A 62908-nucleotide genomic window follows, 5' to 3' on the forward strand; every position below is an offset into this window, starting at 1 on the left:
TGCAGTAGCAACGATAATGAACGAAAGTTTTTATATCTTATTCCCGCCTGCGCGTTTTCGTGTTTTTAAGGTCGGTTTGTTTTCTGGATCAGAACATAGTTAGTTAATTCACGAATTATTCGCGAATTTTTTAAATGCCAAATTAAACACAGAATAATTCGCGGTTTTTTGAGCAAAAATAATTATTCGCGAATAAAACGGGATTCACGAATAATTCGGTCCAAAAAAAAAGGCCCTCTTGCTTGCGACTGTGAGCGGACTTGTGGGCCTCGCGATGGCCCAAAACAGAAAAAAGAACCTGTCGCCCAAAAATAGAAAAAAAGAAAAGAAAAGAAAGGATTTCTGAAAACCATCGCCCCCCTCCCACGAGGCGACGACTCCCACGCTCCCACCCCGACCCCTCCCAAAAAAAAGGGTTTGCCCTAACTTCTCACTCCTGCGGCGGTGCGGCCCTGCCATCGACCCCTGCGGCGGTCTCCCTCTTCCCTTCCGGCCGCTCGCCGATCGCCATCGGAAGCCCTCCTCTTCAGAAGTCGAAGATCGAAGATCGGGTTCTTCACTCTTCAGAAATCGAAACCCTCCTCGTCGCCTCTTCCTCTCCCGCTTCCGCTTCCTCTCCCGCTTCCGCTATCCAACGATAGATCAGTAATCGGGTGGTTCTTTACAAACCAGGTACGATTTGAGTTTTTTTCATTCTTCAAAGAAAAAGTTGAAAGCTTTTAGTCATCTGATGGATACTTTTTTATACACAAATGGCGCCTCGAGTGCTTAAATTGAATGTGTCCATTCTCTGTTATGCACAAAGAAGACCCAAACATAGTGCTAAATAAATAATCTTAATTAACTTTGGGACCAGGAACTCTTGTATTATACCTAATCAATTTCATGATCTTTGTCGACACTTGCAAAAGGAAAATTTTGTTGTGGTCTTTCATGGACCATTGACTCACTGGGGTTTCTACTTAATTTTTGAGACATAACTTTGGGACCAGGTACTATTTGAGTTTTCATTCTTCAAAGCAAAAGTTGGAAGCTTTTACATTTAAATATGGACTATTTTGATCACTTATTTGCTTAATTATTTCTTTATTTTGAGGCATAATATAGTTTACTATTTTTTTTTACTTAATTAGTTTAATTTTTTAGGTTTTTATTTTTATATTCTTAAAAAATATGAGTATTTATGCTAATAGCATAAATCTTGAGAGGAAAAAAATTTAATTTAATAGCCGAATTTTTGATCCCGAATTTTTAATTGGTGAACGTATAATATCCGTATAAATCACGTATCCGAATAATTGGCGAATCCGTTTTTTAGCCTTTTTTTCAACGAATTTAAAAATTAGAAAACGAATTTTATCCGAATTATACCCGTACCGAATTTTTGCCGAATCCGAATTAACTAACTATGCTCTCAACCTCGCACACGATGGCCATACTGGGAAGGATTGTTCGCCGAGGTGATCCCTCTTGACGTCGCACCTCCGCGGCGTCTCTGCCCTCCTCTCCCGCTTTCGCGCTAAGATCTCCAAACTCCGCTTCTTCCTCCGCCATCCGTCCCCTCTCTGCTCGAAGCAAGCGCACATCAACCGCCTCTAGTGCCCCTTCTGCGCCCTCGACCTCCGCGAGCTCGCCAGCGCCTTCGCATGGTACCCCCCCACTTCTCGATGCTCCTAGATCTAGGGTTTTGTGAGATTCCATGTTTGATGTGGGTTTCAATGTTTCATCATTTTGGTTGTTGTGATTGATTATTCGCAATAGCAACGCGATCCATCATTTGGCAAGCGAAGAACATCTGAGGAACTAGCTTGATCAAGTCGATTTGTTTAGTGTTTTGGAGGCGGAGCTGCTCAAGGTGAGTGCATGATTCAATTTGAAGTAATTTTTTAATGATTTTTGGCCTCTGAAATTTCTAAAGTAGAAGCTAGCTTGATCCTGGTGTTTATTTGCATCAAGTAAATTTAATGCTTGTTAAGTTTACTCTATGACCGTAAAGTAAGTTGAACTAGATGCTAATTAGATGCACTACGACTGTAAAGTAAGTTAGTTTTCTAAGGACACTATTGTGATTTCATGTAGTTCATGAAAATAGTTTCCTCAATGTTGAGTTTTTTTAATGAGTTTTTGTACATATACTTCCTTATATTTTTTTTTCAGATATATATATATATATATATATATATATATATATATATATATATATATATATCATTGTTTGAGAAGGATTTTAAGTGAAATTGTTATTTTTGTATAAATTATTTGATAAAGTCAGCTAAAGATGTACAACGATTGAAGTGGCTAGATTCGTGTTGGAGTTTTCCTAATTTGAAGAAATTAAATTTATTTTGAGTATATTAAATCATAAATGACAAAAATTTCAAAGAAAATAAAAATTCAACTATTTTGCCTCCAATTTATACAAGATCACTTTTGACAAAGTGCAAGAAAAAATAAAATTTAAAAGTATTTGAGAAGAATTTTTAGAGTTTTTGATGGATGAGAAGTGAGTTAGGGCGTAAACGGCGTAAAAACAAAGTTTTAGAATGAGAAAAAAGAACCGGATACGACTTACCTATTTGGCAAAGCCCTCGAACAAATATTAATTTTTTTCCTTTAATTAAGTTTTGCATTTGGTTTTTAACTTTGTGAGCTTAAAAAAATTGAAAAACTAGACTAGATTTATAACGTCACTCCTTGCAGGAGGATGCTCTATGTGCTCCATAAGTGTTATAACTATATTTTCTTTTGTTCCTTTTATAGGTTATTTATATATATTCAAAGTTATAATTCCTAATGATGGATAAAAGTTGGATTAATAAGCCGAGAAATACCAAGGATTATCTCGATGGAGTTGCTAATTTTGTTAAATCAGTAAATGAGAAGGCCTCTATTAATGGAAAGATTTATTGTCCATGTTGAAAATGCTTTAACCGTTCCTTATATATTTGTTTCAGAAATTGTTGAGGAACATTTGGTGTGGAATGGGTTTTTTTTAGGCTACATTGACTGGGTCCTTCATGAGGAGTCATTGTCTGGGGCATCAAATGAAGCTCATCATAGCCAAGACATCCAATTTAATTTAGGATCTACTAATGTGCAAGACCCTATAGGACGATGCTATGTGAAAATTGTATCAACCGGTCCTCGTCGAGAATTGGTTTAAGATGTTTTTGGATTTAATTCTGAAAATTTAGGGCAATCAAGTGATAATGATGACATCAAATATTTGGGTGAATCTAGTGAAGGGCAACAAGCAAACAGTGCATTCGATAGGTCCATGCCTTCATCTGATAAAGACACAGCTCGGTATCGCAACTTGTTACAAGATTGTGATAAAGAACTTTACCCAGATTGTAAAAGTTACTCAAAAATATCTTTTCTTGTCCACCTATTTCATCTCAAATGCTTGTATGGGTGGTCCGAAGAGTCTTTCTCTATGTTGCTTGAACTATTAAAAGATGCATTTCCGGAAGGCACTTCTTTACCATTATCCTCTTATGAAGCTAAAAAACTGATAAAAGAATTGGGTCTTGGGTATGAGAAGATTCATGCTTGTAACAATGATTGCATGTTGTATTGGGGTGAAAGGGCGAATCAAGACTCTTGTCATGTATGTGGTTCTTCATGATGGGTCAAAAATAAAGATTGTGACACTAACTTTTTGAGTAAAAAGGATAATATGCTCAGTAAAGAAAAGGCAGTCAAGGTATTGCGCTATTTTCCTCTTATTCCACGATTAAAGCAACTTTACATGTCATCAAAGATCGCTGCCTCTATGAGATGGCATATTGAGGGCCGCACAAAAGATGGAAACTTACGACACCCAACAGATGGCTTAGTATGGAAATCATTTCTCTCGTTATCGAGATTTTGCTTTTGATCCTCGCAATGTTAGGCTCGGTCTCGTTAGCGATGGATTTAATTCATTTCAAACAATGAATTCCACTTATAACACTTGTCCAATTCTGTTGATTCCATATAATACCACCATTGTTGTGCATAAAACGATCATTATTTATCTTATCTATAGTAATTCCTAGTGAAAAAGGTCCTGGTAATGATATTGATATTTATTTGTAACCTCTAATAGAAGAATGAAAACAGTTATGGGAAGGTGTTGAAGCTTTTAATGCTTTTAGCAAGCAAAATTTTAATTTGCGAGGAGCTCTTCTTTGGACGTTTAGCGATTTCCCAGCATATGCCAACCTATCTGGTTGGAGCACTAAAAGGCGCGTTGCTTGCCCTTGTTGTGGAAATTCAACTTATTCATGTTGGTTAAAGCATGGGGGAAAGTTTTGTTACATGGGTCATCGCCAATGGTTGGACAAACCATCTTTTTAGATTTCAAAAGATTTCGCTCTGGAAACGACATCATCATATGCCTCAAGGTGTAGCGGTGCGAGACCAATGCGAATATGTCCATTCAATCCTTCCTCAAATCTCTTAGCTCGTGACTCATCATCATTTACCAGTTTTGGGGCGAAGTGGGACAGTCGGTCAAACTCAGCCTCGTACTCCACAGACATCGAACCTTGCTTCAAATCCAGAAATTGTCTTTCAAGCTAGCGAAGCTTGCTCCTTGGAAAGTACTTTGCATAAAATGATAATCAAAAATCCTTTCATGAAAGGGCTGCTAAATTATTGCCGCGAGTTCTCAACTCGCTTTTCCACCAATTATTTGCTCTGCCTTGAAGCATGAACGTCCCGAATCTCACTTTCTCCTCATCGGTGCACTGCATGGCCGAAAATGCCTTCTCCATCTCTTTGATCCAAGTTTCCACTTCATCCGGATTTGTAGTGCCTGAAAAAGATGACGGTGTAGATTTCTTAAACTCATTGATGCTCCTCTCTCGAACTCTGGAATTCGACTCAATGGCACTAGGAACAAGATTCTGATGCAAACTCTGTTGCTGAGTTTGAACTAGCCCGACAACAGCTTGAATCAAGGTGGCAACTAGGGGATCCATCGTGATACTCTGAGGTAAAATGGCGGAGTGGGTGGGAATAGTGGTTTGTGGTGGAGGCGGAACAAAGCCAGAAGGTGCAGTCGACGGCGGAAACGAAGGTAGTGGGAGCGGCCGTCGAAGGCATCCCCATATTAATAGTCTGCTGCAGAGGTGGAGCAAAAGCCGAAGGATTTATTTGAGGCGTTGCGGTCGATTGTAGCGGATTCTGGGTAGTAGGCGGAACAATGGTCTGAGGTGGAACAGTTGCCGAGGATGTGGTATTCAAAAGTGAGGCTAATGTGGCGTTCATATCTGCATCTCCGGATACGGCTGGAGATGGGTTCCTCTATTGCTCGTTGTTGGTGTTGCCACGGCGGGACGGATGCACTATCTTTTATTAAGAGAAGAGATCACAACCATATTAATACGAGATGTTAATCGAAACTACAAAGCAGCAGCGCAACAAATTTAGATATACGCTTACTTCTGCCCATCCTCACACGTCCTAATAATCACTCACTGTCCTATACCTTAAAAAAATTCCTAGAGATCTTAAACCTATGCTCTGATACCAAATGCAACGACCCGACCCGCTAGCAATAATAACTCGTTGAGCCCAAACCACCGTCAAAATGCTTAAGCCTAGTTATTATTACTAGCGTGTAGGCCATCGGGTCAGATCACAACAAACAGACCAGGACCAGAATTACCAGGCGATGTAAAATTCTAGAAGTGGCTCATACGGGTTTAAGAGGTGGCTCTCACCAAATCCGTTGGTGTAGCATTTTGTCCCGCATAGCACTTAGCTCTCACATTTTCGACTAGTATTCGGCCATGATACCAAATGCAACGACCCCGACCGTTAGCAATAATAACTCGTTAGGCCAAACCACCGGCCCAAAATGCTTAAGCCCAGTTATTATTGCTAGCGTGTAGTCCATCGGGTCAGATCACAGACAGACAAACCAGGACCAGAATTACCAGGCGATGTGAGATTCTAAAAGTGGCTCCTAAGGGTTCAAGAGGTGGCTCCCACCAAATCCGTGGGTGTAGCACTTTGTCCCGCATAGCTCTTAGCTCTCACACTTTCGGCTGGTATTCGGCTCTGATACCAAATGCAACGACCCGACCCGCTAGCAATAATTAATCGTTGGGCCCAAACCAGCTGCCTAAAATGCTTTAGCCCAGTTATTATTACTAGCGTGTAAGCCATCGGGTCAGATCACAGACAGACTGACCAGGATTGGAATTACCAGGCGATGTGAGATTCTAGAGGTGGTTCCTACGGGTTCAAGAGGTGGCTCCCACCAAATCTGTTGGTGTAGCACTGTCCCACATAGCACTTAGCTCTCACACTTTTGGTTGGTATTCGGCTCTGATACCAAATGCAACGATCCGACCCGCTAGCAATAATAACTCGCGGCTCAAAATGTTTAAGCCCAGTTATTATTGCTAGCGGGTCTGATCGTTGCATTTGGTATCAGAGCCGAATACCAGCCGAAAGTGTGAGAGCTAAGGGCTATGCAGGACAAAGTGCTACACCAACGGATTTGGTGGGAGCCACCTCGTGAACCCGTAGGAGCCACCTCTAGAATCTCACATCGCTTGGGGGCTTAAACATTTTGGGCCGGTGGTTTGGTCCCAACGAGTTATTATTGTTAGCAGGTCGGGTCGTTGCATATCAAGCAATGTTGTTTGAGGATGTAGATGATTTTATAGATGATACTCATCACCTTAAGAAGGCTGAGAATGATGATGGAACATAAAAGCTAGCAACACATGGTGTAGTACAACAGGCGTGGAAGAAAAGAAGCATCTTCTTTGATCTACCATATTGGGAGCATAATCTTATTCGTCGTAATCTTGATTTGATGCATGTTGAGAAGAACGTTTGTGATAATCATTGGAGCTATATTGAATTTCAATGGGAGCACGAAAAATAATCTCGGATCACGTCTTGACTTAAAGGTTATGGATATAAGACATGATTTGCATCCGAAAATTCTTTCGAACAACAAAACTTAGCTGGCCTGTAGCATGCTACACCATGTCAATGGAGGAAAAAGTTATCGAAAAATCGCAAAATTTATTTTCTAGATACTTCAAATATGCTAGATCAAGTCTAATGGAGCCGATCGTCGATTCGGAAGCACCATCATCGAAAACGGCTTAGGAGTACGGAGGCCTCCGTGCTCCTAATAGCACACAAGACTTACTCTGATATTTAAATAGTTTCTAACAGTTTTCAGGAAAAAAAATTATCACAAACAAGGATTAGGTGGTGAAAATCTAAATATAGGTATTAATTCTTCGGGGAGCAACGTTCAAATTGGAAAACTTTTCAAGAGGGTTTTTTATATTTTAGTCTTAAAAAAATGAAATAAAAAAATAAGATAGGTTTTAATTCAGCAAGCATACCCAGTGTGTTTCTTGTGCAAGCAACATCAACAAAGCATACTCCACAATATTTTTCATATTTATATTCCTCTTATTTCCCATTTCCTTCTTTTTAATGTTAGTACGGAACACGGTGAATGATTTATCGTGTCTAGACAAAATATATGTATTGTTTGAACACGGCGAATGATTCACCGTGTTTAACTTAACACCATCCTGCTTGCGCGGTGTTGATGTGGCGCCTGTGTGGCTGGGATAGGGCTAAATTTATAATTATAAATTTGATGAGGTTATTTGTAAAAATTTTTTTTGAGGCCAAATACAAAAAAAAGCCCTTCATCAATATATACAGTGCCGATTTGGTTCATACATACCTCTATAGATCTCGGGTTCACCAATTTTTAGGTTTTTCGGTTTGGGAGTGAAGCGGGCCAAAAGCGCCCTTCAATCTAGGGCCTGGAAATCGCGCGCCTCCCTCTTCACCCCTTCTTCTCCTCTGACGACACCCCCACCAAATCTTCTCTCTCTTCTGGTCTCTCTCGCATCATTTAGCTTATTTTCTCTCTCTAGGGCATTGAAACTCCAAAACCCTTGCTCCTCTATTGATCCGAGGTACTCCCCATCTCTCTCTCTCGCACTCACAGTTCATCACTAAATTGAGATTTCTCACTGCATCGGGAAAGGTCGGGACGAAGCCAATCGAGGTTTTGTCTCTACGAAGTTTAGGCTTTTTTTTTACTTTTTGTTTCTTGCGATTTATCTATCAATTTAATTGTTTTTAAGTTACCAGAAATGTTGGGCTTCTCTACGATCTACAAGTTGGTGATGTGAGAAATTAGGAAAGATAATGGAGTCATTGTTTGGTGTTGGATAATATTTTAACTAGCTTTTCATGGGAGGAACCGAACTGTTTGACTGCTCTGTGTCATGCTTTAGAGTCTACGTCGCATGGAATGCGACTCTGATGCGGCAAAATATTAGAACAGGATATATGTAAAGTATGGTTAAAAAAAAGATATTCTTTTTAATATATGCTATTAGTACTTGTGAAAAAAGTTTTCAAAATAGAATAAGATATCGAGATTTGTGTATAAAGCTACAAGACGAAGCGTTTCAACATTCGTCTCGAGTTTTTATTGACTGTGAACATAGGATGGAGTTTCATCCAAATGCATTGTGCGATAATGTATATAATAATAACAAGTTTTTGGATATAGCCTACTTGAGAATGAATACATCCAGAACTAAGCACCCCTCCTTAAGTACCCCTCGAGTATCCAGGTGTTTGACTAATTTTTAGAGTTGTTTGATACTTATTTGATGCATCCGACAATATGTGATCGACGTGTGAAATTATTATATCTATAACTTGCATTCCATTTATTTTCAGTGGCTTTTGACTAGTCAAAGCTACAATAAAATGCAGCAATTTTTTTTGGTTTAGTAACAAAGATTTTGGAAAATGGGACTATTAAGTTGACTATAACCAAAGGAATGTATTTGTTGAGTAACTGAAATATTGGTGAACTTAAAGATCTATGAGCTTGTCAATCATGTGAATGAACTCGAGTAAATGAGTTATGCTGTAAATTTCCTTGGTGTCAAGCTACATGTTGTGCTTCTCTTGCTACCTTGTATTATTCCTTTTGTTTTCTTACGAAATTCGAATTTGAACGAAATTGTTTTAGTTTCAGTTGGCGCTGATTGGAAATGCGGGTTTGAAAATGTTCTAAACCGAAAGACTTCAATATTGTTTAGGTTGGGTCTAAGAAAGGTTAGTTTTACAATGCCAATCAAAATTGAATGTAATGAGCTCATAGGATTTAATTTTAATATATTAATTATTATCTTTTATGAATCTATTATATATTTAATGATTTTCTCTCTATGTTAGATGGCGCTATGAAAGTTAGCTTTCTCAGTTATCGTTTATGTACTTAAGATTTCTATTGTTCTTCAGAATCATTGTGAAATATTTGATGACCTTTTATCAATGCGTAAATTGTCAATAGCGATGGCCTAAACTGCAACAAAGTTTTCGAACCACTAGTTATTATACTGATATTGAAAATATTAGTTACTATTTAGGCACTGTTCACTAAGTGCGTATCTTAAATCTCGGGTTTATGGGTAATATAATTCTTTTCTGCTTTCTGTGTGCATAGGAGGCATGTTTGTAAGTAAATTCTTAGTAGGAATTTGACGGTCATCACTTGTTTAGAGAAACTGCTTTGCTCTTAAAACTTGATATTGATAATTATCTATTATGTATTACTTAGCTATAACAATGTTTTGTGTAGATAAACAATTCTCATTCTTGGTCACTGTAATCCTCATTTTCTTATTTAGTGTATTGGAAGTTTCCTAGCTGTGGTTAGCTACACCTTATTGTTATCTTGATTTGTCAATTTTCAGCCAAAGAAAAACTGTCCCAGCTAAGAATTGATGGCCAATCAAGAGATTTTACCTGGAAGCACGATAAATACGGAATCCACCAAACCTCGGATCCTCCTCGCTGCTTCTGGGAGTGTGGCTGCGATCAAATTTGAGAGCCTTTGTCGGATTTTTTCTGAGTGGGCCGAAGTTAGGGCAGTGGCAACCAATTCAGCCTTACATTTCATAGATAAAAAAGCACTTCCAAGCAATGTGATGCTTTTCACTGATGATGATGAATGGTCTAGTTGGAAGAAGATAGGAGATGGAGTACTCCACATTGAGCTGAGGAAATGGGCAGACATTATGATCATTGCCCCGCTATCGGCAAATACCCTTGCAAAGGTACTTTTTTGGGGTTACTTGCAAATTTGTCCCGGAAGTTTGACCCATATTTTAACTTTGTTCTTAAAGTTTCAATTGTATAATTTATTCTCTGAAGATTGGTTTGATTTCAGTTTTGTCCTCATTTTATTTTTGACAATTTAGTCTTTGAAGCTTGATCCCAATTTCCATTTGGTCATTAGAGTTGCAAATTCCAAAATTAAAAGTCAAGTATCGTAGATGGTATGACTTAATTCTTATGCAGAACAAACTCTATGGATTAAATTGTTAGAATTGAAAATACGAGGATGAAATTGAAGAGAGGGTCAATCTTCAGTGATTGAAATTGTGATCGACCCATTATTTTTATTAACAAAAGGGTAAAAGTGCGCCAGGTTCTCAGGCTTTTTGCTAAGTTTCATTTTGGTGATCAACCTTTTTAGTTTTTGCAATTGGGTTTCTAAATTTTGTATCCTGCGATTGCTGCTCAAAACTTAGCGCATATAGGTTACTCTTTTTCTAAATTTAAATTGACTGAGATGTCCATTATTTCTTTCCAGCTGCCATATAAGCAAGTATTGTACATGTAGTTAGGGTTAAGATCACGGACCTGGTAGGGTGATATTTCTATCCTTTTGAAGGGGAATAAAATATTAAAGGGCTAATATTGCGTAAATGAAGAGTTTAGGGACCTGTCCCCAAAGATCAAAAGATTGAGGATCATGATGAAACTTAATTAAAAGGCCAAGCACCTTCTGGTAGAATTTTCTCATCAATTAATTTCAGCCATGGTAATCATCAGCAGTTCAACATATATATATATATATTTTAGTTGTATTTCAAATTGCTCAAGTAGATGGACCGTAGATCAGAAAACAAAAGAAAGAAAGGCAGAAAGGAAGATTTAGGATATCAAAATTACTTGAAACAACTTTAGCATAATTGACTATTAAAATACCTCGAAAACCCTAAACCCTAAACCAACCATATTTGCTGGTTTACCTTTACCTGTTTACAATTCTTTCTAATGCCATTTTTGAATTTCTTTTTTCCTTCATTTAGATTGCCGGTGGGCTATGCGACAACCTTTTGACGTGCATTGTGCGAGCGTGGGATTACAACAAGCCTCTCTACGTGGCGCCAGCGATGAACACCTTCATGTGGAATAATCCATTCACGAAACGCCACCTAGATACGATCGGCGAGCTCGGTATAACTCAGATCCCTCCGATCGCTAAAAGGCTAGCTTGTGGGGATTATGGGACTGGTGCAATGGCCGAGCCTTCAGAGATTTATACTACTGTTAGACTCTCTTACAAGCCGCGAGTCGTTGTTGATGAGTGTAGCTGATAATGCACTGAGGTGCTTTTATTTTAATTCTTGTTAGTGCAGCATTCTAATTCTAATTTAGTCTCTGACTGTTGTAAAACTCGGTCGTTTTAGCGCTCTGAAACCCTAAATTCATGGCGGGGTTAACTTTTCAAGGTTTGTAAAGTGTAAGCCAAAAGAGAATGTAGTGAAATGTAACAAAAGTATGATTGATTATATAAAGTTTTATCCTAATAATATTTATTGCCATGTTGATTTGAAAATAAAAGATGCCAACAAGGATTCTGAAATATAATATATGAAGAAAACTTGGTCAACAACTTAGAAGCGAGCAGGAAGTGCAAAGGGAAGTGTATATACTTTTGTTGCAGTGGAAAGTTGAAAGAGCTATGCTATTGGTACAACCCATATTGGGTTGTACATCCTACAACTGAGTGATTCAAAGGCTCATATTAAGTAGCTTTTGGAAAAAAAAAAATGGTGTTATCCTCACTTCCATTTTCGGGCCCCTCACCCTTTCCCTCTATTTTTTTACCTCAATCGTTTCTGTCGCCTGCGAGCTAGAGAGAGCAATACGAGCGATAGATCGAGAGAGAGAGGAGCTCGAGCGAGAGAGACTGGGGGATTATTTTGTTGCCTACGAGCTAGAGAGAGAGAGGCCTGCGAGTGATAGAGCGAGAGAGAGGAGAGCTCGAGCGAGAGGGGTGAGGGCGCGAGCTCGAGCGAGAGAGGGGTGAGGGTGCGAGAGAGTGCGAGATCAGTGGCTCTGTGTGAGAAATAGAGAGAGCGAGAGGCAGAGAAAGAGAGCCAACAGTGAGTAAATTACGGAGGTGACAATCGAGGAAGCGACAAAATTGACCGACGTTGCTCACCCGGAGCACAACAATTCTTACACCGCCACTCGAGCGAGAGAGAGGTGAGGGCGTGAGAGAGAGCGAGATCAGTGGTTCTGTGCGAGAAATAGAGAGAGCGAGAGGCAGAGAAAGAGAGCCAGCAGTGAGTAAATTACGGAGGTGACAATCGAGGAAGCGGCCAAATTGACCGACGTTGCTCACCCGGAGCACAACGATTCCTACACCTCCACATACACAACCAGGTATGAGATGTCTCATTTGAACATTTGATGGAAGATAATAAAGGGAGCAGTCTTGAGATCATAAATTACAACTGTTCTTTTTCTATAAATAATAATCCTATTAGTTATTAATTTGTTTTGTTGTGATCAAAGTTCCCAAGCTAGCCTGATCACTATCCAATATTTAGAGTTTTATCTTCAAATGATATCATGATTTATTGTCTATTAGTGAACTGATGTTGTGTTGCAATTCTGTAATCTATTTATAGTGCTTTCTGTAAGACTTAGTTGGTAGATGCTTAGCTGATCATCCTAGTAGAGTCAATTGATTCAGTAATTTTGTGCTCTAGAATATCCACGAAAGATTACGTATAAATTATTTTCGTATAAATTATTTTAGTATAAATATTTTTCTTTAATTTGAATGCAATTTGCCATTTGATGTAATTAAGAAGTCATTGGTTCATTTGAATTCATTGATTTACTTAATTTTTCAATATTTTGTAGCAATTTTTGAGTAAATTAATAATTTTTAATTATGGTGAATTATTTGATTAATTTTATCAGTGATTTAGACTATGATCTACTAGTAAACAGATAATGTAATTTAGGGCATAGTAAAATGTGGTGTATACATTATAACAGATAATGTATTTTTTAAGTAAATAGTTTGCCCGCTCACCATTATTCCAATTTTATATTTCGACTGCATGTGATGTCTTACAGGTGAGCAATTTTGTTAAATATTTGGGTTTACTGATCATTTGAATTGGAAAATTTTTGAGATGGATGAAGAAAGAAATAGTGAGGTCAGAGATGTGAATATTTCGGCACCAGAAATTGAAATGTCTTTTATCAATTTTGAAGCCGTTTTTAATTTCTATAAAAATTATGCACAAGAATTAGGATTTTGAGTTGTAAAGAGGACAACTAAAATGACTAATGGCAAGGCTACCTATGTAATAATTGCATGCTCTCGTCATAGAAAAATGCATTGGCCCGTGACGAATCTTCGTCCTCGTCCATCGGTGGTGAAGACGAACTGTCTTGCGAGGATAAATGTGATAATAAATGCGGATTCATCTTATGTAATAAGTAAAATTGTACTTGAGCATAATCACGTCCTAAGTCTTTATAAGTCTCGATTTTTTCCCTGCAATCGAGTTATAGATCCAAGCATCAAAAGGCGGCTTGATCTTAATGATCGTGCTGTAATCAGATTGAACAAAAGTTTTAATTCTATTGCTGTTGAAGCCGGTGGGTATGAAAACTTAACATTTGGAGAGAAGGATGCTCGTAATTATATTGAAAAAGTGCGTTGGTTACGACTTGGTGAAGGTTACGGCGAGACTATTTGTAATTATTTTAGAGAAATGCAAGAGAGAAATGGAAACTTTTTTTATGCCATAAATCTAGACGATGATTCTCGGCTTCGTAATGTCTTTTGGGCAGATGCTCGGAATAGAGCGGCATATGAATGTTTCGGAGATGTAATTACTTTCGACTCGACATATCTAACAAATAAGTATAATATGCCATTTGCTCCTTTCGTTGATGTTAACCATCATAGACAGTCGATCTTGTTGGGATGCGGCCTATTCTCCACTGATGATACAGAATCGTTTGTATGGCTCTTTTGGACTTGGTTATCATGCATGTCTGAGCGTGCTCCCAAAGCAATAATTACAGATCAAGATAAAGCAATGCAAAATGCTATCGCACGTGTCTTTCCTGATACTCGGCATTGATGGTGCTTATGGCATATTACAAAGAAGATACCGGAGAAGCTAAGAAGCTATGGCGAATATCATTCGATTAAGAGCGTGATGATGGATGCTATTTATGAATGACTCACAGAAATTGAATTTGAGGAGAAATGGAAGAGAATGATAGTTTGTTATGGACTTCAAAATATTCAGTGGTTGTCAGGCCTGTACGAGGAAAGACGTAAGTGGATACCAGCTTATGTGGAGGATACATTTTGGACTGGAATGTCCACAACACAGCGTAGCGAAAGTATGAATGCATTTTTTGATGGGTATGTGAACTCGAAAACTTCATTAAAACAATTCGTTGAGCAGTATGAAAGGGCAATAAAAAATAAAGCTGAAAAAGAAGCAGAATTAGACTATAAATCATTTAGGTCAATCATACCATGTATCAGCCGTTATGCATTTGAGAAGCAATTTTAAGATGTGTACATGATTGCTAAATTTCGAGAATTTCAGGCAGAGTTGAAGGAATTAATGCATTGTGAGACATCCTTACTGTCTTCGAAGGGCAGTGCGAATTCTTATCAAGTTAATGAGTATGGCGATGGAGGAAAAGATATACCCTTCACAGTATATTTTGATGAGGGTAGCTTTCTAGTAAATTGTATTTGTCGTCTATTTGAGTATAAAGTTATTTTATGTCGAAATTCAATTGCCGTCCTAGTTCATAGGAGTTGATGATTGCCCCAAATTCTTACATATTAACACAATAGAGAAAGGACGTCAGACGGAGGTATACCCACGTGAAGACATGGCATAAGAACTTAGGGAGCACCGCTGAAATTTATCGATATGAAGTATGTAGGAGTATGTATGACATTGTAGACATAGCTGCTGAGTCTGATGAGAAATATGAAGTAGCATTACGTACATTGCGAGATTTGAAGACAAAATTAGAAAATACTTTATCATCGAAGAGAAGCAATGATATTGAATATTCGCCGATTGCGGCAACACCTTCGAATGGTGCATCGAATGATAGAAGTAACGACCAGAGAGTTTTGAGCCCACCACCTGTTCGCAGTAAAGGCTGCCTGCCAAACAAAATAAAAGAGTCGATGGCCGATAAAGTTGTACGACGGTTGAAGATGAAAGGCAATAAACAACAGGTATATCTTGACCTACCTCAATCAATGTTTTGTTGGATTCTAATATACGATAGACGACAATGATTGATAATTATTCATGCTATATTTAACAGGTTGGGCAACATTGTTGGGACAGGTTATATAACGGTGAATGTTCCATCTATAATCGTATCTCATCATCACACTCGGCCTCGTCCCAACAGAGTGTATATATTTTACGCATTATTATTTATATATTTGATTTTCTAATATTCGATATAATTCAATATGACTATTTGTTTTTAAAAATCTGGATCTCTTATTCTACAAAACCAATTGGTTTATTAAAACAGGTTCATCTACAAAGTCCTACGATTAACAATTCGTCGGCAAGTGACTTACCTTATAGGATCGATGTACAAAGCAGCCCAGCCATCATCGTAACAGTAACAGAAATTATATTTCTTATGGACGGTTCTTTAATACAATTTTATCTATATAGTTATAATATGGTTTACGTTTGCTTTCTTTTTATATCAGACAACGTGGGGCCCCAAAAATATATCCACTTCTGTAGATCCTATCATGTATCCTCATAGAGTGGATAAGAGTCCTCAATCTACAAATCAGAATCCGAGCAGTTATAGCGTAGAATGGAACAGTTATAGAGGTCACAGGTACATCTGTAGTGTTAATGGGCACACCAATATACCTGTCACTTTCATAGGGTAGGGTTTTCTTTTGCAAATTGTAGAAAAAACATGAATATTTGTAAGTGTGCCAAGTGCCCACTTTTATAGGGTAGGCGTTACTTTTGCAGTTATAGCGTAGAATGAAACAGTTGTAGAAGTCACAAGTACATTTGTCATGTTAATGGGCACACCCATATACCTGCCACTTTCATAGAGTAGGGTTTTCTTTTGCAAATTGTAGAAAAAACACGAATATTTATAAGTGTGCCAAGTGCCCACTTTTATAGGGTAGGCGTTGCTTTTGCAGTTATAGCATATAATGGAACAGTTGTAGAAGTCACAATTACATCTATAGTGTTAATGGGCATACCCATATACCTGCCACTTTCATAGGGTAGGGTTTTTTTTTGCACATTGTAGAAAACCCTGCTAAGGTACATATGTAGTGTCCACTTTTATAGGGTAGGCATTGCTTTTGCAAGTATAGCATAGAATGGAACAGTTGTAGATGTCACAGGTACATCTATAGTTTTTAAGGGCACACCCATATACCTGCCAAATCTATATGTCAACTTTCTATGCTAGGCCTTACATTTGCAATTATAGCTTTCCATAGAAGTGTTATAAGTCGGTATAGTACATCTAAAGCGATATAGGGAACATCCATAGACCCGTGAATGAAATGTCTCCATTTGTTTGGTGCGACTTGTTTTACCTATTTGGCTCATCTCGCATCTAAGGCAAAATATAAAAACATCTATAAATAATTCTTACATACTTGCCTTATCGAAAATCCTTTTTGAGTCCACATTATATTTCCATAGATCACATTTATTTCGTTATCCCTTAGTAGTTTTCATATTACCACTAATTCCTCTCGTCCCAACAACACTTACTGCTTCATTCCATGTACTCTTGACCATGTAGATACTGATAACTTATTGAATCGTGCAGTAAAAGTAACCATCGCTGGCAACGAAATTGATAATGATTGCTCACAGAGTGCTGTGGCTGGTCAGCTTGCACAACGGATAGGTGGCCGACCCTCAGATTTGCAATTTGCAGAAGCTAGTGTAGGATGTTATATCGTTTTCTTTCCTACTGAGAAAAGTCGTCAGAAAGCTATTCGTCGTTCCCCAATAAGGAATGACATATTAACAATCACAGTCACTCCATGGGAAGCCAGCCGTCATACAGCCACACCAACATTTTAATACTTTGTATAGATTCGCCTACGGAATTTATCGCTATTGCCATCAGTATCAAGAGTTAAACTACTATTGTTTCGAGCTTTGGCAGAGACATATGGTCCGATGAGCCCAGCCGTCATCTTGAAAATCTAAACTACTATCATCTCTTGATAAAATGTATTAATCCTCGCATCATATCAGAATATATTATACTCCATTTAGGGAACAGAGAATGGACAATTTTTGTTGAGATTGAGTCATGGGAAACTTGCCCTCCAACTGAAAATCCATAATGTACTGTATACTGTACCACCTGCATCGCATATTTTATCACGAGTTTTAATCTAATATTAAGTTTGGCTCATTGTCTTCAAATATATTTTTTCAATATTGTATATTATGTTTTGTCAACCATAGCTGAAAATGCACTGCGTATGGTTGTTCCTGTGCTGCTTTGGCTGTACCAAAATGTTGTACAGGTGTTCCAAGATAAATTTATAACTGTACAATACATCAGTTTAAGTGTTTATCATATAGGTCGGTTCAAATATACTGTACCTCCAAAGTTATCTATCTTTCTTAAATCATTATTGATAGTCGAATTTCCCGACCCTTGACCCGGTCAAAGATCATCCTCGGGAAGCAAGTCGGGGTGAAGAACGGTTGCGGATAGTGACCCTCGAAGCTTGCGCCCTTCGACAGATCAAGCGATTCGGCTGACGAGGGATCGAGCAGCCGGGTTCGAAAACACTACAGTAAACTCGGTTCGGCTGGATGAGCCGAATGTACAGACTACACAGAAAGTAGGGTCTGCTGAAGGGGCGAATGGATAGAATACACAGTAACTGATCGGCCAAAATAGCCGAATGGAAGAAAACACAGTGATTGGTCGGCTGTAAGAGCCGAATGTTTTTGTATATATTAATAGAGTGTGCCCGAAGGGCATACAGACTCTGAAAATCTAGTTTACAACATAGTGTGTCCGTGGGGCATACAGACTCTGAAAATATAGTTTACAATGTAGTGATGCCCATAGGGCAGACAGACTTCAGGATTCTATTTAATGGATTACTCCTAGAAAAGCAGTAAATGTAGGAAAGGAAAGATATGAAAATGCGATGGCTTCTCGTTTAGGGGAGAGAAAGGCCTCTATTGCATGCTTCGAAATTACTATTTATAGTAATATCAACCCACATTATTGCTTGGTTGGGGGAGTGGTTGTAACCATGATAGTGAAAGTTACGCCCCACTTCTTATGAAAGTTATGTCCCACTTCACATGGAAGTTACGCCCCACTTCTCAACCGTTCCCGCCTAAACGCTTTTGATCTTTAGGCGCCTTATTGCCGACTCTGGTGTACCACGTGTCCTTATTTCTTCGGCTCATACGTGGGTTAGGTCGGCGTGTTAATTTCAATTTTGGCATCAACAATGCCCCCCCAATAGTCTTTCGAATGAACATTCGAATGGCTATTGGTGCCAAATCGACTACTCAAATGACACAGCCGAGACCCAAGTTTAGTTTCAGTGGTCTTGGTCGGCTTAAAGAAAACGGTTCATTATCATCCCAACCGCATATACCTCGGCTGTAAAGTACCGAACTTATGAAATTATGAAGTTACGGTGGGATGTAGTATGCTGGATTTTTAATATAAAAATAAATATAAATAAAAATAGCGTAAGATACTATTTTTATTGGAATTAAGTGTATAAAGTATAAGTTGGAAATGACCTGTGCAGAAATTGGAGCGAAAACAAAAGATTTAGAATTTTCTATGAAAAACGGGGCAGATAAATTAGCAGAAAATGCAGAGTGTCAGAAAATTATGAAAACTGGAGGATAGGTCAGCATTATTTTTATGAGGCTAGAATTAAAGTTTCATCTCATTCTGACACCCGAAAGGTGGAAAATAAAATCGAACTGCTATCTGCTAGAGATTACAGTTCGATAGAGCTTTCGATGACCAAACGGGGTCGAAACTGAAAGATTAAAATTTCTTTTGTTAAGTAAAACCAAGCATGACTGTCAAATTTGAGCTCAAATGGACATTCAGAAGGGCAGGCGAAAAATTGTACCGTGCTGCTAAACTGAATGTGAATAGTATTATGTGAAAGGTGTTGTGTGCAATTGTGCACATATAATGAGCATACGAATGTGGTCATTTTGCATCTCTCTCATTTCCCTTCACTTGACCGACCAAAGAGAAAGGTCTCTCTCTCTCCCCTAGCTTTCTCTCTAGCAAATTCACCATTAAAGAGGAGAAGTTGGAGTAGAATCCTTAGAAGTTGGAGAGTAGCTTGGAGCTCAAGCTTTCATCTTCTGTCTCTCTATTGGAGAAAGCTTTGGAGGTAAGCTTTGGTAGTAACAATGGTAGATTGCTAAGGAATGATTCGTATGCCCTAGAAATGGATTTAGTGAAACTCCTAGATGCTAAATAGATGATTGATGTTCGAATTTAAAGATCAAATGATGAATTCTTGCATAGTTACATTTTAGGGCATTAAAAGAAGGGTTTTGCTTGTGAGGGGTTTTGATCTAAATTGAACCTATACAAACCTAATTGCTAGGTATTCTGACGCTTTGGCGAAGTCGGTTCGGCGATACGACGAGGCTACGCGAAGATATTGAAGAAAAGGCCTGTTTCGGTACAGATTGTCGCAGCTTGCGGCGTAAGCCTCCAAAAATCGTGAAACCGAAACCGGGGCATCGTGACATCACCTAGAGGTGGGGGGTGTCCATCCCGAAGCAACTGAGCTTCCGTTTATGTCTAAGTTTTATGCATGTTGATCATATCTCATATGTTGCATTTTTGTACTATAGGTTGTTGCATAGTCATATTCTATTCCTTGCATGTTCCTTAGTAGTGTAGCAATTATGAGCTTGACACGAGAATCTAGGGTGCATGTGAATTAGAGTTGATAACATGAAATCCTATAGTGACATGATAAATGACAACTTGAACTTGAGATCTTGTTAATAGTTGTCATTGAATTAGTGTAGTAGAAGCACTATAACATGAACAAGTGGCATGTAGAATAGTTGAGACATTTACTACAATTGATTGAACGAGTGGCATCGAATCTAATGTAGTAGTCTATAGTGACATGATTCTAGGGACAGTAGAGTTCCCGAGTAATGGATTATGTATTGGACATCGATGCGGTAGAAGCACTATGACCCTGGTAGATAGGGTATCCTCTTGTGAGGATTGGATCATACTTACTAGTCTGTTTGCACTTGGCGTGGTCGCTCCACCCAAGTAGTGGTCTCCGGAGTACTTCACATAGGGGCAGAGTAGTTGTCCCGCAGACGGTCTCGGTGTGTGAGTGCAGCTTCTCCTCACCTATAAGATTGTGAGTGGGTCGAGGGCGAAACCTTTGGGTTAGCCAAGTGGATTGGGTAATGAACATGAATGGCATAGTAGGATTGCATTCTTACCCTGAGTAAACATAGTGTATATTGTAGATTACATTGCTATGTTGCATCTATATACTCTTGACATCATACTAGCGTGATAGTAGATTTATTGCATGATGATTTCATAGCTTATCATTGAAGGCATGGTAGAATAGTTGCAGTTTATTTCTACCTATCTATCTATTTATCTATCTGCTTATGCCTGCTTAGATCTAGTGGGAAGATCGGCGGAGTCAGCGGCCGAACCCATTGGGAACTATTTATATAGTTCTTGCCTCACTTTGTTGCAAGGCCGAGTAGCAGTGTGCTGGGCGAGGATCGCGGCAAGGGCATAGCGCCCTGAGTGAGTAGCTAATAGCTTTCCTATCGTGCATTAAAGTACCATCGAGTACTAGATATGTATTTTGGATAGTTATTGGAGAGCTATTATGTATTTGAAGACATACTTGTATTACATTTTGGGAGGTGAGAATATAATCTATTCAAATGTTGAATGGTTGTAATAGTTAGGTGTATCTCTTTTTATCACACTTGTATATACTTGTGTTTCTTGCTCTTATTTGTATAAGCACTTGTGTGCTCCGGGATTGATCATGTATGTTATTTAAGCATTTTCTGGGCGCTTAATTGTACTTGATTAGATTATTGAGTCTTGGGCCGATAGGGGAGGTGCTGTCCGTTTGGCGCCTGTTCGACGCGCCCGAATCGGACTAAATTGATAGCGGTTTCGGGGCGTGACATCGGCTTCATTAGCCGATTCTTTACTTTTACTCGATTGGTTTAAATCTTGTTGTAGTTATTTATAAAATGTAACCATCCTCTCTTTCCTTCGCCTTTTCAGTTCGCTTGGCATTAGGTTTCATTGTATTGCTGACTTTAAGGCTCTTTCGGCTTCAGGTGCTCTCTATTCATTAAATTGGTGTTCCATAAAATGCATATGTTATCTAATTTTTCTTCTTTTCAAGAATTTGGATATAAAACTTTATTGAAATGCCATTCTTTCCTTCAGTATTTTTGGTAATTGTATCATATTGCTTTCTTTTCTTTTTCTTTTTCTTTTCTTTTTTAATTTGTGATTCCAAGATATGCGAATGTTACTCTTCTACTTCTATGATGAGAACATGACATTCTGACATGTCGATTCTCACAGAGTATGGACTCAGAATGCGCAATATCTGCTCATTTATATTTTGTGGGTATGCAAATTTTGGGGTCAACATTTGTCCAATTGGATCTTAGGGTAGTTTAATCTCAAGCATTACATTGAGGGTCGTGTATTATGGCATGAACTGTTTTGTGGTAACTGATGATTCAATAAAAAATTATTTTAGTTTGATTTTCTTGCAGATGCTTTGGTTTCTTTTATCTCTCTTTTGTTGAGTTCTCTCATATTGACTCTTGGTTGATTTCTGTAATCAGTTGCATAAATTTACTGCAGCAGTTTTTTCTCCATTTTCCTATATATATAGCTGTTTCAGGAAAAACTAGAATTTCAAATTTGGCCTTTAACTATTGTTAGGTTGCATTATTTGGCCTTTTTGTTAGGTTGCATTTTTGGGTTTTGTGACTGCATCAATCCTGTTGCACATTTTACTTTGCATTCACATTATATCTATTTATTTTCGGCGGCTATCCTGTCACGCCCCGGGACCGGCGGAGGCCCTCCCGGTAGCGTGCCCAGACCCGCATATGTCTACACATATAAGGTGTCTACAAGAAAAGCGGAAGTAAAAGCAAGAGATGGAACAAATAAGAGAAGTGAAATAACAAGCAACTAATGATATCAGAGCGAGTAAAGTTCTAACATCTATACTAATAGTAATAGAACATAACTAAAACATAAAAGTAAACATAAGTTATACAGTATCAGCCTCTAATGCAAAAGTGGTGGTCTCTAGTACACTGGTAAAACTCTCAACCTCTCCAAAATAAAGTACAACGAGAGGTAGACCACCTAGCGAATCGTCCTCGAAGGAAGCTAGCTCGAAGCAACTCCCTTCCCCCGGTCCCTAGCCTCTCCCGGCGTGGAAGGCTCTGAAAGAAAACACCNGGTGAGAATGAGAGAATAAGAGAGGGAAGAGGAGGAAATGGCTAATAAGCCCATCTAGTGTAACAAAATCCGGAGAGGCCCCTCAAAAACCCGATATTGCAACAGCCCGAACTGGGCAGTTTTCGCCCAGAGGGACCGGTCTCTCCCCAGCAGGGACCGGTCTCTCGCTGCGAACCCGAAAAACCAGCGTTCGGGAACCGGCCTCTCCCTGCGCGGGACCGGTCTCTCACTGTGTAGACGCGCTTGAGGACCGGTCTCGCCCGCCAGGGACCGGTTGCCTCAGGGCTGCCGCAGCACTGCTCACTGGGGGACCGGTCTCTCCTTTCAGGGACCGGTCCCCGAGAGTAAAAACTCTCAGGACTTATCCAGAATTCCAGTTTTCGAACTTTTTAGGTCGGAAAACATTCTACGACCCTCCACCAAGTGTGGAAAAGCTCGAAACACATCCAAACACTCGAACCTCGTAATTTGCAAAGGTCCAGTGTGTTACATATCCAATCAAATATGAATTAGACTAATTTTCTTATAACAGGTTAAAAGGAAATTTGGGTATCGTGTCGAACCATTCTTTGGAATAATGACAGCTTTGCAATTTTACTTGTTGTTCTATTCAACGCGGCCTCTTCCAAACATTTTAGCTTTTTGTTTAGGTGATTGCCTATTGCTATTCAATTTTCGACTTATTTTAAATTAATGATGGTTAGCTTTATGAAAATGATTCTTTTGTCCATTACATGATAGCAAGTTTTTGCATGATTATAAAATCTATTTAGTTCCAATATAGACGTGATAAATCTAGAATTATCTTAAGTTGCTTCATCTGCTAGGTTGCTAATTATACAGTTGGAGACCGAGGCTCCCTATTTTACATAAATTATCTGAATCCTTCTGAAGTCTGGAAAGAGATTCTACTGATGTATTTTGTTTTGGTGCGATAGCTTTTGGTGAGGGTGTATACTTTGGTAAGCATGCTAAGTATGTCCCTTAAAGACATTAACAGTCACATAGATACTCATACATTATCTAAGCATAATCTTAATGTTGGGTAACGTTGTTTTGCATATCATACGCAGCCATTTTATAATTCCTGATCTTAGGATCAGTAATTTGATTAAAGTTGTGTGGAGGCATTCAAGATGCCTGATTTTCAACATTACTCTTCCTCTCATTTCCATGGGATTCTCGGCCTATTTTCAATGTGATTTACCTATGTTTGGCTATTTCATATATTTAGATCTGTCATACAAGTCAATGCAATCTTCTCTTATACTGTAGAAAATGGAATTTGTTGACTTAGTTGTTTATCTTTCGAGACCTTGTCACGTATTCGTAATATTTGGGGCACTTCTACGAAGAAAATTTCATGTTAAAAGCTAGTTTTCCCTATTGTAGGGTGTAGCGTTTTTAATGAAGTGTTGCCTAAAGTAGTGATATGAGTACTTGCAATATGTTGGGTCCAAACCACCGGCCCAAATGCATTAGCCCAATTCGTTAGTGGAAAAGTTCTTGGTGCTTGCACAGCCAAAGAGTCCCTTGTCTGTTCAGTATGGACTATGGGTGTTACGAACCGCTACAGCTTCTTTCTTTGGTAGTATCAGAAGCACCAAATTGGTGCTTCTGCTTTGTACACTCATAATTCTATTTCTGCAGCAGAAGTTCAAGGATTTTTATTTTGCCAAACTCTCCACTGAAGTTTGCTATTGCTGAATGCAGAGGCAAAAAAAGGGCAAAATGTTCTTGTGTATGCTGATGATCCTTCTGGTGCTTCTCATTATTTGCTGTTGATCTTCATTATTAGCATAACAAGGAGAATACGAGTTAATTTGTTGCAACTATGATATTGCTTTTCTCATGCAGTTAATTTGGCATATTCTTTTTGGTTTAAGGGAGATTCCTTGGCTACTTTGAAATGCCTGGTATGTCTCTTATCTACTTATTTACTCCACTTTTTGCCTGGTTTAGTTGTTCCATTTTTGTGCATTCATGCATATTCTCTTGCCATTTCTGTACTAATTGGTTTTCTCATCAATTTTCTTGCAAATTGCAATTTATTGAAGATATTTGAGAATCTCATGCTAAATAAGGATTTTGTTTCCATTATATGTCTTCATACCCTTAATTAATTACAATGGTTTAGATTCTAATTATTCACCTTTATCATCATGCAGTATGGGAAAAATTTGATGGTACCCCTGAAATTACTCTGTTTATACGTACAGTCATATTTACATACTATGCTTGAGAAGTAGGATTGCTTGGCTTTTCATGGGGGACAGTATCAATTTAGGTGCTCCAATTAAATTTTTGTGTTTCTTGTAATGCTTGCTTAGGACCTTCTTTACTCAATTATAGTAGGAGCTTTACTTAATTGGCTGAGTTTGCTAGCTTGCTAGTTGCCAAATTACTTGGGTTTAAATTAATCAATGACAGTGCAACGTTCTTGGGACCTTTTTCTTTTTCCCGCTATTCATGGCCTTACTATTGTCTTGTTTGCACTACAGGATATCCTTTATCAGTTTCACTTTATTCTTCTTTCTGTGAACTGCAAGTGATTGCATAATCTAATTTCTGGGGCATCAAATGTGTATGATGAGTTATTTTCTGACCTGCATAATGGACTTATAATGTAACACTTGTATTTCTTGCCAAATAATGTATGGTGTTGCATCTTTACATAGGATTCTCAACATTTTAGAGAGCTCAATGCTAAAAAGAACTCAGCCAAACTGCCATAAGAGAATTTACCTTTAGTATCTTTGTTATCCAAGGCATGCACAATGGACAAGGGCAAGAAACTTGAATATCTTGTTATCTCCTAAGAGGATTTTCTCATCATAACACAATTATTAAGATTGTACCTGGGTACTAAATTTGTTCTTGCTGATTGCTTTAGTCATTTTCAATATTTAATGAAGTATATAATTCTTATGTCATCATGTTTTTTTTTCTTTGGAAGTGTCAATAATAATTGTGCACTTTTACATGCAGACTGTCCCTACAGTTGTATTTCGCTGCGATACCGTGCTGCTCTTTGGTCCTATTGGCATTGAGCTGTTGTTGGTATTCTTTCATTTCATTTCTTTGAATGTCTTTCCAACAAGTCCTAGGATTATTGAACATGATTAGAAATTGGCATCTTTCATCATTTTTTATTTTTTGCACTATTAGAATATATGCTTTCTGAGATCTTTATTTTTTTATTAATTGAATAATTCATAATTCTATTTCCTTATCCTGTCTGTTTGTGGTGCAAGTAGATATCCATGCAGCTATATTCTCTTAGTTGCCTTTGTGGCATACTTCTTATTTACTCTGATTAGAACGAGCATGGAAACCAGACATTTTTTGTGGACTCATTCAACAATAACTCTTATGGCATTTAGCTGCTGATCTATTTTAATTTTCTCCTTCATTTATTGCATGCATAGAACCCTCAAATGGATACTCTTATTTCTGAAATCTAACATTCTGCAATAGAGTAAATCTGTTTCACTGCTGGAAGCAATTAAATGCTGCGTGATCACTGCTCTTCTGTGCATAGGTAAGTTGTTTTACTCGTTGAATTAAATCGTGCTAGATTGAAAACTAATTTGTTTTCATGTGTTTTTCTTCAGGCATTTCTGTGCTGGTTGATTCAATAATGTGGCAAAGAATATTGTGGCCAGAATTGGAAGTTTTCTGGTTTAACTCAGTTCTAAACCGTAGTTCAGAATGGGGTGTATCCTTATGTTATTACTATAGTTTAACTAGTTTTCTTGCCACATAAATTATCGGAAGATAATTTAGTAGGAGAACTTCGTATCAAGAAGAGAGTAGGATTCAATGATTTATATATGGAAAACTGGATTTTATTTTTCATCATAAACTCTCGCTTTTAGAATTCTACTTGTCTCAGATAGAGGGAGAGTCTTAAACTTTCTCTTCAACTAGTGAAAACATTGTTTTTTTTTGCTTTACTATCCTCTTTCATGAAACCGGTGCTTAGGGTTACAGGATGTATTCTCTTTGCTTGCCATTTATATTTGTTTTTCTTATTGTTTTCAAAGACCCTTGAAGTTTGAGGGAATATAGGTTTATTTGTGAATGTTATCATTTGAATGGAACAATTCCTTTCAAATTGTTTGTCTTTGATATAGTTGTGAATTTAGACTCATCCACTTCATTGTTACTTCACTTCAGCACTTCCACGCTCCATGCTTGTAGGATATCCTCTTTGTATGGTAAGTCAAAAAATATATGTTGATGGAAATTTGGTTATTGTAACTACTATGTGCTGCTTTCTTTTATTTGTAAAGCTTTGGCATTTGTTACTTATGATGTTGTACCTGATTCTGTTCTTGTGATTTACATTTTCCGAAGAATGTGACAAGTTACCAAATATTTATCTGATGTATGTATATTCTTTATCTGCAGATTGGTATGATTCTTGATAGAAGGATAAGGCGATATGTGCTTCCAGTCTTTTTATTTATTTGGATTTTTTTTTGCATTTAGACCCCTGGCAAATTTTTATTTTAAAAATAGCCCTGTCAAAATTTAATTTGCAAAAATGGTCCTGGGCCTGCCATGTCAGCGCCACGCGGGCAGGGCAGGAGCTGTGTGTTAAGTTGACACGGTGAACCATTCACCGTGTTTAGACACGGTAAATGGTTCACCGTGTTTAGTATGTATATTTTGTATGTTGAAAAGAGGAATAGGGAGTAGGAATGTCAATAGGTATAGATATCCGAAATATTATCCAAATTCAAACCGTATATATACATAATTCATTTTTATTTATTTATACAATATATAAAATATTTAATAATTTTTATTTCTTAGATCTTCATCCAACCCAGCGGGTTTTAAAAATCTATACCGTTGGATGAAGATCTAAGGAATAAAAATTATTAAATATTTTATATATTGTATAAATAAACAAAAATAAATTACGTATATATATATAATTTATTCGGGTTTGGATTCGGATAATATTTCGGATATCCATACCTATTGACATCCCTACTCCTTGTTCCACTTTTCAATATACAAAAAATACGTACTAAATACGGTGAATCATTCACCGTGTCGTGTTTAGACACGGTGAATGATTCACCGTGTTTGAACACGGTGAGCGGTTCACCGTGTTCAACTTAATACCCTGGCCCTAGCCCAGCCCGCGTGGCGCTGACATGGCGCCTACGTGGCAGGGACAGGGCCATTTTTGCAATTTTAATTTTGATAGGGCTATTTTTAAAATAAAAATTGCTCAGGGGGCTATTTGCAAAAAAAGCCCTATTTATTTTGTTTTATCAAAACTTCCGCACAAGGTTTGTTATGCATACCAGTACTAACAACTTAATTGATATTTTGAAGTTTTTCGCTCTTATGTCTATCCCTGTATATACCATACTGATGTTACAGGAGCTTCGGTTCATACTTGGTTCTATTCCTATTCTAAATGTGTCAGCATCAATAGCAGCTAGCAGCGTGTACGCTTAACCAATCTACTCTTATTAAAATGCAGTTTATTCATATTTAATCAATAGTCATTACTCTATTTCAATTTCAACATCATCACCAGCTTTCCTTCATAATTTCTTATGTTAATTCACACTAGAGTTGCACCAGCCACACTCCAATATGAATTGTAAAATTAACCTTATGTAGGTATTGTTTTGTCCAATGAAGCCAATTTATACAAGAATATATGAACCAGTTGTGTCAGATTGTGTATGACATGCTTTAGATTTGGTTCTCATGTTTTATAGCCCATTACTTTCTAGTGTGGTGGATGGATTACAGTTGTACTGAAGATTGTTCAAGCCCTTTTACTTCTAGAAAATTCTTGTACTAGATATTTATGTTGAACTTGCACAGGTGAATATTGCCTATATTGATGGAACATTTTAAACTCATTAAATTTAAATGATGGAGCATTTTAAATTGATTCTCTTCTTATGTATCGAGGCTGCCTCAAAGCAGAAAATTATTTGCGTTGGAGATTCCTTGTGCCTTAGTTAACAACAAATAATCAGTTATAGTAGTACAACACAATATTAAGAAGCATCAAAATTTATCAAAATCATGCAAATGATTCTCTCTTTCAGCCTCTTTGGACCTGTTAATGTATAGCCTATATTCAAATCATAAGTGCAAGTTTTTGGTAAATTCATTTAAAGGGGCTCTCTCATTCTTTGTATGTTGATCTTTTGAAGCTGCAGCCCTAATTATAGCCATGATCACTTTTAGTCTTATTTGGTTTCCAAGGCAGTTATGGTGGAATGATAACGGATTTATTGAAATTGAATTTGTTGTTGGAAAATAGCTTCTTTCACATAAAATTCCAAGTAATTATATTTTTTTTTCTTGCTTTGTGATCTTCCCAGATATAATAATAGGAAGAAGAAAATATGGAGTTGGATCTATGTCATTATGCTTGGATCTTTTATTGTCAGGTTGGATCATCAATTACTTGAGTTAAACAGGATATCTTATCTACTACTTTATGATAATTTTATGGTTTTTTTAGTGTAGGATGCTCTATAGTGACATTCATGGCATCCTATAACAATTATCCAGGTGGTTATGCTTTGAAGGCTCTACATCAAGCTGGTGAAATACTCCTTACGTTCCTGTATTTTTAAGTCGTCAGAATTTCTCATTAATGATATATGATGTTTTCAAAAGTGTCATGTTTTTTATTCACTCATGTTGTGAAAGCGTTAATTTTGTTGTTCTAGACATCATAGATTGATGTGAAGCTCTTATATTTTGTTGTATTCTACGAACGGATTGATGGCTCTTTGCCTTTTAGCATAGCAAGTGGTATTAATCAATCTCGAATGATCGAACCCGCCAGGCAAAGAGTGTCTTTCTTACCAGATGATCTTTATCGGTGATCCATATTGAATCAGTCATCTTCATCATTCAATTTCCACTCTGAAACAAGTGAACCTCACTTTTTGTCAACAAAAAGCATTCAAAATCTCAGTTGGCTAGAACTCTTAAAATTCTGCAGAAAGTACATGATAATTTTGATTCGTCAAGGCTCCTGGTCATAGTTGGTCGGCCAACCTGATTCACTTGAAACATCCACAGGCTTTCTTGGTTGATTAATCACCATTCATTGATCTCGGAGAGCAGAGCCTCAATATAGTTCCATGACCTTATCCAGCACAAATTTACAAAGTCTATCCTTCTAACCGAGGGTTCGTCTTATCCAGAAGCTCTTGCTGTGTTGGTAGGCTTGAATATATCAACATGTCCAGGGTCTTGCCAACACCTAATTTCAATGATTCAATCCAACCAAGTGGTTAGCTTTGTCTAATAGCTTTTACATGCTTGTAACGCCCCACATGGCATGGGATACTGATTTCGATCAGTTTATATGAGGCCTACGCGCTAGTAATAATAACTGGGTTTAAGCATTTTCGGCCGGTGGTTCGGCCCAACGAGTTATTGTTGCTAGCGGGTCGGGTCGTTGCAATTGGTATCAGAGCCGAATACCAGCCGGAAGTGTGAGAACTAAGTGCTATACGGGACAAAGTGCTACACCAATGGATTTGGTGAGAGCCACCTCTTGAACCCGTAGGAGCAATCTCTAGAATCTCACATTGCTTGGTAATTCTGGTCCTGATCTGTCTATCCGTGATCTGGTTTCACGCCCCCAATAGTCCCACATCGGATGGGATACTGATTTCGATCAGTTTATATGAGGCTTACGCGCTAATAATAATAACTGGGCTTAAGCATTTTGGGCCGATGGTTGGGCCCAACGAGTTATTGTTGTTAGCGGGTCGGGTCGTTACAATTGGTATCAAAGCCGAATACTAGCCGGAAATGTGAGAACTAAGTGCTATGCGGGACAAAGTGCTACACCAACGGGTTTGGTGGGAGCCATCTCTTGAACCTGTATTAGCCACCTCTAGACTCTCACATCGCTTGGGAATTTCGATTATGGTCTGTCTGTCTATGATCTGGTTTGGACCCAACGAGGACGTCAGGGTCTAAACAGGGGGAGTTTGTAACGCCCCACATCGCATGGGATATTGATTTCGATCAGTTTATATGAGGCCTACGCGCTAGTAACAATAACCGGGCTTAAGCATTTTGGCCGGTGGTTGGGCCCAACGAGTTATTGTTGCTAGCGGGTCGGGTCGTTGCATGCTCATGTGAAGGTAACTTTAACTGAAGCTTCGCTTGTTGACATCTTTTCTGTTCTAACGAACACCTTTAAAGTCAAGGATTTGACTGAATCTATTTCACTGTTAAGGTTATAGTTAACTTTAAATGGGCAGTAGACTAGATCTTCCTACTAGAGGTCAGCTATATTATTTCAACAATATATCCTACATCAATTCTATAGTCCTCTTCAATTTTTATGATACTATAAAGACTTAATTATAGAATTTACATAATGAATATTTAAGTCATTACAGGTTGCATTTAAGTCGTGTCAGACTGTTTCGCCTACTGCTAAGCACATCATCTTTTGGATTCTCCTCTATTAACTTTGATATTTCTGTGTCATGAAGAGAATACCACTGCTGTAGACATTATGTATTGTGCTTAATGATGTTTATGACCACAGATGCATCAACAAAGGAAAAGTTGGTTCATATAGATGCTTTCACAGCAATGAATGGAGTTTCTCGTTTTTCTGAAAATGAATATCCTTGGAGGTATGATTTTCTTAGCCATTTGGAAAATATAATATATGTTCAATGCCAAAGAAAATTAAGTGTGATTTTCACCCTTTCATATTTATTCTTTTTTGATCCATCTCAAAGCAATGTTGTTTCCTGTAGATTGATAAATGTTTGCACTTGTTAGCCGAGTAATTCCTAGTCATATGTGAATTACACATTTTATGTCCGATTTTGCTGAAGTTAGTCTTGCAACTAAAAATATAATTGGATCTTTCTTTTTTTTGACTTGTCAAAGTTTGAATTTGAAGAAAAAGGATCAAGATCTGAACAAGATACATAGATACATTAACACACTTTTTTGGATAGTTTAATCCTAAAAACGCTGTACTATCTAATTATAGCTCACTCTCAAGAACCGTAAAAAGCCTGAGTTGATACATCGAACTTGTTAAGGTGCATTGACATCTGTTATTGTGTTTACAAACTAATTTGTTTCAACATGAAGCTGCTGCATGGCAGTAGTTTTTCTGTGGCATGACAGGGAGCATTAAAAGTGATATTTATCAACATTTTTAAGGATGAGACTTTCTTGTCTTCTTTAATACATATCTGCTTTGACTTCAGTTTCCCAACCTATCCTTTCGTTTTCTTTTGTCGTTTTCAGTGAACCTATTTGTAAGTTTGTTCCTGCAGATCTATCTATTTGTAGGACCCGATAACTGATGCTAATAACATCTATTAATTTGTATTCATCTGTTTCTTTAGTTCTGAGGCCTTTCTTTTATCTAAGCACCCTATCAATGTTTTTTTAATTTATTTTTCACCTAGTGTTAAAATAATTCTTTTTTTGGTTGAACAGATACTCTAAAGAAGGACTTGCCATCGAACATTTTCGTAACAAAAATTTCACCTACCTGCTGAAGTAAGTTTCATACCTGGATTAACGTCTATGAAAACAATTAAATATTTTTGAATGTCAAGACAAGTGTCATAAACTTGGCACACCCTTATTTTCAGTTTTTCTTGCAAAGCAATTACATCTTTTATGTTAGCCATCTAAATGATATGGTTTTATAAGTTGCATTTTAATAATTATGTAGCTTAATTCTCTTCCATTCGTTACTTAATGCCCGTCTCCTATCATAGTGTGCCTTTGTTTTGCATAGAGTACTTCCATTGTGTTATCATTGGCATATTATAGGAAGAATATCATGATAATACTCTGTAAGGGGTGAGGACTGCTCGTGCTGCCTGTGCCGATGCCGTGCTGGCATGTGGTATGGAGCTGAGCCGATCCCGTATTGACTTTTTTGAGTAGTTTTTTTTTTTTTTTTTTTTTTTTTTTTTTTTTTTTTTGAGGCACAAAGTTTTATAGAGGTTTCTTCACACTTCGTATGTATATATCTTATAACTCTACTAACATTTGGAGTAATTAGTAGTATTATTACAATATTACATGATTAGACCCAACTTTTGGTTAAAAAAATATAAATAAGAAGATTTTTCTGAAATTTTCTATCATTTTAGCTTTAGCAAATTTACCCATGGTAGTGTTTTTCTATAGATTTTTACCCAATTACGACATTGGTTTGGCTTTCATGCACATATAGACATAATCTATTCTTACTATATTGCATAGATGTAACACTTAAAGCCTATTTTTGTAGCTATTATAGATATTAAATCACTCTAAAAAACTAGTTTTTCATGAAAATTTGATAAAAGAGAGTCCCAACACTGGTACACCCTGTGCCACGGTGCCTTGCCATACTGCTGGTGTGAAAGGTTTTGCATATTGTACTTTTGGCAAATATTACAAATTCTTTTAGGGAGATCCGAACAACTTAATCTCATGCTTACTTTTGGTTTATGTACAATTATACCATGTAGAACGTAGTGAGCATTCACATATGGCGTTAAATTTGACATGAAGCAATAGCTCTCCTTGGCATTATGTAGAAACAGTCAAAAGCAGTAGCTCTTCTTACATTAAATAGGAAGAGCCAAAAGATAATTCAAGTCAAGGATTTAAGTGCCGTGGTACGGGGTCGTGCCGGAAACTTGCCGGCACAGTGCATGCCGAGCCGTGCTGATGCATGCCGGTTAAAAAAATTCTTGTGTATGGACACATAATAGCATGAAATGTTTATTTTCTTTAGCAACAAAATATTCTAACGATTTATTATGTCTTTTTATCACATCTTTTGAATTTTATTGAGGAAATTACTTACTAATTTAAAGAATAGAAAGTTTTGAGCTAATGCTAATTTAAAGAATAGAAAGTTTTGAGCTAATGCTATCGGCACGGGGTTTGTATCATGTCGGTATCTTGTTGACACGGTATGGCACGGTGGATACGGTCCATGCCGACAAGCACTTAAAACCTTCATTCAAGTTTTGGTGAAAAAAGTGACATTGTGAGTTTATTTATTGTCACGCCCCGGATTACACGTTCCCCGGGCACGCCGACAGATCCGCCGTATACAAAGAAATTTTTTCTGTATACGAAGCGATAGCTGTACCTGNTACTGCACTGAGGTTGGGGAAAGATCATGTAATATTCCTCTAATTTTACTTCAGAGTGATTCCAAATTAGTCTGAATGAATAAATTCATCGCTACATGCTAGCATACAGATATAGTGAGATATACACAACGAAGCCACATTTTGATTGGTGATTTCAGAAAAAATGTATTGTTATTTTCTGTATTTCTTTGTTGGTTGGTTTTACTTACCTTCTTTTTCTTTTTTTCTCCTTGGGTGTGTTTGTCATGAAACATCATTCCATCAACGGCTACAAATGCTTGTTTGCCATAAATGGATTTTCTGGCCTTCGTTTCCGAAGGCATTTTCCGCCACTAGCTCTTGTATGACTGTTAATTTCGAGAGAACCATAATTTTCAGACGAATGTTTTAATACTGTTGTACGCTTAGTTGTCTGAATTGTTTGATTTTACTTGAAACTTTAAGCCCTTGTTAGTTTGTGCCTATGTTTTTGTTAGCTTCAAATTCCATCTTATTGAATGCGTTTGCTGAGTTTTTGCCATCTGTAAATACCTGCAGAATTTCTTTGGCAAAAAATGAAAGAAAAAAGAATATTTAGTAGTAACTTTGTTTTTGCTTTTTCCCCTTTTTTTTAAAAAAGGAAAGACAAGTTTACATCTGCAAAATTTCTTTGGCAAAAAAAAACGAAAGAAAAAAGAATATTTACCAGTAACTCTTTTTTTGGCTTTTTTCTCTTTTTTTTGAAAGGAAAGACGAGTTTATATCTGCAGAATTTCTTTGGCAAAAAACAAAAGAAAAAAGTATTTACCAATAACTTTGTTTTTCGCTTTTCCCTCTTTTTTCTTTAAAAAAAAGAAAGGAAAAGACAAGTTTACAAGTTAGTTGACAAAGTTACATTATAGAGAAGTCCATATGGTGCCACATTCAACCTCATAGAGTTTGAGGTTAAAAAAAAAGGAATAGAAAAGAAAAGAAAAAAAGAAAGAAAAGACAGCCAAGGAAGATTGGATATTGAGCTTATATAGTACTTGTTTTGTTTGGCTTCTGAAAAAGACAGTTTCTTTAATTGAGAAGTAACAGACAGGCATTCGGCAAACAAAAAGTGTGAAGCTTTTCGTATGACACAAGATATTTATGAAACACCTGCTTCTTCTGTAGTGGAAAGCAGTTTAGGATAACCCTTTCATAAAAAAAATTCTGTATAGTCAGTTTAGGATTATTTTGGAAAAAAATTCTGTATAGTCAGTTTAGGATTATTTTAGATAAAAATTCTGTATAGTTCTTCTTTGAATGGCTCTTTTTGAACAACACTTTTGCAAAAGCTCTAAGTTGGAGCGTCTAGTTTTGGCGCTCCAAAGCTTAGTTTTGCTTCTCACCGCAGCAAAAGCTTGATATTTTTTGTTTGCAAATGCCTAGCTGTTGCTTCTTGGAGTTGCTGTGCAGTAGGCAATGCGCCAATCTGACAAGTGCATATATTTCTAGTCGGCTCACCATATGTACAAACGTAGTTCTTAATTGCCGCTAAATATTTTAACACAAGCTGATCACATTTTGTTGGCAATTGCAGTCGAAAGAGCCAAAAGTATTCGTACATGGGAACATAGAAGACAAGGGCATTGTCTCTTCAGATTGGTCAGGGTGCCCATAGAGATCAAAATAAAGCATCATGTCTTTCCGAGGAGTCGCTAACTTATGCACTACAAAATGATTGAGAAGCAAAATAGTTCTCTCATAACTTTGGTAGTTTGGACTTGTACATCACCATCTTTGTTTTCCTTTTTCTTTTTTGGCTTCCCAGCTGAATGAGGCCTATGTGCTCCTCATTGTTGATTTTTATCGGCGTATATGCATACAATGTATTATGTAAGAAAAAAATTGGGTTATTAAGACCAAACCTCTTATTGCTTCAGCAAATATAATGCTTTCCCGAGTTTCTGATCTTGAGTTTCTGATCTTGCTGTACTTTTATTTTTCCTTTTTTGGTTTTAGTTTTTGTTTTTCTCTTTTTTCTTTGTATCTATGCACGCAGCGTACATAGATGCGTCGATATATGGATTGGGATAGAGATGGCTGAGTGATTCATATAACCAGTACAGCTAGTGTGAAGCTTTGTACTTGTAGGTAGGTTGGTTATATTCTATACTCTCGTGAATCGCAAGATAAATCTGATTCCTTGGGGAAGCACCAATCATCAATTGCTTTGCTGTTAGAGCTTTTGAACGCAGCTTCTATCTATCCTATGGTGGTCCAAACTTAAAAAAAGTATCAGCTTTTAAATTCTGCTTTCACTTAAATGATTTTTGCTTGCACTTAAATGATTTTTATATCTTATTCCCGCCTGCGCGTTTTCGTGTTTTTAAGGTCGGGTTTTAAATTAAAATATGGATTATCATAATAAGCCTAGACAATATGTCATATGTATAAAATGAAGAAAAAAAAAAGCATATGAAACAAGAGAGAAGAATAAATAAAGTACGAAACTTTTAATAGTTTTTGTAACACCCCACACTCTTAACTTCTTATTTTAACTCCTATTCTTTTAAAATTCGGACCTTTTCGTAAATATTAGTTTTTGAGGAACTCGGCGGCATTTTGTGCCAACTAATCACTAATTCCTAATTATCTCCACCATCCGTTTAACCTAGCCGCAACCCTCCTTAATTCCTCCCTCATTGCGCCCGTACGGCTCCACCCTCCCATACGCGTGCACGACGCCGTTGATCACCGTCATCGTCACCATCGTCCGCGGCCGCCGCCACAATCCTCATCCGTTGGCATTTTTTTTGATTCGTCGTCGACGACATTTTATTGTCGTCGTTTCTATCTTTAAGAAGGTTCATTCCTTTCACTTTCATCTCTACACCTATTCTTGAAAGCATCTAAATTTATCGATAATTACGTGATTGTTGTTAGGTATTCTTCTTTGATGATTACTTCTAGGATCATTCAAATCTGATTTCGAATGGTCTAAATTAATGTTGTTCAAATCGTTAACCTTATGCCTTGTGTTCTGCATATGATTTGGTTTTGTTGACTTTGCATATTCTACATACTTTTAGAATGCTCGTTATATGTTCGACGAAACGCCTATGAGAGGGCGAATTTCGTTTTGTTTCTAATTTTGATCTCATCTAATTGTAATTTGCCTATTAATATTTCAACATCTGAAAACCCTCTTTTCGAGTATTAGATCCTTCCTGTATTATTTTAAAACCTCATTCATCTTATCTTGCTTCTTTGAATATTTTAATCCTTAAAACTCATCATCCTCTTGATTGCTAATTGAGTTTCGTCCAATTTTTAATATTCTAAATCCCTTTGTGCTCCATCCCGACCTATTTGCATACCTTTATATCCCCTTTTGTATGTTCATTTTGGTTAGCTTATAGAGAATCGCGTGTCTCTATTTTAGGTTCCGACGATTGAATTTTCGGCGCATTCTCGACTGGATAATTTTTGAAGTAGGATGTCTCTTGGTATTCTGCTATGCTAATGTTGGCCATGTCGACATGTACTTTGTTATAGAAGCGAGCTTCGTCTTTGTATTGCGCCTTCGGGTGCCTGCGCCTATCCGCGCCTCTGTTTTGTTTGCGCCTTCGGGTGCCTCTGTTTTGTACATGCACTTTCGGGTGCCTCTGTTCTGTTTGCACCTTCGGGTGCTTCTGCTTTGTTTGCACCTTCGGGTGCCTCTGGATCTCGCCAACGGATCATATGATATAGTTAGTTGCTGGAGACTTAATATTTATTTCGTTATTTGCTTAAAGAAAAATGCTTTGTAAAGTTATAGTTCCAATTTGATTTGAATTTTAAGTTTGATAAATTCTTTTTTTCTAAATTTTGCAAATTAAAGACCAGTCGCTTGAATTAATTTTTGTATTCATTTACTTATTTGCATTGTATGCTTAATCCGACTAATATGGTGTATGGTTGCTTACCCAGGTACCGAGACTGATTTGCCGGGCGGGGCTGAGACTAAGTGAACGTTAGACGTAGCAAGTTTTGATTTTAGTCCCTTTTGTTTTTACATCTAGTATTTTCGAATTATCTATGATCGTTTGTTATCTATTTTGTTTCGTTATATCTTCGTACCCACTTTTGTCACTTATAGTATTTCCGAACCTCTCTTGTGATTCGTAGTAAGCTTTAGTTCTATAGATGTTAGAATTCCATTTGATTTTAGTTAAAATTCAATTTCTTAGTCTCATCCTATGATTCTTTGGATTTAGTGAAAAATTTGGTAATCATCATTTTGCTAGCTTCCGTCTGATTCTGTAGCCTTGCATATTTGCTAGTTTAGCAGGTATGCGGCGTCTGTTACGCCTCGGGTTTGGGGCGTAACAGAGAAATGGTATCAGAGCATAGGTTTAAGATCTCTAGGAATTTTTAAGGTATAGGACTGTGAGAGCTTATTAGGACGTGTGAGGATGAGTAGAAGTAAGCGTATATCTGAATTTGTTTCGCTGCTGCTTTGCAGTTTCGATTAACATCTCGTATTTATGTGGTTGTGATCTCTCTTTTAATAAGATGGTGCGTCCATCCCGCCATAGCAACACCAACAACGACCAACCAAGGAACCCACCTCCAGCCGGATCCGGAGATGCAGATATGAATGCCACTTTAGCGTCACTTTTGAATACCACATCCTCGGCAGCTGTTCCACCTCAAACTATTGTTCCGCCCACTACCCAGAATTCGCTACAGTCAACCTTAGCGCCTCCAACGAACCCTTCGGCTTTTGTTCCACCTCTGCAACAGACTTTTAGTACGGGGATGCCTTCGACGGCCGCTCACACTACCTTTTCGTTTCCGCCGTCGACTGCACATCCTAGTTTTGTTCCGCTACCGCCGCAAACCACTATTCCAACCCACTCCGCCACTTTACCTCAGAGCACCACGATGGATCCCCTGGTTGCCACCTTGATACAAGCTGTTGTCGGGCTAGTTCAGACTCAGCAACAAAGTTTACAGCAGAATCCAGCTCCTAGTGCCGCAGAATCAAGTTCCAGAGTTCGAGAGAGGAGCATCAATGAATTTAAGAAGTCTGCTCCTCCACCTTTTTCGGGCGCTACAAATCCGGACGAAGCAGAAAATTGGATCAAAGAGATGGAGAAGGCATTTTCGGCCATGCAGTGCACCGATGAGGAGAAAGTCAGATTCGGGACGTTCATGCTTCAAGGCAGAGCAAATAATTGGTGGGAAAGCGAGTTGAGAACTCGCGGCAATGATTTAGCAGCCCTTTCATGGAAGGATTTTCGATCATCATTTTATGCAAAGTACTTCCCAAGGAGCAAGCTTCGCCAGCTTGAAAGACAATTTCTAGATTTGAAGCAGGGTTCGATGTCTGTGGAGGAGTACGAGGCCGAGTTTGACCGACTATCCCACTTCGCCCCAAAACTAGTAAATGATGATGAGTCACGAGCTAAGAGATTTGAGGAAGGATTGAATGGACATATTCGCACTGGTCTCGCACCGCTACACCTTGAGGCATATGATGATGTCGTTTCCAGAGCGAAATCTTTGGATTCAGTATGGAGGCAAACTCGAGAAGAGCGAAATGCAAATCAGAAGAAGAGGAATAGAGATTCTTTCAGAGAAGGTGATAGAAATGCGAGAGAAGTGGACGGATCTAATGACTCGGGGAGGCCGCGTAATACACCAGCTCCTCGAGGTGGACCACCAAATCGAGATCAGAAGCCGAAATGTTCAGTTTGTGGTGGATGGCATAAGGATTCGGCTGCAGGCACGTTACTGGTGGTTGTTTCAGATGTGGAGATTTGAACCATCGAATAGCTCAGTGCCCTCTACTTAGCACTGACTCTAGCACTGGATCCAAGCCTCAGGAGAAATTTGCTGCTCCAGCCTGTCGTGATCGTGCCCCTCCTACTGGTCAGTCTAGAGGTGGAAGACCTCGGACACGGTCGTGTTCAGGCTCTGTCTCAGCAGGATATCCAGGCATCTAATGATGTAGTCCCTGGTATTCTTCCCGTGGCTTTTATTTTTGCTTGTGTTCTCTTTGATTCTAGAACTACTTATTCCTTTATCTCTTATGCTTTTGTTCGAAATCATTTGTTAACCTCCGAACCCTAGGAGCACCGACCAATCAGGTCTTCTAGAATGTACACGATTATGTATAAATAACACTACCACTCTACTTCTAGGTTATGACATATGAAAACAAAAGTATAACTAAGTAGAGCATATGTATAGCGAGTCATATGGTGTCAAGCTCGAATAGACTAGATACATGCAAGATGTAACAAGTAAGAGTGAAGAAAACATCACCGAGCGTGCACCACAATACCGACTTCAGATCGAAGTACCCACCTGTGTCGTAGTTGCACCTAGTTCCCGCAGTGTGCAGAACCGTCGATCGGACCTATGACAGGTCGACAAAGTCAGAAACCAAACGAACTGACTCAAAGACATTGCTCAAAAACCCCAAAATCACTCGCGAAATTGGCTTTCCGAAATTGACTCCCGGTGTCGCGCCCCAAACCCAAGGCGTAATAGACGCCACATACCTGCTAAACTAGCAAATATGCAAGGCTACAGAATCAGACGGAAACTAGCAAAAAGATGATTACTAATTTTTCCAGTAAATCCAAAGAATCATAAGATGAGACTAAGAAATTGAATTTTAACTAAAATCAAATGAATTCTAACATCTATAGAACTAAAGCTTACTAAGAAACACCATAAATTCGGTCCACTAAATATCATAGTTAACAAAGGTGAGTACGAAGAAATAACGAAATAAAAGTAGATAACAAACGATCATTTACGAAGTCTAAAAATATTCACATCTAAATATGCTAGGCATAAAACTAAAAGGACTAAAAATCAAAACTAGCTACGTCTAACGTTCACTCGGTCTAAGTCCCGCCCGGCAAATCAGTCTCGGTACCTGGGTAAGCAACCATACACCACATTAGTCGGATTAAGCATATAAATAAATAAATACAAAAATTAATTTAAGCGACTGGTTTTTAATTTGCAAAATTTCAGAAAACAAGAATTATCAAATTTAAAATTCAGATCATATTAAAACTATAACTTTACAAAGCATTTCTCTTTAAGCAAATAACGAAATAAATATTAAGTCTCCGGTACCTAACTATATCATATGATCCGTTGGCGAGATCCAAAGACACACCCGAAGGCGTAAACAAAACAGAGGCACCCGAAGGCGCAAACAGAACAGAGGCACCGAAGGTGCATGTACAAAACAGAGGCACCCGAAGGCGCAAACAAAGCAGAGGCACGTATAGGCGCAGGCACCAGAAGGCGCAATACAAAGACGAAGCTCGCTTCTATAACAAAATACATGTCGACATGGCCAACATTGCATAGCAGAATACCAAGAGATATAATAATTCAAAATGTATCCAGTCACTAATTTACAGAACAAATTATCAAGTTTCAAAAATTCTTTTTGCTAAACGAACTTGTCAATCACAGTTGAAGCTCAATTTACAGAAATATTTAATAATATGCTTAACCCTTAATTTTAAAATCTACAAAATAAAATTTTCATACAATCGGAATATTTTCCTAAATTATCTTACGAAAAACTAACGGGTGTCCGGTCGCTTACCTCAAAAGCGGCTTCTAAGCTAAGAAGCTATCCAGTCGAAAATTGCACGAAAATCAATCGTCGAAACCTAAAATAGAGATATACAACTCTCTATAAGCTACTCAAAAATAAAGTTACAAAACGGATATACATACATTTAGAATGCAAGCTTATACAAAAATCTGAATTCTGATAGGTTCACATAGGTCGACAATGTCGGCTACAAATGCATGCAAAAAGGGCAAGACGGAGCACGAAAGAGATTTAGAATGATGAACTCGAAGAAACTGAATTAACAATCAAGAGAATTGAGAGTTTCAAAAATTAAACTATTTAAATAAACACGATAATATGAACGGAATTTTAGATGATAAACGAAGGATCAAAGGTTCGAAAAGAGGATTTTCAAATGTTGAAACATTGATATGCAAATCAATAATTAGATAGAATCAAGATAGGAACAAAAACAATATATGCCTTCTTTTAGGCATTTTGTCGAACATGTAAGGAGCATTACAAGAAGTATGTAGAATATGGAGAATTTATATAACTAAATCAGATAGGGATACAAAATAAAATGATAGTTCAAATAACACATGTTCAAATCAAAGCAAATCAGATTTTGATAGTTTTAATTCTAATCATCAAGAGATAAGTATTCAAGAACAATCATATAAGCGTGAACAAAGAGGTTGGATGATCTCAAGATTTAGTGAAAGAGATAAAAGAGATTAAAAAAAANCTTTTTTTTAATCTCTTTTATCTCTTTCACTAAATCAGATAGGGATACAAAATAAAATGATAGTTCAAATAACACATGTTCAAATCAAAGCAAATCAGATTTTGATAGTTTTAAGTCTAATCATCAAGAGATAAGTATTCAAGAACAATCATATAAGCGTGAACAAAGAGGTTGGATGATCTCAAGATTTAGTGAAAGAGATAAAAGAGATTAAAAAAAAGAACCTCTTCAAAGACGGAGACAACGACGACGAGACACCATCGACGACGAACCAAAAATGCCGATAGAGATCAAACAAAAGGGTCGCGGCAGCGGTGGCCAAGGATAACGGTGACGACGGTAGGGATCGAATAGCATCACGCGCGCACGTGCGGAACGGCGAGGCGTACGGACGCAGTGAGAGGGAGAAAAAGAGAGTCGGGTGAGGGTTGGCTAGGGAGAACTAATTAAATTAGGGCTAATTAGGTAATAATATGCTGCCGAGTCCCTCAAAGATTGAAAATTATGAAAAGGTCCAAATTTAATAAGATTGGGGCGAAAACAAGATATTTAAAAAAATATGGAGTGTTACACCCGGACTCGTCGAGAATCCCGAAAATGCATCGGGATGCCCGCAAGACCCACGAAGTGTCCCAAAACACACCGACATATGCCACAAGTCACCCGTTACCCTGAAACACATCCATTTGAGTGTTCAAGCAGCAACTACAAACACCAAGGTCAACTCAGTCGTCGCCAGTCGACCGTTTCGCTCCAGGCTTCCAGAAGTGTCCACTTTGGTACTGGAACCCTCCGCCGCTCACCTGTCGCCTCCGAACACACGAGGCTACCTGTCACGCCCTAATCCCCGTCAATTTGGTCAGGTTCGGGTCACGTCAACAGACGTCGAATGAACAGAGCCTCCCCTGTCCGCCCAAGGCTCCAACAACATGTATAAATAAGCAATCAACAAGAGATTTGCATATATAATACAAGGCTTGCACGAAGGCAAGCAACAACGGAAGCGAAAGCTCTAAGCTAAATATACAATATACATGATATTTGATTACATTTAAACCATCATATCTTTTTACATTTAGTCATCCACCCAAATACATGATTGTTCACACTTTACATCTCTAAATCAACCAAGTGAAGTTGATACATGTATACCAAAAAGGGAATGACTACAAAATATAAAAAGTCCCGGTGGCCGCTACCTACGGCGCGATACCCTTGCCTCGGTCCTCCGCCGCCCCGCTCGTGCTAGGAACTGTAGGGTTAGTGGTGTGAGAACTACAACGAAGTTCCCAGTGGGTTCGGCATCCGACCTCGCCGACTTACCCACTAGGTCTATCCAGGCATAAGTATTTCAAAGGAAAAGATAGCAAGCCATCTAATGCTACTACTAATACAATGCCTGCAAGAAATTGGTCAGTAAATGAATAACCATATGGATGATAAATGCATGCATGCCCATTTTATAATTTTGCTTTGGCTTTTACCCAATCTTATCGGTTAACTTTGTTAACCCCAACAACTCACCACCCAAAATCCCTTACTAGCGGGGGACTCGAACCTCCCTAGGTACCGTCATCTGGGAGGACTTTACCACGCCCAGTGGTGACCAACTCCGGAGCGCACCGCTCGAGGGGAAGCGACCTCCCTCAAGTCAAGACATAACGTGAGTATCGATCCAATCCTCAACTTGAGGATTCATAGCCACTAGTCATAACGCCGATGTCATGATAGGTCTCTCCCTATTCATTCTTGCCACTCTCAAGGCTATACCTGTAATGATGCCATAATTGGTTAAACTATGTTTAACGGTTCATCTCTCAATACCAATCTTGTTTCTATGTCAATGTCACCCTTATTTTCTATTGTCCAAGTCCAACCTCACATTCACACAACTTGAGGGTCCAATCACACATGTCCATTTTGGTTCTATCATCCTCTATGTTCAACTACGTTAGAAGCATATAAATAAAGTCAAACTAAGTTTCACATGTATCTACCCTACTATGCATGAATGGGTATACATATATATGCTCAAGAATAGAGAAAACAGACATAGAAGGGAATCCAACGATTCCGGCGTGCACCCCCCCCACCTCTATTGGTCGTGTGGGTGTAGAATATGAAAGCTCCCGCACTTTACGAAAGCCAATTCCGCGCCCTATAATCAAAATAGTGTCATATTAGGCCTTTTGTACATGAACTATACTCTAATATTTTCGCAACGTTAAACGGAGTTGTCCAACGTGTTTAGGGCACCCTCAATTAGGTTTCTACGGGGTCAATTTGTCCCCGAAAAATTCTAGGGCAAAACCCCCAATTTTCAAGCCCTAACAATGTCATTTAGGGTTTTCCCATGAATCGATCCCAACCCTAAGCAAACAATAGCTTAGGATCATCTAAGAAGCATCCTAACAAGGTTTCTAGACCTTTGGAACCAACCCTAGAGCTCCAAACACCACTTCCAAGGATTCACCATGAGAGCACCTTGAGCTCTCATGGATATCTTGTTATTCATGGCTCAAAAGAGCTTCTAAAACCTCTAAGGAGCACAAAGCTCTAATTCCTTAGGTTAAAACCCAAACCCTAGAGGAAAACCTTACAAAACTCACCTCTAGTCCAAGCTCCACCAAGGTTCTTCTTGTTGGAGAGCTCCTAGAACCTCCAAAACACCAAATCCACCTTCTTTTCCAAGTTCTTCTTCTTCTTCTCCAAGCTCTAGAGGGATTCTAGAGAGAGAAAGAGAGGAAATGAGAGAGGAGGGGAGAAATGGTTGTGGAAGAGAGGGGTTGGGCCATATATAGTGTTGTAACAATTGCACTTAAGCCCCTCCACTTGTTTCCCATTGATCTGCCCAGACTGGGCATTTTTCGCCTTCGGGGACCGGTCTCCCCGACGAGGGACCGGTTCCCGAACGTGGGTTTTCCAGGACTTAGCCAAATTTTCGGGTTTCTCAGCTGCTGCGCAGCGAGGGACCGGTCTGCCCTTCAGGGACCGGTCTCCCGAGGACCGGTCTCACCACCCGGGACCGGATGCTTCAGGATTTCTTGGCAGGCTACGCGTACGGGGACCGGTCTCTCCTTCAGGGACCGGTCCCCGAGAGCTCAAAATCTGAGACTTAGCCAGATTTTCAGATTCGCTCTCACAGGTCCCTTTTAGCTCACTTATGGACTCTAATGCATTTAGGGTCCACTCTAACTCATTCAACTCCGCGTTCCGCTCATTTCGACAAAACTCGGCACAATTTACGAGGGATGTGGTATGTTACACTCCCACGGCGGCCAGCCAACAAGGCTAGGTGATAATTTTTGGGGCGACCACGCAGCCGAAAACTCATCGTGATGCGAAATCGCGTTCTACCGGTAATTTCGCCGAAAAACACACCGAAACCCATCCGCCGCTCATCCACTACCTTCGGTCTTCAAAGGTGGCGGTAGCAACTAGCCAACAAGGCTTAGCAGGGTCTCCAGGCTAGGCGATAATTTGTGTGAGATGATAAACATATTTTTGTTATTAATGATATAAACATATTTTTGTATATCATTTACATTGAAAAATTAATTATAAATACATACAAAATACCCAATCTAGGTACGGCATCTCTTTTCTCTCAAAATGTACATTAGAATGTTTCTACCTCCAAATTTACAAAGCTCCGATTCAAAGAAATGACGTCTGTTATGCCGACAGAAGAGAAGGAGAGAAAAGCCCTGACTAGTGAAACAGAGAAGCAAGAAAGAGCTAAAAAAACTAAATGATTGTGGTGAGATCTTATATAAAAACATAAAAGAACATGTTAAAGAGGGAAACCACAGGAAAGAAAAAGAACAAAAAATTTGAGCCTATTAATAGATTTTTGCCGTAAATAAATGAATAGCAATTTGTGTTTTTTCTATTTGTATGCATACAACATAAGCAACGGTGATGAGGACCAAAGGAACTTGAACATGGTGAAAAAAGTTTTTTTTTTTTTTTTTTTTTTTTTTTTCTTCAGATCTTTCCTTTGCACCTGTAAAACGTATAATCCCCTTCTTACGAGTTTACAACCTAAAAAAAAAAAAAAAGACTCAAGCTTAATCTTTAAACACTCGTCAAACCACCAACATCTTAAGTCACCAATCTGGATAACAACCACTAGTCTCACTAGTGGCTCCAAGGTAAGATTTTTTCTTGATAATGTGATGAGCAATTTCTATTGTTTTTATTTTTTTAAAAAAAAAGTAAAGTGCAAATCACATGTTGAAAAGTAAAGAGCAAATCACACATCTTGAAAAGCAAAGTGCAAATCACACATGTTGAAAATCAAAGAGTACTACACACCAAGATAGTAACCAAGAAAATTAGCAAGCCATCTTTTTCTTTAAAAACTTATCATAAAAGAGAGTAGAAAAATGCTATGCCTCATAAACAAGAGGATAAGAGGATATATCATAATGTGCTCTATTTTATAATGAGTATTATGGCTTATATATACCCAAAAGTAGAATATAAATCTCATATCCACCCATCCAAGTATTTAGAAATTCTTTTTGAATATTTAATATTAAAAAGGAGTGATAAAACTAGTAAGAAAATTGTAGGTGTTGACTAAATAGGATGTAAAACTTGCACCTACTTATTTGGATGTATTGATAGTATTGCTCTTTTATAATTATATTGTTCATAAATATAGTATTATATAATCCTCGTGAAAAGCGAGCTCATATACAAAACCAAAATAGAAACCAAAGACCCATAGTGCTATATTTTGAATCATGATGTAGTAAATTACAAATATGATGAATTAAAATGGAAAAAAATGCTAAGTCTACAACCCAATAAGGGTTGGACAGTTTACAACCCTCATCAAGGATTATAATCCCTCCCATTGCGCTTTAAAAATCTGAGACAGATTTTTTTAGTATTAAAGGAAAATAATGTGATAGGTGAGGAGAAACCAATAATTTAAAATCCGAATTGAATTGACCAGTTCGATTGGTCCAACCGTAACTCAGTCTATGAAACAGCTCGGTTCAACCTTTTGAACCGCGTAAATCAACAAACCACTTTGAATCGTTCAAATTGGTGGTTCAATCATCCAACTAGAGAACCGGACTTAATCAAACCGACTGAATTTTTTTCAAATCATATTATAATCCAAAGGGTTAAAACCTTTTTAGCTTTTAATAGAGATAATTTTATATATATTATTATTATTATTATTAGCATTGATTAGTCTCATAGAAAGTAAAACTTGAAAACTTATATCTATTTAATTTGGTCTAAAAATTTGAACTTCATATTTAAATATTACACTAGAATAATAATATATATAAAATTATCTCTATGTAAAATTAAAAATATTAGTTAAATATTTATGACGTCATACTAATATCACCAACTCAACGGGTGATTCTTGATCCAATAATATTTTCTAATTGTTGTTCGAACCAATTTTTAAAACATTAGAAAAACCTAGCCCTTCCATGGACTAGTTGTAAGATCTACTATCCAAACTTGGTTGTAGAATTAGCAATACTCAGCTTAAGAAGGGCTGGAGGTTTTCCCCTTCAACATGTAAGCAAATTGTTGATTGCTAAATGATAGATAACAACTTGAGAAGGGAAAAAAAAACTCTACCAAACTTCATTCCTTCCTTGCATTCTTTCCAAAAGGGAGTAACTACTTATCTGAACTATCGACCATTTTGATTCGACCCTCCAATCTTTCAAAATTTTAATTTTAATACCCAACTTTTCAATTTATTTGACTTGAGCAAATCAATGACACTTTAACTTTCAAATTCAAACGCATTATTTTTCTTTAAAGGTTCAATATAATTTATGCACTTTTCATAACTATAAATTTATTAAAGTAATTAATTAATTTAAATTTTGAAGTCAAAATGTCATTGACTAACTCAAATCAAATAAACTGAAAGGTTTGATAATGAAATTAAAATTTTAAAAGATTTGGTAGTCGACTCAAAATGATCCATAAGTTCATACAAATTCTGTGCGCTTTTACCCAAAATAAAAGAAGAAAACACCTAATTAAGAACATGAAATACACCTCCCAGGAGTATGTTTATTGTAGCAAAACCACATTGAACTGTTAAATTAACTGAGGTGCAGTTACATAGAAAGGTTGAGTGTCAGCTAAATCAATGAAAATCCAAACAACACCACAGAACTTCAAATTCTTTCTCAGCCCTTTCATTGACTGAAAAATTAATTTGGCACATGATGCCCTCCAACTTAGTTCTTGAAACAACCCTTTCTGCTCAGTGTGTAAAGACACAGCATGAAATACTCGACGACGGCAAGAAATGCTCCGGCAACCATTTCATTCTTCAGTATTCTCCTTCTCCAGTTTCTGTGCATTATAAATCAAAATCAGGGAAATTATCAACCGATGCAATAAGAATATTACTTTACCAGGAATAATGAACAACAGATGGACAGCAAAGACGAAGACTGCATAAATGCGCAGCCACAAAATATCAAATAATTAAATGTTGCCATTTGGATAAATGAATAAAAAAACTTCACCCAATTTTTTTTTCTTAAATTATATGGAGGTAAGTAGGATTGCACAAATTCATTATTTATACTATGGAGATCTCTAGTTACTAGCTACCTCTGTAGATATATGATCAAGCAATGCATTCTTTCTGTTCCACTTGAAAATAAGGAGGGCTAAGATCATGTGTTACGAAATAAATGCATGGTTAGCATTGAAAATTAGGTTGACAAGGAAGAATTATGCTTAATCTTACCGTACGGAGTTCGCACTTTCCAAATGCTGCCCCCATAGATTGTTCCATATTTAACGGACAAAGTCATTGGACAAGGGTGTTACAATATATTTTATCTATATTAGGATGTTACGATATATTAGGATATTGTGTATTATTGCCTTATATAGAGTAGTATCATTGCCTTCTATAGAGTAGGATTATATAGTATGTAATCCTAGTTATACTCTTACTATAGTAGTCATTGTTACTATAGTAAGACAATCTCTTGTACTATATATATTCATTAATACAACTCAAGAGGGTATGCACTTTAGCCCTTNGAGAGAGAGAGAGAGAGAGAGAGAGAGAGAGAGAGAGAGAGTCCGGCCTGTGTGCTTTTAGAAGTACGATAGCCTCCGTGCTGTCATGTTGTTTTCGATGCTGGGACTTCCGAATTGACGATCGGCTCTGTTAGACTTGATCTAGAGCAATTAAACTACCTAGAAAATAAATTTCGCAATTTTTTAAGATCATTTATATAGTGATCGAAAGATCTCAAAATCGACCGTTGAAAATAAAAATTTCACAAAAACTGATGATATGACACTAAAATTTTAGATAAAAAATATTGATCTTGTTTTATAAGTATAAAAAAAATTTCTATCAAAATTTGACATGATTTGAATATTTCTACATCGTTAAACTTGCAAATTGCTCACCACAACCATTAAAACTATTGATTTTGAGCCTCTTCGATCACTAGGTAAATGATATAAAAGAATCACGAAATTTATTTTCTAGCTACTTCAAATATTCTAGATCAAGTCCTAACAGAGCCGATCGTCGAGTCGAAAGTCTCAGCATCGAGAACGACTTGATAGCATGGAGGTCACTGTGCTTCTAAGAGCACACAACCTTATATATATATATATATATATATATATATATATATATATATAGAGAGAGAGAGAGAGAGAGAGGGGGGGGAAAGAGAGAGTTTTATATTTATTTTAATAATTAATATATGTTAATGGTTTAATTTATTAGCATATTTAATAGTCGGATTCGATTTTTTCGGTTGTGGGTACGGGTTTCCATTTTGAATCTTTATACCCGGTGGGGCTTGGGTATTGTTTTAGGTTTCGGTTTTTTATACGGGTTCAGTTTCAGGTTCTTCAAAAATCATCCCGAAACCGACCTATTGATATCCCTAAAGTGGGTTAAAGGCCGCAATGGAAGGAAGGAGATATGTTCTATATGATTTTGCATTCCTCTTTCTTTACCATTCAAGTAAACCTTGCTTTTTCTTTAACCTAATTTCTAAGCTAGCGTTTGGTTGGGGGTTAAGGGGTGGAATAACCCTTTAACCCCCAATTAATACCCAAACACCACCCTTATGGGGTGGGGTTAGTAAAGCCACCCCAAACCGGGTTATCCCTGATAACCCGGTTTGGGGTGGGCTTTACTAACCCCACCCCATTNCCCTCCTAGCTTTATCCCCTCACGCCTCCCCAGGCTCCACTTTCCCCTTTCTCCTCTGTTGCTTCTTCCTCTTCCTCCCTATTCTCACCCCGAAGCTTCACGCCTTGCTCCCCAAGCTTAACCTCCGGATCCCCTTCACCTCCGCTCGAAGCCCCTCCGGCCTCACCTCCGGTCGTCGCCTGACCTCCCCTCTCGTTGCCTCACCTCCGGTCGTCGCCTTACCTCCCCTCGTCGTCGCCTCACCTCCCTTCCGACCTCACCTCCGGTCGTCGCCTCACCTCCCCTCGTCGCCGCCTCACCTCCCCTCCGGCCTCACCTCCTGTCATCGCCTTACCTCCCCTCGCCTCACCTCCCCTCCGGCCTCACATTCCGTCGTTGCCTCACCTCCCCTCGTCAGCGTTGGTCGTAAGTGCCTCACATCTGGCCAAACCCTTTGCTACTTCTTCCTCGTCGATTCCGTGAAACCCACGCTTCCGGATCTAACTTTTCACGCTCAATCTGTGCCCACCTTCATCAGCGATTTGCTTGTTGATTTTTTTTTTGGGGGCTTTCTTCACCTGCGATCTGTGCCGGCCTTAAGCTGCGACTTGCTTATTGATTCGGTTGTTGATTCTTTGTTTTGGGGTTTCTTCACCTGCGATCTGTGCCGGCCTAAATTTGCGATTTTGTTGTTGAATCTTGTTTTTCTGGTTTTCTTCGCCTGTGAACTGTGTCGCCCTTCTCACGCACGATCGTTGCTGTCGGAGAGGCTTCGTGCTGCCAAAAGTGGCCTTCGCTTCACAGCTTGCCAATTGCGGGTTTTTTGTACACCGTCATTGTTCGTCTCTGCAGCTTGCTTGGGCCGATCCCTGTTTTCAGGTTTAGATTAATTTGTAAGGCGTGGGTATCTCTGTGCTTCTGTGGACATCCTTGAGCTTGGTATATTTGCTATAGACAGGTTACATTTTTCCTAACTTTTCTATTTATCCAATGCCGGTGAAATAAATCAAACGAATTTGCATGCTAGTTGGTATAATGAAGATGATGCATATTGGTAATTCAGATCATACTTTTGCATTTTCTGCTGCATGTTCAATATCGATATCTGATAATACTTGCGCATATTCTCGTTGCTATATGAAATCGCCATGTTATTCATACTCTCCTCTCGGATGTCGTGATGAAGAATTGTAGATACACTGAGGGAAAGATATACTGCTTGGAAAGATGTGATTCGGCGATGATGACGGTTCCCAATTAAGATTAGATGGATGGCATCGATTGAAAAATCAATGCAACCCCATTTTAGTTGGAAATCACTTGAGCCATTTGTGGGAACGAACCATCTAAACCTTATTTCGACGAACATGCATTTGTACATAGGAGACAGATATATAATTAAACATGTAATTTATCGTTGATTTAAGTAGACCCTTATAGCCATTATACACTATACTTGATAGTGAAAAACAAGTCTTGCATTTAACTCATATTCATGCATCCATCATACACTCTTTAATTATAAACTACAGATGCGTCCATTCAAGAAAGTTTCTAAGTCCAAACAGAAGCAACGTGGGCTCGCAGATGAGTCACCTATTGAGGCTAGCGGTGGTATTCGTATTGATACAATAACAAGGAGTCAAAATTGGAGCAACATGTTGGATGCACAATTGTTGGGGCTGATGAGAGATGAACATACATTTGGTAATTGCGTAAATGGGTCATTCACTCCAACTGCTTGGAAGAGGATGGTAAATGATTTCAACAGTCGAAACAATTTGAACCTAACAAAGCAACAATTGAAGAATCGATTTAAAGTTTTAAAAAAAACTTTCAATTTGTACCATTCTCTTGCCAATAAGAGCGGGTGGGGATGGAATTCTGACTTGCATATTTTCACACCTGGTGACGCAAGAATTTGGGATTCGGTAATAGCGGTAAATACAATTTCTTTTATAATGCCACTAAATTTGTTATTAAGGCATGTAGATTAGATGATAGAATTAAATTGTTTGTCTCATTTGTTTAGGAGAATCCGGCGTACGCCAAGTGTAGGGATAAGCCCTTTCCCGCCTATGATGACATTGACTTTCTCACCCAAAATACAACTGCGTCAGAAAGATATGCATTTACAACTGCTGTGGACACTCCCCCTGCAATTGAAAGCTCCTCCGGGTCATCCCCTGGTGAGGATGATACTCCTGCTGGCATTAGAATGTCAGCATGTGATATCTCACTATATCCATTCGAAGCAGGGACCTCTCGGTGCCCCCGAAATGCTAACGATGATGGCGCAAATACCTTACGCTCCCCAAGCCCTCCCGTGATGCGCACAACTGGTGCAAGTGGTTCTGGTCATAGCTCTGGTAGTAAAAGAGCTCGATCTCCAGAGCGCAGCAATAAGCAACCACAAACGGCATCTACATCTGGGGGACGAAAAAAGAAAGTAGATGCTCGGGCTTCTGCGATGGCCGACATGGTGGGGCAGGGAAAGAAAAAGCTTGTTTTGGTGCGCCAACTATGTCAGGTAGAGCTGAGCAGTCGCGCTAATATGCCATCGCAGAACCAATGCATGCAACGAGTGTATGGGATGACGGGGTTAAGTGATGATCACATCTTGGCTGTCGTCGATGCGTTTAAGGAAGGTAAGAATCGCAATGCTTTCATGTCATTGAATGACAAGCATGCAAAAAACTGGGTTGAGCGACAACTTGCGTAGCAAAATGTTATCTATAGGCAGTTATTTCCCGGGCTTAAAACAAATGGCGTATTGGTAGTTGTTCTTTATCGTTCCTCAACCTATGTTGCGTGTGACAGTGCATTATGTTGTATGTTACTTTGGTTTATGTTATTTGTAGTCTTAGCTTTGCATAGTGTCTAGCTTGTGGTGGTGAATGTTGATTGTATGATGCTTTGATTTATGTTTCCTCTACTCTTATTAGCTTTGCATATTTTTCTGCTGTTGAAACATTATTATGTGTTTGCGCCATTTATATTACCTCTTGCTATAGCTATATGTTCGTGTGTATTTATTTAATTTTGTTATAATTTATTGCGTGCTGATTTATTCGGTATTTACAACAGTTGGATTTTGAAAGACATTAATGGCGAACGCACTATATAAACAATTTTTTCTTCAGTGACCATAGCCACCGTTATGACAATATTAGATGACGATGATGAATCTTTCGAGGCTATGATGCTACTTGAGTTAGAATCTGAACCAGTTGCAAATAGAGTACCCAGACAAAGGTATAGGACTCGGCCGTTTACCGGACATCAAATGTTGTGTGATATTTTGTCTGGTCATCATGAACGCTGTTGCCATCACTTTCGTATGAGTGCAACTACATTTATTGCACTCCGCGATGCTTTAGTCGAGAGGGGGTTGATAAGTAGCACAAGAAATATGAGTGCTGATGAGCAGTTAGGCATATTTCTATATGGCGTAGGGCATGGCGTGGCAAACCGAATTTTGGCGGAAACATTCCAACATTTCGGAGAAACCATCAGTAGGCATTTTAACAATGTTGTACGCGGCATTGTGAGGCTAAAAGATGACTGCATAATGTTGCCGTCAAGTAATGCTGCCGTGCATCCAAGGATTCGGGATAATCCAAATTTCCATCCTTTCAAGGTAACCATACACGCTTATATATATGATACATTAGTGTATAAATAAATTTTATTACTAATGTTTTTCATCTTTTCTTTTGTAAACTGCAGAATGCTATTGGTGCGATCGACGGAACACATATTCCAGTAGTGGTCAGAAGGAGCAAACAAGCACCATTTCGATGTCGAAAAGGGTTTACCTCACAAAATATGATGGTTGGGTGTCATTTGATCTAAATTTTTTATTTGTATGCACAGGGTGGGAAGGCTCTGCTGCCGATATGAGAGTACTTCGATGGGCGTGCGAATTAGGTGGTTTCGTTGTTCCCGAAAGTAGTGTTGCTAATAATTTTTCTATTAATTAAAATATATATGAACACTATTCTAGATAATTCCTGTATACTTATGACATTTGGTAATTATATTATTTGCAGGCAAGTATTATTTAGTAGACTCGGGATATGCAAATACAGAAAAATTTCTTGCACCCTATAGAAGAGAGCGTTACCATATTAGTCAATTTGACGCTAGCACACGGGCCCGCATTCATCGAAATCCACGAGATTTGTATAACCACCGGCATGCTCAATTAAGAAATGTAGTTGAGAGGACATTTGGCATTTTGAAGAAGCGTTTCAAAATTCTAAATGTAGCAACACCGTTTCCGTAGAAAGTTTAATGCTTGATTGCTATGGCATGTTGTATAATACATAACTTTATTCGTCGTCACCAAGCAAATGATAACATTTTTTCTGAGGACCCAGATGAACAGGACGCTGAAAATGAAGGTGGAGAAGGCGATTTAGTGGGAGTAATTGATGACTCCCAAAATGGTGAGGATCTCCATGCTAATATTACAAACCAATTGTGAAACACTAGAATATAATTTTATCTAAATTAGATAATTGTATTGCTATTTGGTAGAATTAAGTGCAGTGGTTATATTATTATTTGACATTTGTAAGATGATGATGTATGAGATGCATATGCTTTGTACTTGCTTATTTATGCCTTTTATGGAACATGTATTAATGTTAGAAATTGTGATGATATTTTCTGCGTTGAATATTGGTAGGTAGATCATGTTGGTAGATGTAATTATTTTTTAACTCTGTTATATATTTGTACTCTTTCAAACTGTTTTGGTTGTATATGTATTTGTTTTTGATTCAATGTGTTGTTATCTGTGTAAATGTTCGTTGATGTGCAGATTGACTTGATGTACGTAAATATTTCTGAATTATTAATGATATTCGAATAGCAATGCAAAGTTTGAAAGATCGGAACAAATCGGATTTGAAAACGCCTAACGATACTCAACTCCACTAGGGGCTAAATTTGAAAGGTTGGAAATTAGTATTTTTGGAGGGTTAAAATGATATTATAAGTAAAATATTAAAATAGTTCGGAAAATACAAATGTGAGTGAAATAGACAATTTTAATATAGTTGTTTGAAAATTTTAGGAATTTTCAAAGTTACAAAAGAGTAGTGGAAAATATTTTTTGGTACAAAATTACGCAAAAATGTATTTAATTTTAATCCTCACAATTATTTGCAAGCATAGAATTTTAAAAACCAAAAAAAAAACTTTATTTCAATATATTAATGTGAGGGTATTTTCATCTTTTTATCACTTTACCAACCACTATCCTTCTTATCCCACCTACTCCAACTAAACACTATTTTTCACTATCCTGGACTAACTCTAACCCCCAACCAAACACAAAAATACTTTAACCCCACCTTAACCCTGAACTTAACCCTATCCCTGGAATAACTAGTTTTTCCTTAACCCCGAACCAAACGGTACCTAAGTGTTCTGTACTTGAAAATAAAAGATTCCTAAGGAGTACTTGAAAATATGATTAATCCAAAGAGATATTCAAAATTTCAATATAAAAGAGGATGTGATAACTAAGCTGTTTCCTGTAAAATCTAAAAAACAGGTTCTCCACATTCCTTTTTTTTTTAATATACAGTTTCATTACTTCCTCATCACTCAGCAGTTCCTATTTGATTAGGCAAAGGGATAGTCTGTCATTTATCCTGGCAATTGTTGCTCCATAAAATACAATTTCCCAGGATTTTAACCATATGAGAAGGTTCTGTTCTTGATTGTGCCATCTTCTTTCCTTGAAGTGCTTTTGATGTTTCACTATTGAGTTGTCATATTGAGAATAAGATGTACATGTGCATAGAACATAAGGAATGAAGAGCAACCTCACAAGAAACTATTCATTTTAACACAAGCATCCAATATAGAAGCATGACACACTGCATATAGCTAATTTGTAGCACTTGTCGTGGCAAACCCAAACATGTAAACAATTGTTTAGTGGAAATAGCAAGGCCAAAGCTCTACTACCTATTTTTCGTGTAAGTCACATTCTTTTCATGTAACGACCTGGCCCACTAGCACTAACAACTCGTTGGCCCAAACCACCAGCCCAAAATGCTTAATCTCACTTATTGTTACTAGGGTTCATGGTCTCTTATATTCTTAATCACAACTTCTTTTTCATCCGATGTCGGATTATTGGAGTGTCAGATTTCATATGGTGAGCCATGAGCATTGCTGATGACTAGTATTTAACCGATCCTTTGATACAAGAAACTAGAATCGTTAAGCATATCTGAAAACTCAAGACTTTCACTAGCTACGAATCGTCTGCAACCTAACAACATAGCACAACTATGATACATTAACATACCATTGACACTAATGAAGCATGATATATATGACTCACAAGATTTAAAAAAGAAAAATAACGACCACCTAACGAGAGTTGAGAGAGAAAAAGAACTAATAGTTGACCTAATGCATCTTTGGTCTTGCGTAGTGATCATTTGGAACAAAAGGAGGACTCTATAGAGTTTCTCGAGTAATTAGGTTTACAAAGCGATTAAAATCTTTCAGTTTTAGTCACCAACTTTGGCAATTTCCAATTAACTAGGAACTTTGAAATATAAATTTATAAATTGTAATCATATGATATCATATTAAGGAACAAAAACAATGTTTGCCCTCTTTTAGACATTTAGTTGAACACCTAGAGGGCATTCCGAATAGCATGTAGAATGTAGGGAAAATCACATAACTAAATTTTATGAAAATACAAGGTAAAACCAACAGTACAATCAACAACAATTTTAGACGGATACAAATCAGATTTTAATAACTTTGATTCTAATCATTAAGAGAAGAATACATAAAAATATACACATAATATGAATAACAGAATTGAATAATTTCAAAATTAGGCGTAGAGAAAAAAAATGAAAAGAAAAGAATCTCCTCAAAAACGAAAACAACAAAGACGAGAGGCTGTCAATAGCGAACCAAAGATGCCGACAGTGCTGGAGAAGTGCAACTACGACAACACCGGCCATGAATAACGGTGGATGAAGGTGATCAAAAGGGCGCATGCGAAGGAGTGGTACGGCACAAGAGAGAAGAGAGAGTCGTGGGAGGGGGAGAGAGAAGGAGCGGCTGGGTTGGTACGAACAGGAAGAGGGACGGAAGGAATTAGGGATTCATTTGCATAATATGCTGCCAAGCCCCTCAACCTTTAATATTTACAGAAAAGGTCCAATTTTCAAAAGAAAAGGGACCGAAATAAAAAGAATAATAATATGGGTTGTACAAATCCGCACACAATGTCATATCCAACATCATATAAAGCTCAAATAAATCCATCAAAATAATGATGTGATAAGTTAATACTAATTTTGGTCTGTTACCTATTAGATCGATCTTTTGGGCCACATGGTATAACAAAAGATCCTCGCTTCCCTCCGCTCCAAGAGGTGCTAAGTTCAAATCTCGCATTCGCCATTTTATGACAACTATTTTCAATTGTTAATACATTGTCGTGGTCATAGCAGTCTTTAGTCGGTGCTTATGAGCGGAGGTATTGAGACTAATCCTAGCCTGTTTCCTATCACATCGGTCTTCTTGGGCCGCATAATGCAAGCATCAAAATAGCAGTTAGAAATCTTCAACATTTTTCTGAACACGGATTAGAATATAAAACTAGAAACTGAGTTCAATTTCCTGATGCACCATTTTACGACAAATATTTCTGCCCGTATTCTACTGCCTTTCCCGTTATCCCTTCGGTCAGTGCACGTAACATGATTCACCTTATAGCGAAGGCATTAAGACCAATCCTAGTCCGTTTCTTATCGGATTGATCTTTCGGGTCACATGAGAATACCAAGTAAGAGATCTTCAATATACAGCACAGATTAGAATATAAGAACAAAAGCTGAGGTAGTCAAATATTCTCGTCTATTATTTCGTTCGTAGTCTTTCCGTTATCTTTTCAGTCACTGCACGCGACATGGTTTACGCAACATTCATCATGCACGGGAGCGGAGGTATCAAGACTAATCCTAGCTTGTTTTCTATTATGAGATTGATCTTTTCGGAGACACAAGATGCAAGCATCAAAATAGCAATTAATAAGAAATCTTCAGTGGCACTTTTCTCAGCACAGGTTATAAGAGTATAAGAGTAGAAAGTGAAGACAGAGGAGGAGGAGGAGGAGGAGGAGGGGGTGTTACAGATTGGGCGGAGTGCCAGGAGAGGCCGCGGTAGACGTTGATGGAGAAGGTGACCGTCAGGTAGAGCGTGGCCACGCCCAGTCCGGCAGTGAACACCTTGAACGCCACGTCGCCCGCCCGCTTCAGCATCTTCTCCTCCCTCGCCCGTCCGCTCCGACAGAGCAAAACCCTCGTCGCGCTGGCAGCCTGCGCGCCTGATTTCCCCGCTGACGGACGGCCGAGATTTGACTCGACCAATTGCTGCTGGGAGACTAGTACATGTACATAGGGCTGCCAGCCAGCCGAAGACGACTAGACGAGTGAGCTGGGCCGTCTTGTATTCATTTGCTTATTATACGAATCGAACATCGCCCATTAAAAATATAGGGCTGAAAATTTTAGTTTTTGTTTCAATTATTTATTAACGAGTCTACTGCGAACTAGACTAAAAGTTAGATTGTTGAAAAATAAATAAATAAATAAAAATTAGAAGCTTAATCTGATAATTAAAATTTACAAAGTATTTTCTCTTTGCATTAGGTTAGCTATCAACTCTAATACTGGTTAAAAAGTTTTAAAAAAATTAGAAAATTAGAATCTTAATCTAATAATTAAATTTTATATAATATATGTCTTTTTATATTTCGATTAGCCTAAAATTAAAAAGTAGAAATTTGTAATTGAGACTACTATGTTTTTAGAAGCATATATTTCCAACTTTTGGGGGCCTTTGAATTTCGAGGGATTATTAGTTGGTGGCGGCAATAGTATGGATTTAAAGGCTCAAAAGTTGAAAGTTGGTGCTTCGAAAGCATAGTAACTCAACTCATATAATTATAATTATAGTATATAATTTATATTTATATATAGAATTTCTAAGATTTACTGGTTGATGGTGATAATAGGAGTGAGGCTACTATGCTTCTCGAAGTACGGAGTCTTCTATGCTTTCAGGTCGTTTTTCATGTTACGGCTTTCGAATCGTCGATCGGCTCCATTAAACTTAATCTAGAGTATTTGAAATATCTAGAAAATAAATTATGTGATTTTTCGATATTATTTACCTAGTGAACGAAGTGGCTCAAAATTAACGGCTGAAAAAAAAAAATCTTACAAAACGTGATAATATGACATTAAAATTTTAGATCAAAGATATTGATCTTGTTTTATATAGTATAAAGAATTTTCTATCAAAATTTCACGTGATTTGGATATTTCTACACCGTTAAACTTGCAAACGGCTCACTACGGCCATTAAAATTATTGATTTTGAGCTCCATTGATCACTAGGCAAATGATATCGAAAAATTATAAAATTTACTTTCTAGGTACTTCAAATACTCTAGATCAAGTTTAACGGAGCCGATCGACGATTTGAAAGTCGCAACATCGAAAACAACCTGAAAGCACGGAAGGCTCCGTACTTCCAAAAGCATAGTAGCCTCACTCGTGATAATAGTATGGATCCAAGGACTCAAAAATAAGAAGTTGGTGTTTTCGAAAACATAGTAACTCAACTTTCAAAAGTATAAAGATCTCCATATTTTTTATAAGTTATTTTTAATGATGGAACATCTATGTTAGCAATCGCGTCAGACTTGATCTATAGTGTTGGAATTATCTAGAAACCAAATTTCATAATTTTTTGACTTTATTTGCATAATGAACGAGTAGTCTCATATCAATAGCAGAAAATAAAAATTTTATAAAAAATAATGATAAAAAATAAATTTCAAATCAAAAGTATTAATCTTACTATTGATGATATGTAGATTTTTTTTATTAAAAATTCATATATATACATATATAGAGAGAAAGAGAGTTGAGATAGAATACTATTAGTAGCAAATTAGTTCCGTTGCTACCTATTTTGTTTTCGATGATGGAGTATCCAAATCGATGACCGTTACCGCTGAATATGGTTTATACAATTTGTAGTATCTATAACTAAATTTTAAATCTTTTCGACATTAATGATTAAATGGTTTCAAATTTTATAATTTTAATAGTCAATATGATGTATTTTCTCGTTTAACAGTATAAAGATATTCAAATCAATTAAATTTTGATTAGAAAATTTTTTAAATTATTTAAAACAAGATTTATACTCTTGATCTTGATTACAAGACTCCTATCATCATTTTTTAAAGAGTATTTATTTTTAGCCATTCATCATTGTTTCCATTTGATGGATAGGAGAATAATATCGAAAAAGTATGAAATTTGATTTCTAAATGTGACACCCCAAGGCTTCGATTGGTTCGGATATAAGTAAGAACTAGCTATTCCAGGAATATGCACCAGTTCAGATATAAGCATGAACTAGATCAATTTTGTGTTTGGATAAAAATTGAGTTGTTTCTAGGAATAAGAAAAATAGTGTTTGGATGGTTAGATTGGAACAAGAGAAATAAGAATTATAATTTGAAATTAAAATTATATTATGTAATTAATAGTAATAAAAATATTACTTAAAAATAAATAAGAAATTAATTATTAATAATTAATTATAAATAATAATAATAATAATTTAATAATTAATTATAAATAATAAATTAATAATATTAATTATCTAATTATTAATAATTAATTATAAATAATAAATAAATAAATTATTTTATTATTTAAGCAATAAATAATAATTTACATATATTAATTAGATTAAATAATTATTTATTGTTATTAAAATTAAATTTACATTTTAATTAACCTTGTTCTCAGCCGGGAACAAGCTTGTTCCAGATAAAAGGTGGAACAGCAGTTCCAACCTTATACCAGCTTATTCATGAAACCCGGGAACTACTATTTCCGGTTCCCAAACGCGGTGTTTGGAAACAAAAGGGGAACAAGGGCTTATTCCCCCTTTTGTTCCCGAGCCAAACGCCACCCAATAGTCCCACATCAGATGGGAATAGAGTTGTCATTGGGATATAAGAGGAGGACTCTACTGGTCTACCTTAGTAATAATAACTAGTATTTAACCCGTGCTATGCACGGATAATTTAATAATATAAAATAACATAAGTTATTATGTGATGATAAAAAATTTATTCTAATTAATATTATATTTTTTTAAATAATAAAGAAATATAGTATTGATCTTAATTATAGTACATATTAAAGTACAAAAGCTAGAGAAAAAAAATTATAGACCAAAGTAAATACTCAAATAAAAAGTAAATTTCAACCCTGCTCTATTATCTATGAATTAATCTGTAAAATAATTTACAATTACATATTGATGTGCAAAACAAAATGATAACTAAAATTGATATTCAAAATTACAAATGATATTAGTATTTAAGCATATAATGAGATCAACTAAACTTTCATATTTGACACAAATTAGGGTAAGCACACGTATATGAGAGACAAACAAATTTTCAAGATTCAAAAATATATAGATGTTGGTCTTCAAGAAAATATAAAGAAAAAAACTTTGTTGCATGAAGATGAAAAGTACCTGCTCCAATAACAATATAGATAAATTATTAGATAAGCAAAATGATAAATATCATAATATTAGTGTATTTTTTCAGAAAAATATCTAAACTTATTTAAAAAATAAAATGACAGAGTTGAATTGTTGAAAAATTCTAAATTTCGAAATAACATGAGGAAAAATAAACCGCTCACCTATTTTATGTTTTGAAACACTTCTTTAAAAACCACATTACTTGTGGTTTTGGATAACAAACCATCTTTATCACAAATTAAAATATTCAATCAGTCCTTACTTCGAACTCTAGATATTGCAACATATAACTGACCATGGCTGAATATCGGTTTAGGTAGATATAAGCCAACATGTGATAACGATTGACCTTGACTCTTGATTATTGTCATAGCAAAACAAACAGCCAACGGAAATTGCCTTCGTTGTATTTTAAAAGGTAACTTGGAGTCTGATGGAGTAATCATCATACGGGGTATAAACACTTTCTCCCCAATATTGCTCCTAGAAATCACTTTTGCTTCTAGTATGTGTTTTCCCAATTGAGTGATCACTAATCTGGTTCCATTGCATAAACCTAAAGACTTGTCTATATTTCTTAATAACATCACATGAGCAGCTTGCTTCAATTTGATCATGTGATTAGGAACTCCTGAATATTTAATACTGTTTAAGAAATCAGGTGTATATACATCTTCAAGACCATCTAGGCCCACATCTGTCTTACAAACACTGTCAGAGCTCAAATAAATTTTTATCAAAGTATCCCACACTTACAAACACTGTCAGAGCTCAAATATTTAATTATTAATGTAAGGACTGAGATTTTTGCAGTGTAGCTAAACTCTCAGTTGACGATGTTTTTGTGTGTAATTATAAGGACTGAGATTTTTGACAGTGCAACTAAACTCTCTGTTGACGATGTTTATGTGTGTAATTTAATTACATAAGCACTCGTCAAGTTTCAGGAG

The 62908-nt window shown here is 37.4% G+C and overlaps 4 protein-coding genes across 8 annotated transcripts; all 4 read left to right on the forward strand.

Annotated features, from left to right (window-relative positions):
• On the forward strand, positions 614-11678 carry LOC109720481 (phosphopantothenoylcysteine decarboxylase-like). 3 transcript variants are annotated; one of them, XM_020247631.1, is made up of 5 exons: positions 614-672; positions 1447-1649; positions 1762-1855; positions 9759-10121; positions 11163-11678. In XM_020247631.1, the coding sequence occupies exons 4-5, from the start codon at positions 9789-9791 to the stop codon at positions 11448-11450; spliced, it is 621 nt and encodes a 206-aa protein (XP_020103220.1). In that variant the 5' UTR covers positions 614-672; positions 1447-1649; positions 1762-1855; positions 9759-9788; the 3' UTR covers positions 11451-11678. The 3 variants fall into 3 exon arrangements, with proteins under 3 accessions (XP_020103220.1, XP_020103222.1, XP_020103221.1); XM_020247633.1 differs by lacking the exon at positions 614-672 and adding an exon at positions 9032-9117 and having other exon boundaries at positions 1317-1649; XM_020247632.1 differs by lacking the exon at positions 614-672 and adding an exon at positions 9038-9117 and having other exon boundaries at positions 1317-1649.
• Positions 14362-35739, forward strand: LOC109720341 (dol-P-Man:Man(7)GlcNAc(2)-PP-Dol alpha-1,6-mannosyltransferase-like). Its single transcript, XM_020247392.1, has 21 exons — positions 14362-15385; positions 15478-15570; positions 15697-15789; positions 15884-16013; positions 16963-17049; positions 17643-17704; positions 21468-21539; positions 23225-23342; positions 24550-24608; positions 25681-25752; positions 26170-26233; positions 26307-26410; positions 26841-26912; positions 27106-27174; positions 27984-28001; positions 28096-28163; positions 29061-29129; positions 29204-29286; positions 31265-31355; positions 32182-32244; positions 35395-35739. The coding sequence occupies exons 1-21, from the start codon at positions 15086-15088 to the stop codon at positions 35429-35431; spliced, it is 1824 nt and encodes a 607-aa protein (XP_020102981.1). The 5' UTR covers positions 14362-15085; the 3' UTR covers positions 35432-35739.
• LOC109720603 lies at positions 36368-39989 on the forward strand. Of its 2 annotated transcripts, none has more exons than XR_002218995.1 (2): positions 36368-36661; positions 37240-37278. XR_002218995.1 is itself a non-coding variant. In XM_020247835.1 (2 exons), exon 2 carries the CDS (start codon positions 38352-38354, stop codon positions 39603-39605), a length of 1254 nt encoding a protein of 417 aa, XP_020103424.1. In that variant the 5' UTR covers positions 36368-36661; positions 37767-38351; the 3' UTR covers positions 39606-39989. The 2 variants fall into 2 exon arrangements, 1 of the variants encoding a protein (XP_020103424.1); XM_020247835.1 differs by lacking the exon at positions 37240-37278 and adding an exon at positions 37767-39989.
• LOC109720764 lies at positions 53144-54628 on the forward strand. Of its 2 annotated transcripts, XR_002219055.1 has the most exons (3): positions 53144-53958; positions 54048-54269; positions 54371-54628. XR_002219055.1 is itself a non-coding variant. In XM_020248073.1 (2 exons), the coding sequence occupies exons 1-2, from the start codon at positions 53479-53481 to the stop codon at positions 54171-54173; spliced, it is 606 nt and encodes a 201-aa protein (XP_020103662.1). In that variant the 5' UTR covers positions 53144-53478; the 3' UTR covers positions 54174-54628. The 2 variants fall into 2 exon arrangements, 1 of the variants encoding a protein (XP_020103662.1); XM_020248073.1 differs by having other exon boundaries at positions 54048-54628.

This window comes from Ananas comosus, linkage group 14, assembly GCF_001540865.1.
Source record: "Ananas comosus cultivar F153 linkage group 14, ASM154086v1, whole genome shotgun sequence".
NCBI lineage: Eukaryota > Viridiplantae > Streptophyta > Magnoliopsida > Poales > Bromeliaceae > Ananas > Ananas comosus.

Coding starts and splice junctions, on each gene's coding strand:
- LOC109720341 (XM_020247392.1), top strand. CDS start 15,086: ATGTATGACATTGTAGACATAGCTGCTGAGTCTGATGAGAAATATGAA. Junction 26,234..26,306: donor CACTGCTCTTCTGTGCATAG/GTAAGTTGTTTT, acceptor GTTTTTCTTCAG/GCATTTCTGTGCTGGTTGAT. Junction 32,245..35,394: donor AATTTCACCTACCTGCTGAA/GTAAGTTTCATA, acceptor TGGCAATTGCAG/TCGAAAGAGCCAAAAGTATT.
- LOC109720764 (XM_020248073.1), top strand. CDS start 53,479: ATGACAATATTAGATGACGATGATGAATCTTTCGAGGCTATGATGCTA. Junction 53,959..54,047: donor CAAATTTCCATCCTTTCAAG/GTAACCATACAC, acceptor TGTAAACTGCAG/AATGCTATTGGTGCGATCGA.
- LOC109720481 (XM_020247631.1), top strand. CDS start 9,789: ATGGCCAATCAAGAGATTTTACCTGGAAGCACGATAAATACGGAATCC. Junction 10,122..11,162: donor CGGCAAATACCCTTGCAAAG/GTACTTTTTTGG, acceptor TCCTTCATTTAG/ATTGCCGGTGGGCTATGCGA.
- LOC109720603 (XM_020247835.1), top strand. CDS start 38,352: ATGGTGCGTCCATCCCGCCATAGCAACACCAACAACGACCAACCAAGG.